The sequence below is a fragment of the Balaenoptera musculus genome, chromosome 8 (genome assembly GCF_009873245.2).
Source record: "Balaenoptera musculus isolate JJ_BM4_2016_0621 chromosome 8, mBalMus1.pri.v3, whole genome shotgun sequence".
Taxonomy (NCBI): Eukaryota; Metazoa; Chordata; class Mammalia; order Artiodactyla; family Balaenopteridae; genus Balaenoptera; species Balaenoptera musculus.
The window spans coordinates 73,184,051-73,247,982 of NC_045792.1; the positions used below are offsets into that span (position 1 = coordinate 73,184,051).

At 47.3% G+C, this 63,932-nt stretch overlaps 1 protein-coding gene across 1 annotated transcript; it reads left to right on the plus strand.

Annotated features, from left to right (window-relative positions):
- The first annotated feature begins 1,327 nt into the window (after positions 1-1,327).
- On the plus strand, positions 1,328-55,250 carry SLC6A5 (solute carrier family 6 member 5). The gene is made up of 16 exons (XM_036861326.1): positions 1,328-1,396; positions 1,714-2,250; positions 4,869-5,007; positions 7,581-7,712; positions 8,062-8,235; positions 17,894-18,035; positions 21,183-21,315; positions 29,018-29,152; positions 30,942-31,045; positions 34,476-34,600; positions 39,854-39,966; positions 40,704-40,835; positions 41,791-41,890; positions 48,216-48,316; positions 52,351-52,518; positions 55,095-55,250. Exons 1-16 carry the CDS (start codon positions 1,328-1,330, stop codon positions 55,248-55,250), a joined length of 2,460 nt encoding a protein of 819 aa, XP_036717221.1.
- The last annotated feature ends 8,682 nt before the right edge of the window (positions 55,251-63,932 follow it).

Genomic DNA, 63,932 nt, shown 5'->3' on the forward strand with positions numbered 1-63,932 from the left:
TCCCGCCGGCTTCGGTTTAGTAATCAGACCCACATGAGTCACGCCAAACACGCAGCCCCCTCCCGCCCGAGTGACAACTGGCCAGCGTACTCTCAGCTGTTGTCCCTTTAAAATTCGAATCCAAGGAGGTAATGATTTATCAAACTTGTCTTATCAAGAAAATGTCAAACGAAGGGCACCTTGCTTTGCACTGACGCAAACCTGGCCTTTCCCAAGGAGATATAGAAAGCGCCTCTCTTGCTGGAGCCGAACCCAGTCTTGTCAATAGCTGGTTTCACTCTCTACCTTCAATCTATTGCCAGTTTCAGACATGGTGAGTGTTTGCTTTGTTCTTTTAAGGGGAGAGGGGGCTGCGAGGGTAGGAAGGGCAGATTCGTTTTGGATATTTCTTTTTGAAATGTTGTGTGCGTTCTGGAAGGCGAAGGGAGCTCACATTGTACTTGTGAGCAACACCTGGGGTCGGAAAGAGGTTTCCGAGGCTGTGGAGCTGAGAGGTTGGAGGTGTCTCCCAACCCCGCTATTCTGAGAACTGTCCTTGGTGCTGAAAAGCCAGGTGCCAGTACTGAAGAGAGCCGCTGTGGGTCCTAGAGGCTATTGAGATAAGAATGCTGGCTCGAACTGAGATGCTTAGATTTGGTGCAGATTAATTTAGATTTGGTGCAGATTAAAGAGTTCTGATCTGTGCGTTTGTGAAAGAAGGTTAGACGAGAGGTGTGTGGTTGAGGTGAAGGTAATATGATTATTCTTACCGTATAATAGTAATTATTGGAACTAATATTTACAAAGCCCTGAAAGATAACACGAGGGGAGAAAGTGGATGGAAAAAACACCTCTGGCAGTTATTTTCATTTGAACCTCAATTGGGAGAAAGCAAATGAGAATTAGTCGTGAGTTTTGGTTCCCAAGCCAGTGTAGGGGCATGGATATTAAACTCTTGTGAATAGTTATTCTTGGGGAGTGGGAGGACCAAAAAACTTCTCATGTTCTTTTACATATCTGGGAATCTAGAAATGAATGTAGGTTGTGTAAGATAAATCCAGTTACTACCTTGTGTTTGAAATCTGGTTTATTACTGTTCTTGTGGGGTTGTTGTTACTGTTATTTTCGTCGTTATCCTTATTCTTGCTTTTGGTACCTGGCGGGTGGGGGTGGGTTTTGGAGCGCTGGGATTCGCACAACCGATTTGGCCTCAAACACTCGCAGGTGCCAGGGCATCAGCTTTTGTGACCGCAGCTTGTTTATCGCTTATTAAAAAAAAAAAAAAAAAGCAATGTGCATTGTTGAATGACAAAGGAAATGGGGCGGAAAATTAAAGAATCTTTCTACAATGGTGATGGGAACGTGGGCACCCTACAGTCGTGATGTGAAATCCAAAGAGGGCAGGGACCTCATGGCTGTAGGGTTATTTCCGCCCTCCACTTCTCCCCCCTCCAAAAAACATTTCTGCATCTTTTCTTAGCTCACCTTCTATCAGGGAGGAGAATATTAGTTTCTTTATGTCATCCAGTTATCCACAAGACGGACAGACTGAGAAATAATGATTACAGTTTTTCTTGGAGAAGGAAAAAAAAATCCAGATTCCAATTTGTTCCCTAGATATTATGTCGGGACCTGAGTTGTGAACGTCTCTATATGTAGATACAGGTATTTTTAAAGCTGCCGTGACTTTTTTTTTTTTTTTTTTTTTGCACGAACTTCGCATTATGTTTGCAGGATTGCGGTGCTCCCAAGGAAATGAATAAACAACCAGCCAACAGCCTGGAGGCGGCGGTGACGCTGGGCCACCACGATGGCTCGTGCGCACCCAGGACGAGCCCGGAGCAGGGCCTTCCCGCGGCGACCGCCGCGCCGCCGCCGCGTGTGCCAAGGTCCTCTTCCACCGGCGCCCAAACTTTCCATTTCCCCGACGCGCGAGCCTGCGAGGCCGAGCGGCCGGGAGTAGGGGCTTGCAAACTCGGTAGCCCGCGGGCGCCGGCGGCCTCGGGGGCTCTGCGGGACTTGAGCGAGGCGCACGGCGCGCAGGCCGCCCCTCCTTCAGGGGACGCCGGGCCCGGCAACGCGCTGCATTGTAAGATTCCGGCCCTGCGCGGCCCGGAGGGGGATGCGAACGTGAGCGTGGGCAAGGGCACCCTGGAGCGGAACAATACCCCGGCCGTAGGCTGGGCGAATATGAGCCAGAGCACCGTGGTGCTGGGCACGGATGGAACCACGTCCGTGCTCCCGGGCAGCTTGGCCACCTCTGCCGTCCAGGTAAGCAGGTCGCGCTCGAGCCACGCCGCCTCCTGCTCCCCAGCCGCGCGAGAGGCGAGCCTGGCCGAAGCGGGTGCACGTGTGCTGATGGGGAGACCGGTTGGCAGTGCCAGGTGATGGATGCGGGAGGCAGCTTTGGGGCTTCGGAAACTCGCACTGCGCTGGGGTCACTAGTTCAGGGCGCGAGGGCTGCAGCGAAGCTGCCAGAGGAATTGCGACCTCAGGACCTGCCGCTACCTACCCCTTCCCAGCCTCAGGGGTAGCGGAAATCCAGGTGCAGACTCATTAAGCAGTTGAGGCATTTAGATTCTTACCCCTTTCTGCGGAGAGGACTCCCCCTCTTGCTAATGACTGGGTCTTTTTTTTTTCCAAAACAATTCTTAATTTAAAAAAGGAGAAGAAAATACAGAGAAAAACCTGGGGGAATAATAATTTAAGTCCTGTAGGCTTTGCACTGCGAATTACATTTATCACACGAGAACTCATTTGATGAGAGGTGGCTTACATGAGGCCAGTACTGAAGTTTAAGCCTCAGAGCCTATATTTTCCAAAACCTGGTACCTAATTTTGTATATATATTGTTTTTCTTAGAGTACCTCTCTCAATTGTATGAGCCTCAGGCCCCAAAAACCTGGATTCACCTGTGCATTTGATCCTTTACGCTCAACCAGAGGCATGAAAAGCCCACAAAGCAAATCCCAGTCCTGAGTTAGGGATGAGGCAGCTATTCCTGGTGGCCCCCCTCCCATATGGACTTTTGTCTTCTTCCATCTCCCTCCAGTTTCTCTTCCTCCTTCCCAGATTTCTTTCCTCCATCCCCTTTCACATATTTTAGCTCTTCCTTTCCCATTGCCTGCCTCTACGCTATCTCCTCTCCTCCCCTGGGCTCAAGGGCTAAGCGTGTGTAGCCAGTGGTGGGCTCTTGAACCAGAACATCTGTCTGTGTGAGATCTAGGGTGTGTATAGCCCTTCTTAGTTACTCTAGTGTTTGTACACACACACACACACACACACACACACACACACACACACACACACGCCCACGCAGCAAGAGCTCAGCTGTTACAATAATTAGAAATGGACATAAACTTAGGCTTTCCCGCTTGCCCTTGCTTTTGGGGTCCGCCTCTGGAGCGTTTGACTGTGTGCATTAACAGCCAGTGACAGCATGTGCCCAAGAGTGTGACCTCAGGTAGAGGCAGAAAATTTGTTCCGCGTGCCTTGCTTAACCTCCGCACTGCGGCAAAAGGAGCTGGAATCCCCACCCTTCGTAGCCCCGGAAGAATTGAAGTGGGGGGGGGCGGTGGCTGGAGGTGGTATGTGTGTGGGAGGAATGTAGTGGGGATATTAAAGGTGTTCAGTATAGATCAAGCCCTGCCTTTGCCTATTTTCAGCTCTGCCCATCTTTCTGATTCTCGCCTTTCTGACGCCCACCTCGGCCCTCCTCCTCTCTCCCCAAGACTTCCTTCCCATTTTGGCAGCTGCTTCTTTACCCTCCATGGCCTGTGGAACAGTGTGGACGTGCCAGGTTGCTAGAATGAGGTGGAGGGTGACTGAGGATGTGGAAGCTGTGCAGTGGCTCGGGTCCCTGGCAGCTTTGTGTGGTGTCCAGGCGTCCTGAACATTTCCCGAGTTTATTTGAGGTGGCTTCACCTACAGTTTTTTCTGCTTTCCAGTGAGGCATTCCAGAACCAGGGACTGCCCCAAGAAAGCATCTTAGTGTGAGCTTGGAGAGGTGAGCTCCAAAGATCCACAGACTGCGGGAGCTGGGGGGTGCCTCAGGGGACAGTGATTCTGAGCCCCTCAGTTTACAGATGGGGACATAGAAGCTCAGCAAGGGCCAGTGACTTGCCTGGGGTTATCCAGCTGGGAGGATAAAGTTTAGACCAGAACTCAAGGTTTTCAATGTCCTGTCTCTTTGCATGTCTGTTTCTCCATTCTCCCTGTTGTTTCACCCTCCCCCGGTGTCTCTCTCCTTCCCACTTCCCTTGCCCCACTGCTGAAAGGTGCCCCCTTCAATGAGCTGACCAGGCAGGTCCTGCCCGTAGGCTTTAGAGAAAGTGAGGCAGGGGCTCTGGCTGGCTTCAGGCATTGCAGCTCTCCTTCTGGCCTTAGCATGGGGTCCAAAAAAAGAAAGGGCTGAGTAAGGGGTGTGAGGAATTTTGGGGGGAGGGGTTGGTTAGGGACCTGCTTGCTGGGGACTCTAGGCATGATATTGGGGGCCTGCTTGCCAAATGAACTCTTGGTCATGGGTTGGGGATGGAGCGACCTGCTTGCAATCAACCTACAGTTCAAGGTTTGGGGAAAGCTGCTTGCTGGTGTGATTTGACGGCAGGATTTGGGAAAGAGGGGTTCAGGAGTCTATTTAAGATGGCTCTTCAGATCAGAATTGGGAGCCTCCTGCTGAACGACTCTCTGCAGGGTTGAAGGGTCAGGGCCCTGCTTGTAGATGCATCCTCTCTTCAGAATTGGGGTCCTGCTTGCCGATGCATCCTCGGTTGAAAAGTGGGGTCCTGCTTGCTGGGAAGGATCCTCAGCAGTGGGGGAGGGGCGGAATGGGGCCTGCTTGCGGACCTTCTCCGGGGCTGGTATCCGACCATGTGCTTTTCCGCCCCCAGGAGGACGAGCAAGGGGATGAGAATAAGGCCCGAGGGAACTGGTCCAGCAAACTGGACTTCATCCTGTCCATGGTGGGGTATGCAGTAGGGCTGGGCAATGTCTGGAGGTTTCCCTACCTGGCCTTCCAGAACGGGGGAGGTATGGCTTTTCCGCTCTTTCCGCCTGCGGCGGGGCGGGGTGGGCACTTGTGGGTTGGGGGGTGACGCAGAGCCCCGGGACAGGGACCGAAGCTGAGAGGAGAGGCTCAGAGAAGACTCCTCACACTCCAGTTCGTCCCCTGTGGGCATCCGTGTGAAGCCGGAGGGCAGGAGCTATTGAAAGTGGTTGGCACTAGATCCAGGAGGCTTTTATCTGGAGATGGAGCTCAGAGGCGAGATGGGTCCCCACGCTTCCTCACTGGTCCAGCTTGGGGGGCTGGGCCCCGATTCAACTGAGCATTGATGCAGGGAAGTTCAAATCCTAATTTAGCCCACAAGTATTTCGGTATCCGACACACTCCCCGCACCTAAACAACTTTAGAGCCAGGAGCTGTGCGGTCCTGGACACTGAATTAAGGAGGTTTTAAGATCATAACCTGGAAATCCGAGCCTACATAGGGGACTTTGGGAATGGGCGCTTGGGTCGTGCAGAACACAGGATGCAGGTGAACCAGGAGTGGGGAGAACAGAGGGGCTGGGGGTTGTGCTGTTGAAGATCTATTAGAAGCACCCCCCCACACACATCCTCATGGGCACAAGCAGGGCATACTCTGACTTTAGCAAAAATCGTTTTGCACAAACGGTTTCCGTTTCATTTGTCCTCACTGGGTGGAAGGAAAACCGTTTCTAAAGTGGGGAGGACGCCAGTGAGGCATGCACCAGCTGCCAGGCCTCTAGGATCCTCTCCTGTACCCACCGAGGAGGGACCTGGCACGTTCACGGTCCCCTTTGCAAGGCGGGGCTAAACTGACAAGTCAAGCCCCCTCTAGGAATAGGAATTTGCACCTAGGATTCCCTTTCACAGCTTCTCAACTGGACCAAGGAGACCAGAGCCGTGCCCCTCACCCCATCGGGTTAGGCAGCTTAAGTTTTGTGTGTTTGTTTGTTTGGTTGGTTGGTTTTGTTTTTTGATTTTGGTCTCTCGGTGCGCTCCAGGCACAAGGACAAGGGACAGATGCAGCGCCACGTGATGATGAAAACGGAAAAATATGTTAATACCCCTCCCCCTAATTCCAAATTAGGACACGTTGACAAGTATTTATGAGGAGTGCAGAGCGTTCGCAATCAGGGGTGCCCCGGAAACACACATACGGGCGCCCCAGCCGTGTTACCCCTTGGTTCTCTGCAGGGAGTCCCCGGACCAGGGTGCTGCGTTAAGCTTTACAGTACCAGGAAAGGGGGCGACACTCAGGATGAGGGTGGGAAGGGAATTCCAGTCCAGGGAGCGCGGCAGCTTTGCAGCCCTGCTGCTCTCTCTGCTGGACAAGTCAAAAGGGTCCGTGCTTTGCTCGGCCCGGGATCTGCGATCTGCAATCTGCGAAGTGTTGGGCTGCGCAGGGAGTGGGACGCTGGGAGGGAAGGCAACCTCTTCCGCACTGCGGCTCTGGGCCCCTTCGCGCGGGTGGAGAGCTCGCTTCCTCCCTCCCAGGAGCAAAAGAGAAAGATTAGGCAATCTACATCTTTCTTGAAAACCCATTCAGGAGAGGATAAAGCAAGAGCCCTGGTTTAAAGCAAGAGCCCTGGTTTTGCCCCGGCAGGAAAGGCCTTTCCAGCAGGAGGAAGAGACTAGAGAAAGATCAGCTTTCCTTCAGTGGAGCCCAGTGTTCTGGGCTCTGGCATCTCGAGTCCTGAATTGGTTCTGACTCTGCGACAGAACTCCCTTGTCCAAAGGTCATGGCTATTCCCCAAGCCTCTACCAAACAACCTCAAAGAATCCTTGAGGATAAAGAACCCCAGAGAACCCTCAGGAAGTCTGCGGAGACCTGCCAGCTACTGGTGCCCTAGACTGGGCGTTCTGGAGAATAGACATGAAGGATCAACATCAGGGGCCCTCGGTCTAGATAAGACACCCACATAAATAGTGTCAAGTGCTTAGCGCCTGGGGAGATGTACTGTGGGAGGACAGAGGAAGGAGGCTTCCTGAAGGAGGAAGCATTTGAGTTGACCTTGAAGGATGGAAGGGACTTCTAATGTGGAGAAGGAAGTTGAGACGTGTGTGATGGCTGAGGCAGTGGGGAAAGGGATGTCCCTGCCACCCGTCTGGCAGAGCAGGTCCAACCCTGGTTGGCAGAAGGTATGCAGGTAGCAAGTTGAGGGCTCCTGGAGTCCTAGCTTAGAAGATTTTAAGGTTTTGGAGGGCTGAGGTGCCAATGAGATTTCACCAAATCTGACTCCAGTAGTGAATCAAAGGTGTGGATTTGTTGAACATTAGAAGAGCTTAATTTGGGGACATTGAGGTACTAAAATAAGAAAGAGAAAAGAAGAGAAAATAAAACTCACCCAGTACGCAACCCCTAGTGACCCATCCAGTGGGGAACTGAAAAAAAGAATGTGTTTGCAGGGTACCCTTGTACTTTTGAGAGGAGGGCTCTTAAATGTCCTGGGTACCTGTGGTTGAGCTGGAATATCGAAAGCTTCCTAGAGAAGGCAAGGGAGCTTCCTCCCTGAGGGGGAAGGTGGAGCCAGCTGGCCTGGGCCTCCCTGGGCTCTCACCTCCCACTCTCTCTTTCCAAGGTGCTTTCCTCATCCCTTACCTGATGATGCTGGCTCTGGCAGGGTTGCCCATCTTCTTCCTAGAGGTGTCTCTGGGCCAGTTCGCCAGCCAGGGGCCGGTGTCTGTGTGGAAGGCCATCCCAGCCCTACAAGGTGAGTCTCCCCTGCCTTCCAGCTCCCTCAGCCCTCCCCTGCCCTCTATGGCACCACGTGGCCCCGGGGAGGGAGACCGGCTTCTGTGATCAGGAGAACCCACTCCTTCCTTCTCTGTTTGATCAGTTTCACCACTGGGGCCCTCTGGAGAATGGCCCAAGATCACCTCTGGCATTGTTCCGTTCCTGGCAGAATGCCTCAATGTCCCTGGTAGACACAAGAGTCTATCCCACTATTAGTGTATCCATCTGTAAGAGAGAGCCAAGACCTAGGTCCCCACCCTGTGCCCAACTGTAAGGATTCCACAGGATTTGGAGGAAATGAATTCCTGGAACTTTTGCTTCCACAGGCTGTGGCATCGCAATGCTGATCATCTCCGTCCTAATAGCCATATACTACAATGTGATTATTTGCTACACACTTTTCTACCTGTTTGCCTCCTTTGTGTCTGTGCTGCCCTGGGGCTCCTGCAACAACCCTTGGAACACGCCAGAATGCAAAGATAAAACCAAACTTTTATTAGGTAAGTTTGGAGATACCTACACTAGGTGAACTATTCATTCATTCAATGAAGACGAATTGAGCACATATTATGTTTGCCAGGTTTTATGCTAGGTGCTGGGGGCACAGAGATTAAAACCAACATCAAATATACTTAATTCTAATATTTAAGGAGCTCATGGCCTAGAGGAGGGGTAATCAAACTTTTGTTTGCTCATGAATAGCTGGAGTGTTTGTTTAAAATGTAGAATTACAAGTCCACCAAATAGTCTGAGTTACTAGATTTGGCTGGGGTCAGGTCCCCAGGTGACTCATATGCATGGTACAACTTGTAAAGCAATGGGGTCTAGCGTCTAGGGGAATGACGCTTGTGATCCTGGGTCCACACTTCACAAATTGCTGCCCAGTGCATGAGGTAAACATGAGAAGAGACACTTAAACTGAGGACCTGTGATAGAAAGGTGCATAACGCAGAAGACCTAACCTAGAAGAGGGGAAGGCTGCCCGGGGAGGCAAGGCGTGTTCCTGGGGGAAGGCTGGTTCCGGCCTGAAATCCACTGGGACTTGAGGACTTGGGGGAACTGTCAGCTTGCTGGGTCAAGGGCAAGAGCGTGGCGGTGAGGAGGAGCAGGGCAGAGTGGCTGGCAAGGCTTCTGGTCTGTAAGACGTTTTGCCCCTGATGGTACATGTGTTTGTGTCAGGTAACTTCTCCTCTCTGGATCTCAGTTTTCCTCATTTGAAAAATAGAAATCCTAACAACATTCTTCATCCTACTTACCTCTGTAAGGAGAAAAGAAACGGAGGACATGATCGTAGTTGGAAAAGCGTACAAATAGAAGGTGCTAGTATCAGTTGCCTTTGAAGGTGCTGATCATTTTAATGGACACCAATAAGCAAGTAGTTTCTTCTCTCCCCAGCGGAGCTGTTATTCCCTTTAAGCTGGATCTGGCTGAAGTCAGAATCCTGTGGTCTCTGTATGATTGGCTTTTAGTGTTGGTCCCCCAAACCAGTACTTTTGCCCTGACAGCCTGCACACTGCAGAACTAGGAAGTTACTTAAACGCTTTGAGTGTGTAAGAGAGAAAGTTGATCCGTCCCTCCCACACCCCAGAGAGATGCACATTCCTAAAAGCAGTAATTCACACTGGAGTATTTTTACACACATGTGCATGTATGCACACAACATGTCCAGCCTCCACCTTGAGAAGCTTTGAATGTGACTGCAGGAAAGCTAAAACTGGAGACATGCGCCCATCAAATTCAAGCCCAGTGCACCTGAGGTGCTCAGGAATGGGAGGATGGGGATTTGTGGGGTTCCCAGGTGTGCGGCCCACTAGTGGAATGACCGAGAGTAAGTGCCTCCAGACCCTCTGGGCCTCATCTTTACAATCTCCATGCGGACGGATTCTTAACTTAGCGCAGTGGTTCTCAGCCCAAGCTGCTACACAGTAGAATCACCTGGGGAACTAGCAAATCAAGACATCACTTAGGGTCCAGCCCAGACCAATTAAATTGGGCGCTCTGGGGATGGAGCCTAGGAATCTATTTTTACAGTTCCCCAGCTGCACCCAAGGGTAAGAACCACCAGGTTGGTGTTTGCCCACGTCCCTTAATTAAGCTGCCCTTAACCATGTTTGGAATGGAGTGCCCACTTCCTTTGCCCTGCAGTCCCTATCAACTCAGGGTCACCTCTGCAAAGCTGCTGTCTGAGAGAACCCCACTCAGGTACCCCACTTAAGGTAGCTGTTCTCAGATTCACAACCAACAATCTGCTGCCGGAATGGATTCCCAAAAATGCCATTTTGGCAAAGTGCATTTTCTAGGATGTGGGGCTGGAATGGAGAAAAACCTCAAGGTCATAACAGTGCCCTGCCTGTCCTTCCCAGATTGTGTCTGGGACGGAAGTTACTTTCCAAGGGAGTACCTCTTCCAAGGAGAGATGTTGCCTTGATCCAGCCTCCAAGGAAGCTTCCCTGGGCACGTCCCTCAGGGAATCACATGGGTCCCACAGCTGTTCCTCGGGAGGGATAGGAGTTCAGAAACACGTTCTCCTCTGCTAACAATAGCCACTAATATTTGTGCAGCACCTTAATAATAATAGCCAGCATTACTTACTACACACCAAGCACCATGTTAAACCCTTTAACTCATATTACCAATGTTAAGATGGATAACAAGCCAACATATGGTTTAATTATTATTTCCATTTTACAGGTGAAAAATATGGAGCTCAAGTTTATAAAGCTAGCTCTGTGGTAGAGCTTAGATTAGATTTGACCCCAAGTGTGCCTGCCTCCCAAGGCCATGGTCCTAACCACCATGTTAAATGCGCCGCAGCTTACAAAGCAGCTTCATAAATGATGTCTCTGCTATTCCTAATAAGAGCTGTATACGTCCCAAGGGGCAGGTGACATGATCACTATTTCACAGGTGACAAAGTAGATTCTAAGCCTTAGAGGGTGGAAGTATCAGGCCACAAGTCTCAAGGTAGAGCCAGCACAAGAATTTGGGTCTCATGACCCCTGATTCTCTGCTCATCCAGGGTTCCTGAAGGTTCTATTCTATCAGTCCTGGCAGAGTGACATCTGTCCAGTTGTTCCCTAACTGATGTTTTTAGCTGAGATTCTGTGGGTTTAAAAGAAAGTTCGTTTAAACAGTAGTCTGACTTAGTAATTCCACTTCTGGGGATCTATTGTTAGAGGAAAATCAGAGACACAGGTAAGGACTATTCGAGATTGTTCATTGCAGTCACATTTACAATCTAGGAAAACACCGGAAACACTTAGACGTGTAACAAAAATTCAATAATTCCGTGGTTCAAGTAAATTATAGTGCATCCATAGGATGAAGTATTCTATAGTCTTTAAAAGTGAATATTCATTAAACATAGGGAAATCGTCAGCATATCATGTTAAATGTAAAAGCAGGATACCAATTTATAGTATAATTTCATTTTTACTAACAATATGTGCTGACTAGAAAACATATAGGAAGGTGATACGCAAAATGTTAACTGGTAAACTTGGGGCCATTCTTTTTTTTCTACATTTTCTATCAGGGATGTGTATTTATTTTATAGTCGGAGAATATACATGTATATGTATGTGTACGTATATATATATATACACACATATATATAGTGTGTGTGTATTTTTTTACAGCAAGCTGAGCACGATGACTGGGCCAGGCGTGTGGGTGCAGGGCCCCCCCTGGTTTTGTGGAATTTTTTGTCTGGCTCACAATATCCCGGGGAACATGAAAGGCAGAGTGAAGACATTATACAGCTAAGCACCTTGTCGACTGGTATAAACCATAAAAACGATGCAAGCTCTGAGCGGAGAGAGACAATGGACATTTTTCACTCTATTCCCTGGAAACATATGGACAGGCTGGGCAGATCTTATTTCATTCTTAGCCAGTGCTTTAAAAGTTTTTGTTTGTTTGTTGAAGATGGAGGTATCAATCCTTTCCCCTCTCTTAGTGGAGCCCCTCCATCTGTCCTTCCCTGGGTTATCCGCACTGGACCGGGTCCAGGTATCCTTTGTGTAAGTATTGATCCTTTGGGGTCCTGGGGTGTCTTGGAAAAGGGGTTGATGGCCTGACTTTCAGAGACATGGGTAGCTTTGTAGCCCCACTGCTCTGCTGGACAAGACTGGAGTCCAGACAGTGATGTCTCAGGCTGCCTCCCAAGTGGCCATACTGAGAGAGGCTTGTTTAGGAAATGGAAAAACTCCCTCCCCCAAGGCAGTGTTCCACAAATGACCTTCCAGGCTCACCCTACTCCGTGATAGTGGGTCGGTGGTCCCAGGAGAGGGGGGTAGATTCCCACGCCATTATGACCTTCACTCATAGCAGGGAGGGGTTTATCCCATGGCCCCTCAGCTCTGCTAGGGACATACTGCCTGGGAGCCCCACCTCATCATTCAGATGCCAGGACCCTGTACCTGCTCCAGCCATGGGCAAAAGCCCTGGCTCCACCCACCGCGGAGGCTGAGCCTGCCACACATTTCTCAGGTGTAGATTGTGAGAGAGGCTGTCTTCTTTAGGGGCATTCAACCCTCCAGGTATTTGTAATGTTGAAGGGCTAATCCATGCCCTGCCAAGTAAGACCAACAACTGTTCTTTGAAATTAGGAGCTAGCTGGGTCATTTAAAATGGGAAGCGCATAACTACCATTTCTGTTTCTGGAATGGCTTAATTTTCATTAGAACCTTAATTCAGTGATTCCTTTTCTCCCTGGTCTTTCACGTGCTTTCATTTATTCATAATTGCCCGCGTAAAGAGAATCTCATTCGAACAGCTTCCAATTCAGCACGATGCCTATCGCTGTTCTTTGTTCAGGGTTGCTGGGCCGCAGAGCTCGCCGATGACACGGCCCATCGTTCCGTTGCTGGCCGACCCGAAGGCGCAGTGTGCTGGGAAGCACGCCTCTGCCGCCCAGTGGTGGGAAGGGATGTTGCAGGAGGCTTGAGGCTGCAGGGAGCCCTGCTGCAGTGCCTCAGGGACGCTGTGACCCTGCACTGCAGCGGAGAGCGGTGATCCAGAGACGCCCAGAGACGCTCTGTAGGGAAGCTGCCCATGTGCTTCTCAGTGCCAGTTTTGGAAGCAAGCGATTTGACGTTTGCCCGTGTGTTAACGATCTCTTCTGTCTTAGGGGACGTACTTTTGGGCAGGAGGACGAGAAATAACTTCTGTGCTTACTTACAGAAAAGGGCTATGGATGGTGCTTTAATTGTCTTCATTCTGGTCCCTGCTGGGGGCAACAAATGCTTCCTCGGTAAATAGTTGGTAATTATGAGGTGAGAATCCCCCTGAAAGTCTCTGTTATTTGATTAAAGAAGATAATTTTGAGTAAGAAGGCATTTTGAGGACTCTAATAGTGGTGGTTCTCAAACCTGGGAGATCTTGGCAGGAGACATTTGACAGTGTTCATAGACATTTTTGGTTGTCACAACTGGGCTGGGGTGGGGTGGGGGGGGGTGTATGTTCCTGGTATCCAGTGGGCAGAGGCCAGGGATGTTACTAATACCCTGCAAGGCATGGACAGAGAGTTTTCTCGTCCCAAGTGTCAGTAGTACTGCTGTTTAGAAAAATTCTGGTCTAAAGGACTAATCAGAGGGAAGGGATTCTTTTAATTACTCTTTTCAATTTTATCCAGTATTCTGAGATATTCTGGGGGAATGTGTGGGAGGTAGTAGATAATTTACGGCTGGCAAGTGGGATTGAGAGATGATGTTGAGGATTAGAGATGCTCACCCCATGCAAAGGTATAACAATGGCGATTGCATTACGGCTAAAGTTTTACTGAATCCAGCTGTGTGCTAGGCATTGCATGAAATTTTTCCATTCATGATCTATCTCACTTAATTTGGTTCTTGGAACAACCTTCAAACTAGATACACTATTATCAGAAAATGGAGGCTTGGACAGATTAAGGAACTCATCCAAGCTCTCAGGGCTAGTGGAACTCCTGAACCCATGGTTTTACCCACTTCGCTGTTCCACAGAGGGCATAAATTGGGATTCCATGCACCAGATCTAGGCTGCATGTGCTTTTTTTTGGTTTTGTTTTGTTTTGTTTTGGTCCACAGTGCTTAAGGACAATTTGGCCTTATTTCCAATGTTTTTTTTTTTTTTTTTCACACACACACTGTATTTTATTTTTACAAGAGATAAATAGACTGACACCAAGCATTGTACATGGATGACCACAACAAAAGCAACAATGATTGCAATTACCAAACATGAAACACACTCATACTATGTCATAATATTGACATTCAGTCCAGTAATCCTACACTGTAACAGCTCCTTTACTTTGCAGTGAAAATTGATTTGTATATTCTTTGCCTCTGAGTCCTTGTGGGATTTTTTTTTTTTTAATTCAAACAGAAAGTCACAAAAATTATACTCATCCTCATCAGTTCACTCAGTCCCATGTAATTAATTTTTTTTTCATCTTGATCTTTTGTTAGCACTTTTATGAGTTCATCAGTTTTTCATTAGAGTTCTGAAAATGCTTATTCATTCAGTTCAGCAGTACAGTCAGTTACCAGAAACCTGTACTTGTCAGAGTCTTTTCCATGAATTTCCTGAAGATGAAACCCTTTTATAGGAACATATTTACAAAAGCATCAAAGTACACCCAGAACTGTCTGTAAATGACAGAAGACTTAAAAATGACCATGGTTAAAGATTTGATGAAAGTTCATAATAATGCAGTTGACAAGAAAATTAGTTATTTCTGAGATATACATTTTAAAGTAATAACTAGGATTATGACTTATAACATTATACCAGAACATATAAGATTTTTAGAAATTTCATGTAATGTCTGAAACATTTATATTAACATATTTCCATACAAATAACCCAATGAAAGTTTAGTATTAGTTGTTTTGTTTGTTTTTTTATACTGCAGGTTCTTATTAGTCATCAGTTTTATACACATCAGTGTATACATATCAATCCCAATCGCCCAATTCAGCACACCACCATCCCCACCCCACCGCAGTTTTCCCCCCTTGGTGTCCATATGTCTGTTCTCTACATCTGTGTCTCAACTTCTGCCCTGCAAACCGGCTCATCTGTACCATTTTTCTAGGTTCCACATACATGCGTTAATATACGATATTTGTTTTTCTCTTTCTGACTTACTTCACTCTGTATGACAGTCTCTAGATCGATCCACGTCTCAACAAATGACTCAATTTCGTTCCTTTTTATGGCTGAGTAATATTCCATTGTATATATGTACCACATCTTCTTTATCCATTCGTCTGTCGATGGGCATTTAGGTTGCTTCCATGACCTGGCTATTGTAAATAGTGCTGCAATGAACATTCGGGTGCATGTGTCTTTTTGAATTACGGTTTTCTCTGGGTATATGCCCAGTAGTGGGATTGCTGGGTCATATGGTAATTCTATTTTTAGTTTTTTAAGGAACCTCCATATTCTTCTCCATAGTGGCTGTATCAATTTACATTCCCACCAACAGTGCAAGAGGGTTCCCTTTTCTCCACACCCTCTCCAGCATTTGTTGTTTGTGGATTTTCTGATGATGCCCATTCTAACTGGTGTGAGGTGATACCTCATTGTAGTTTTGATTTGCATTTCTCTAATAATTAGTGATGTTGAGCATCTTTTCATGTGCTTCGTGGCCGTCTGTATGTCTTCTTTGGAGAAATGTCTATTTAGGTCTTCTGCCCATTTTTGGATTGGGGTGTTTGTTTCTTTAATATTGAGCTGAATGAGCTGTTTATATATTTTGGAGATTAATCCTTTGTCCGTTGATTTGTTTGCAAATATTTTCTCCCATTCGGAGGGTTGTCTTTTCGTCTTGTGTATGGTTTCCTTTGCTGTGCAAAAGCTTTGAAGTTTCATTAGGTTCCATTTGTTTATTTTTGTTTTTATTTCCATTACTCTAGGAGGTGGATCAAAAAAGATCTTGCTGTGATTTATGTCAAAGAGTGTTCTTCCTATGTTTTCCTCTAAGAGTTTTATAGTGTCCAGTCTTACATTTAGGTCTCTAATCCATTTTGAGTTTATTTTTGTGTATGGTGTTAGGGAGTATTCTAATTTCATTCTTTTACATGTCGCTGTCCAGTTTTCCCAGCACCACTTATTGAAGAGACTGTCTTTTCTCCATTGTATATCTTTGCCTCCTTTGTCATGGATTAGTTGACCATAGGTGCGTGGGTTTATCTCTGGGCTTTCTATCTTGTTCCATTGACCTGTGTTTCTGTTTTTGTGCCAGTACCATATTGTCTTGATTACTGTAGCTTTATAGTATAGTCTGAAGTCAGGGAGTCTGATTCCTCCAGCTCCGTTTTTTTCCCTCAAGACTGCTTTGGCTATTCGGGGTCTTTTGTGTCTCCATACAAATTTTAAGATGATTTGTTCTAGCTCTGTAAAAAATGCCATCCAATGTTTTAAAATGGAGAGATTTCATGTAAATATCCGGATTTTCTGCATCTTTTATCAGGACACCTAGAAAAGCATGGCACTGATTGGCTGGTAAGTCGTCCCTTGGTATTAATGGGATTGGTTCCAGGAGCCCTTTCGGATACCAAAATCTGCAGATGTTCAAGTCCCTTATATAAAATGGTGTAGTACAATGAAAACAGTATTCAGCCAACCGCCATTCAAATTTCGTTCTGTGGTTGATTGAATCCATGGATGTAAAACTGCGGATACGGAGGGCAGACCGTACTCTCTGTTTTGCCACCCCTTTTTACCCTCCATTTTATATCTTTGTAATTTGTGTCACCAGCCTGGCTTCTGAAGGTGTTTGAGTTTATGTTCCCTGCTCTCTGCTTCCCAGTAAAGTGATTAAGAGCATGGCCTCCAAAGAGAGAGTGACTGTTTGCCTCCTGATTCTGTTGTGTGACCTTGGCAAGCAACCGCACTTCTCTGTGCCCAGTTTCTTTACCTGTAACATACAGATAATAACAATACCTACCTCGCAGGCGTGATATGAGGCTCAAATTAGTTAATGCATATAAGACATTTAAAATAGTACATAGTAAGTGCCATATAAGTGTTAGTTATTGTTGTTATTGTTACTTTTCATTTCTTTATAAATTAACATCCTTTGGCATTAATCCTGATGGACTCTTTATCTAAAATATCCATCAAGTGATCATAGAAACATTGTGATGTGGTCAGAAAGGCTTCAGTATCTTCCTATTTCAAATGAGGATAATCATAGGCACCTCCCAGGTCTTCTGAGGCTTCCACAAGATAATAATTGGTAAAGCGTCCAGCACGGTACCTGACATGCTAAGACTCACCTGCTTAGTTCCCTGTTCCCATCCCAGCCTAGGTCAGGCATTCTCAACCTCAGCACTGTTGACATTTTGGGCTGGATAATTCTCTGTTGTGGGCTGTCCTGTGCATTGTTGGATGTTTAGGAGCATCCCTGGCCTCTGCCCACTAGTTGCCAGTACCATCCTGTTCCCCAAATATGACAACTAAAAATGTCCCCCGACATTGCCAAGTGCCCCCTCGTGCACAAATTCGTTCCCAGTTGAGAACCAATGTGTTCAGTCCTGTTGCAGGCTCACGAGCACGTGCGAGTGTGCAGAAAGCACATGGCACACGTATCTTAGGGAACTTCTGTATGTCGGCTGTTGTGCCAGGCAGTGGGTTCAAGCTGGGCTTATTAGTAAGCCTTCTGTGGTAGAGCCCTTCAGAAGTTTTACTTATGTCTGATTAAAATTCATTTCTGCAAGCCATTTATTTTTTGTGGAGTCATAACGATCTGGCTTTGAATCCTGATTCTCTTCCTCATTAGCTGTGTGATTTTGGTAGAATGACCTAACCTCTGAGCCTTTTTCCTCATCTGAAAGACGGAGGCAATAGTACCCACAGCACAGGCTGTTGTGAGCCTTAGGTGAGATAATGCATGTAAAGTGCTTGGCGTGTAGAGAGCGCTCCAGAAATGAGAGCCGTCGTTGCCGGGACCGGGCACTGCTGGGGGGTACCGGGGGCTCTGGGATGAATAGCACACAATTTTGGGGTTCATCTGCATCTAGCTTTGCTCAGTTAATACCCTTGCAAAGTTACTCTGCAATATTTGGCAAATATGTTTGGCTTTTGTTTTTAAGTTGCTAGAGAGATACACGTGTCTATTTTCTGTACAGATTTCACTGTGTTTTCGTTCCATCCTCTCCTAAACAGATTCCTGTGTGATCAGTGACCATCCCAAAATACAGATCAAGAACTCAACTTTCTGCATGACGGCCTATCCCAACTTGACAATGGTTAATTTCACCAGCCAGGCCAATAAGACGTTTGTCAGTGGGAGTGAAGAGTATTTCAAGTAAGATTTTTAAAAAACTTTTCTAAGAGAAACCCAGTGAATTAGTGACTATCCAACTTGTAGACTAGAGGGATGGGTTGCCTCCCTCTGTACCCTCCCTACCTACTCAGATGCTCAGGGAGGAAGACTTTTTCCCTGGTCTGGCTTCTGGGAGCGAGTTATTGTGCCCTGTGGGCCTGGAGAGGAGAGTTGGCTGAATGCTGGTGGGAACAGAATTGGTGCTGCTGTAGTTCATGATGTTGATGCCAAAAACATTGCAAAACCTTCCTCCGATGTTATCTAAGCAGACCTTCAGCTGACTAGGTTGTTTTTTGTTTTTTCTTGTTTTGTTTTTTTCCTTCTGCACTTGTGAGGGGAAGAGAGACAAAAATTCAGGAAAGTCAGGAAACAAATCATGATCAGTGATTTGGTTTAAAGAAGAACTAATTCTTTCCTTTTTTTTTTTTAAAAAAAAACAGTTCTGTCTTAGTTTTATACTTTCTTCATCCATTTTGCCAGACATTGGGGATTGAGGTTTAGGGATTTAGGAAATCCTCAGCCACCACAGGAAGATTTAATAACGTTCAGGGAATTATTTCATAAGGGAGGTAGATGGAGACAGAGTTCAACAGAGAGTAGATAATGTTCTCTAGCTAGGCCTTAAGTCGGGGGTTGTAAACTCAAATGTACTTGGGGGCAGGGAGGAAGAGGTAAGACGATAGAGAATGGTGGGGACTGTGGCTAACGGGAGGGGAGGTCTGCCCAGTATAAGGGAAGGTGCTGATGCTCAGCTCCAACTGACCCCTGTCTGATGGGAATGTGGGCAGTGCTGCCAGAGCTTCCATTTTACAAGAGAAGTTGGAAATAAAATAGGAGTTTTTATGTGTCTCTCCCACTTTAAATGTTAGCACACTAATTCAAATGAAACACTGGGGTCACGTAAAATGCATGTATCAGGGGGCCCCTGGTTTGTGGCCTTTACTTAGATAGTAGGAAGTGGTTACTATTGTTCCCACTAGTTCTTCCAAGCTTTCTCTCCTGTGGACTAAGAGGGCACATGGATGTTTCCTGTAGAACAGAAGGGGCACTTAGGCTGAATGAAGAAATAACTCCCTTTGAAGAAAACGTAGGACCAGTGAGGGTGGGCCTTGATTCACCCTGAACTCTGAGAAAGGAGTCTGACCTCGTGGTGGGCTGAAATCTGATCACATAATCCACGTGGTCAGGTGTATTATAAAGTGTTTTGCAAATCTGCTTTTGGTGGCTTTGCTAATCCTCTGGGACCAGTCTTAGTTTCCAAGAGGGAATGTTATCAGGAGCTTCTTGGGGCCCATCCAATATCCCTTATTAAATCATGGAGTAGTTGAGATGGCCAAGGGGCCGTGGAACTGTTGGCTAGATGGCCTGCCCATTGTGGGGTTGGGGGTCCTTTTCAATGCTTAGAAGTATGGTCCCTAAGGTTTGGTAGCCCAGGCCGGTTCCACCCTTGGTGACTTCTACTCTACTGTAGAGCCCAGGTTGCCCCAGCAGTTGAGACGAAAAGAGCTCCAGGTTGCTCTCGTGAACCGCAAAACAGCCGCTCACAGTGTCGCTGGCTAGCTGGCCGGAGGGGTGCGGCCCCCTTCGCTTCCCTCAGCAGGTCAGGACGCTCGGCCGTCATGTCTGCAGTCCAGTAGAGTCTGGATGCTGGCTGGCCCTTGGTTCAGGTCACAGAAAGACACCCACCTGCACGCACAACACTTTCATCCAGGCTGTGTGACTTTATTACGGAGTTGAGGGGATCGTCGCATCTGGCGTCATGACTCGTGGTCTCTGAAGCTGCTTCCTCTCCCCGGGGGTGAGGCTGCCTGCTCGCCCTCTAGCCAGGGATGCGGGCGTCGCCACCTTCAGCTTACACACAGGTGCCAGCAGCCGCTACAGATGAGCGCCAGCCCCCTTCTGTTTGCGGCTGGTTGTCTGTCTTCGAATACGTTCCTTGAGTAAGGCCCAGCCAGCCCTGCTTTTACATTTCAGCCAACCTCAGCCCTGGGACATGCCCATCACAACCTGAACTAACATGCACAGCAGCATTTTTAATTCTTTTACCATAATGACTCTGTACTGATTTTTTTAAATTTAAAGTTGTGCAAAAACTATTGGGATACATTCTCATAAAAGAGTAGAACAATACAGAAACACACAAAAATCATCCTTCACAGTTTAGAGTTTCTGTTAGTGATGTGTCCTTATATACAGACAACAACCTCCATAATGCCCATTCTGGGGGCTGCTACACCAGGACCCCCGACGCTGTTGGATTTGTTGCACTGCTCCTGGGGCAGCTCCAGATGACGGTGGAGCTGACATAGCCTTGTTCAGAGCCCGCCCAGGGCCATAATTAATATTTTTTAAGTCGAAGTATAGTTGAATTACAATATTGTGTTAATTTCAGGTATATAGCAAAGTGATTCAGTTACACACACACACATATTCTTTTTTAGATTCTTTTCACATGTAGGTTATTACAAAATATTCAGTATAGTTCCCTGTGCTAATACAGTAGGTCCTTTAGGGCCATAATATATATATATTATTTATTTATTTATTTAATTTATTTATTTTTGGCCGCATTGGGTCTTCGTTGCTGCGCGCGGGCTTTCTCTAGTTGCAGCGAGCGGGGGCTACTCTTCATTGCGGTGCGCAGGCTTCTCATTGCGGTGGCTTCTCTTGTTGCGGAGCACGGGGCTCTAGGCACGCAGGCTTCAGTAGTTGTGGCACGTGGGCTCAGCAGTTGTGGCTCGCGAGCTCTAGAGCGCAGGCTCAGTAGTTGTGGCGCACGGGCTTAGCTGCTCCGTGGCATGTGGGATCTTCCCAGACCAGGGCTCGAACCCGTGTCCCCTGCACTGGCAGGCGGATTCTGAACCACTGCGCCACCAGGGAAGCCCTTTAGGGCCATAATTAATTAAAAGCAGGGTAAATTCAGTGGGTCTCACCGCAGACAGCTGTGGGAGGGAGCCCGGATCAGCAAATCCCTCACAGCCTGATCTGATCAGGTCCCTGATGGGGAGGGTGGGATGCTGGGATTTTGTCTGAGGCTCTGCAGGAAGATAAAGCCTGCAGACTGTCACCTCTGCCAGCTCATTCTTCCCCTCCTTCCTCCCCTCCCTTCTCTCTCCTTTCAACTCATAGGTACTTCGTGCTGAAGATTTCTGCAGGGATTGAATATCCTGGCGAGATCAGGTGGCCACTAGCCTTCTGCCTCTTCCTGGCTTGGGTGATTGTGTATGCATCCCTGGCAAAAGGAATCAAGACTTCAGGAAAAGTAAGAACTTGTATTTATCTGAGAGAAAGCTCTGGGACCCCCAGGGCTGTTTGTGTCACAGAGCAGCCGAAGGGCACTGGGATGAGAGTCGGGAGGCGTGGGTGGAATTCTGATTCATCCCTGAGTAGCTGTGAGGCCTTGGACAAGTGACTGCACTGCTGTCTGTAAAATGGGATAATAATGCCTTTCTCCCCGGGAGGTTTTAAGGGTTAACTGAGACAGATGTACTCAGGGCTCCTCGTGGATGGCGGGGGCTCTGTGGTGAGTTTCCTTCTTCCTTCCCTATTGGGGGCCCTTCATTCAGCAGATGGCATTCCCCGATATGATTCAATCTCTCCCGAAAGTCTAGAACTGGTGCTGCCGGCTTTTTGCTTCTTGGTCTGGCTGCCAGCTCAGTCACTGCTCCTCCCAGGAAGCTGGAAGGAGATCAAAGTTGTGCAGGGGATTCCTTCTCCTCACTCCTGACCACCATGTTCTCTGCCTTTCGTGCCCTTTCTCCAACCCCATCCCAACACTCTCCCACCCCACGTGCCCCCAGCATGACAGGGCGATAGTCCTGCCCGCGGGATTTTGGTGGAGCACGTGCTTGGCCCCTCTTGCTAGACAGTCGCTTGGCAGGTCCTTTGGAGGTGGTGGGACACCCACCCCAAGCTCCATTCCAAGGCACGGCAGGCACGGTGTGCAGGGTCCCTCAGGACATGCTGGATGTTGTGGTAGAGGTCCTAGTGTTTTCCCCTCATCTTCCTGCCGCTTTAGAAAACCCCCATGAAACGGTTAACCAACCACTTTGATGATGACCAATACGAGTTCATCATCTGGAGAGTCATTTGCATGTCTCAGCATGAAACCCCAAATGTCTTTAAGGCCCAAGGAATAGAATGTGACGGTGGACTCTGAGACCATAGGTTGTGGAGTTTGGCTTGGTCCAGTCGTCCAGGCCAGGGTTTACTGTGGTCACAATAGCAAACAACCCGTTTGGAAGGATCCGGCCTCACGGGGGTGAGGGTCCGTGCCGCCTCTCACCTCCCAGGCATGCTTCACAGGCCCCACCAGGCACCCACACCTGGCACCCATCAGCCACAGAGAGCAGTCTGTCTTCTCCCCGGACTCATGGACAAGCTCGCGAGGGCCTTTTGATAACAATTCTTTCTGGTGCCCTCCATGTAATCTGGTTCCACGCGGGCTTGAATGGTGTATTCTGGCAGCTTGGTCAGGGTCCCCTGAGCCAGTGGTGCCCTTAAATGACATCAGGTGGGGAGAGAGCCAGACTGGGGGTTAGGAGACCTGGGTTCTAGCCCCCCAGCCCTTCCGTGGTGTTTTCTGTGTAGGGACATCTCTGCTTGGACGATGAAACCTGGCTGAGCTTTGGATTTGCCCTTAGCTTTTATTTATTTAGCCAATAAGTGGAAAGCAGATTTTCTTTATCTTAGCTATTTCAGGAGCCTTCGGTTGTCTCATTTCTAAAGTGAAGGCAATTGGATTGGGCGATGTCTAAGACCTGCTGGCTCTAACATGATTCTGTCGGAACACTTGCTGGGTGAGCTGGGGGTACTTTTCCTCTCTGACCTCCGTTTCCCCCTCTGTAAAATGAGAGCTGGGATTGAGGACCCTGCTAGCTCTGAATGAGTATTATGAGACTGGAGCAGTTGTTTTTCTAGGGTAGCAGGAAGATGAGGAAATGTTAGCATGACCCTCACAGTAACGCCCTGTGAGTCCTGAGGTTTCCTGGGCTCCTCGCCTTCCGTAACTTGGAACTCAGCTTGGAGTGGCAGTAAAGGGCCAGCCAGGTGATTGTTTAGCAAGAGGGACCATGTCTTTGCTCAGCCAAAATCGAACTGCAGGACCATCACGTATAGCTAGAGATAGAGAGAGGGCACCTTCAACCATAATCGAGTGGCCAGACAGGTCTCTAGCAGGATAGGCTAGAAGGTGTGATTGGCAGGAGAAGAGGTGTTAGGTGAGGAGGATCAGAACAGCAGCCTTGTTGGTGACATGAGGAAGGACGGCCTGGTGGCTTTAGTGTCAGACCTGTCTGAGTTCAAATCCCGTCTTGATCACTTTCTAGTTGTGTAACTCTGGACAAGCTATTTAACCATTGGAACCTCAGTTTCCTCATCTGTAAAATGGGGATAATAGTACATACCTCATAGAGCTGTTCTAAGATTAGGTGAGAGAATATATATATATATATATATATATATATATATATATATATATATATATATATATAAAATACCTGGCATATGGTCAGTTCTTAATTGACATTAACTCTTTTCATTTTTGTGATAATGACTGACTGATGTATTGAGTGGATATTGTGCCGTGCTGACATCTTGAAAGCAGTGGCTCTGGTGGGAAAATGAAAAGAGAAAGGGAACTTGGTTGAACGCTCTGTGTGCCAGGCACTCTGCTAACTACTTTACCTGCATTAGTGCATTCAATCTGCCCAACAACCAGCTAGGTAACGACATTTCTTTCCATTTTATAGATAGAGAAGCTGAGGCGCATCAAGGTAGAGTAAATTGCCGGAGGTCACACAGCTTTTTTTTTTTAATGGTGTAGTATTTACATATAACCTACTCACAAACACCCGAATACTTTATTATTTTTAAAATTATTTATTTATTTATTTATTTATTTATTTGGCTGCGCTGGGTCTTAGTTGCGGCATGCGAACTCTTAGTTGCAGCATGGGGGATCTAGTTCCCTGACCAGGGATGGAACCCAGGCCCCTTGTATTGGGAGCGCAGAGTCTTAGCCACTGGACCACAAGGGAAGTCCTGGTCACACAGCTTGTAAGTGGCAACGCTGGGATTTGAACCCAGGTCTGTCTCCCTTTAAAGCCTAGACTCTTTCCACTACATGACATCCTCTCCCAAGGAGCGGCTATTAGAAATAGATGGAAATGCAGAATTCTGGAGCCGTCATTTGCATCTGGGTGGATAAAAGTCCCTCCACTGTGAATCAGGACCCTTGCACTGCTACCCCGTCCTGCTGTCAATAGCTGTCATTGCCAGCTGGGCAAGTCCCAGGAGGCACCCGGGTCCCATCTTTCACATCTGCAAATTCAAGGGTTAAAATAAATATTCTCTAAGATCCTTCTTTGCTTATCAGTCTGCAATTTTGGGGGGATGGTGTTAGAATCAGTTCTTGGCATTGATTTAGAATTTAATCCTTGGTGCTAGATTTTATGGGCTCTCTCTCTTTGAAATGGGGATTTTTGAGTAGCCCTGAGCAAGTAAGCTTTCCTTTTAGATCTGCTAAGTTATCTTTCTCCTTCATTGAGAAAGGTTTCCAATTAGGGATCAATGATTAATTTTCTTTTAATGAGGAATACCACCAGAAATAATGCATCCCAGTTTATTATCCTGCCCTGGCTTGTGCAGACATTAATCATGGAGCTTTGTTTGGAAGCACGGCTGCAACACCTCATTATGACAGGCTCCTTTGTGATCGAAGTTCCACCAAGACTGTCATTTCTAAGCAACAGAGATGTCCTTCTTCTGTTGCAGCAAGATAAACTCAGTTCCTTTTGTTCAGGGCCCTAGGAGACAAGAGTGGCCGGTTGCTTCCTATGAGACCTGAGTTTCCCTTTGAGCAGCTAGAATTCCAGAGGCAGGGGCGACCAGCAGGCAGTCTGAAGGTCAAATGCAGCCCATCTGACCTCAGGGGCCGCTGTGCCTGAGAGTTATGGCAAGGCCACAAAGCTAGCTTAATTAGCTGGCACTGGCTGGGGTGGGGGCAGTGGCCTTACCACCTGTTCAGGGCTCCCGTTGTGAGGACGATGCTGCCAGGTGTCAGGCCAGCAGGCTCAGATCAACTCGTCATTGTCACTCCTGCCAAGTATAATTCATTACTCTTCAAGTTTAATTCCGCTGACAGTCCATCCTGAAACAGGTGCATTCTGAAGCCCCCATGACACAGGAGAACTAGCTGTGAAGAAACCTCCACAAACACCTAACACCTGACTCACATTGGAGGCATACCCAGGATTTCGAAATGAAACTGTGTGCCCTTTCAGTTCACCGCAATCCCCATTGACAAAGTGAGTGCATCATTCCACATACCAGGGCCAGACCTGGTGAGGCAAGCAAGTGCCTAGGGTTTGAAATTTAAGGCGGCACTCACTCTCAGTTTCCTGCATGTGCAGGCTCGGCCCCATGAGAGTGAGTGCTTCCTTAAATTGTGCACCCCGGGTGTTCCCTTGCCTCACTCTAGTCCCCGCCCTGCCTCACACATTTCTGATCATGTGGCCCAGTGAGTGGCATTAAAGGTAATGGAAATAGGCTTTGTAGTTAGAAACCTTCAAGTCTGGATCTTGGCTCCAGCTGGGAGACCTTGAGTGAGATATTTAACCCTTTGTGAGAGGCTTAACCTGAGCCTCAGTTTCCTCCTCGGTAAAATGGGACTGCAAAGAGCTGATCCATGGAGGGAACTCCAGAAATGGGCTGTCTCCCGCACTCAAACGGGAGCAGCGTCTCAGCCGGTTAGACTGGTGCCACTCTTGGGGTCTTCTTCCTGCTGGACCCCACTATCTACGTCATCTCCTCTCCCTTGCCTCCTTCCATCCTCATCTCCCACCAGCTCCACATGGTCAGGAGGTGAAGAGGATATCCCTTAGTTGTCACCCTGCCCCTGCTGTCTTGGCGGGGCCCCTCCCGGCCCTGTAGCGTTCCTCTCCCCAGCCCCATCCGACAGCTGGGAGGACAGCCCGGGTCATCCTGTGGTGGGTGATTTTCTCCTGAGACGTCAGATGCCTTTGGGTTTCCTACCGTCTGTGTGTGGAAGGGTTTCACTTAAGGGGAAGGAGAGAAGCAGGTTTGGGGGAGGATAGGAGGGAGCAGGGAGCGCCCCCTCATGGTCCCTGGTGATTCCAGTGCCTCCGGGCAAAGAGTGAAGGGGGCTGCTGCCCGGGGCACAGGGAGGCGGCTCCTGGTCGGTGGTGGCAGCAGTGCCGAGAAGAGGAGACCAGCCCATCTCTGGTCTGTAGACAGGAAGACTTTGGCCTTGACGAGTAATTGGGTTTAGAGGAAGAAATAACTCCTTATCTTTCCTTGACCTGCAGCCTGTCCCATTTCAGCTGACGGAACCTCTGCCCACCAGCTGCTGAGGCCACAACCTTTGGGCTCACCCTTGACTCCTCCCTCTCCCCCACCCCCTCCCCACTCACCCCACATTAAATTGGTCAGGAAGTTCTGTTGCTCTTCCAGCACGGTGTATCCGGTTTCTGATCATTTCTCCTAGCTCCCCTGAAACACCCTGCATGGAGCCATTGCTGCCCCTTGCCTGGATCGCTGCTGTGATCTCCTAACCGCTGCCCCTGCAGTGTAAGCGTGACGTGGCAAGCCGGTGACGGCTAAAATGTGAGATCATGTCACTCCTCTGCCCAAACCCCTGCAGCAGTTCCCCGTCCCCTCCCCGCCCACACGGGCCCACAGGGCTCTGCAGGATCTGTCCCTGCCTCCACCCCTACCCCCGCCTTCCTCTCCCGCCTGTGCCCCTGCCCAGCCCCTGGCTGCTCCTAGAAGGCAGGCACACTCCCTTCTTAGGGTCTTTAGGGTCCAGACAGCGGTTCCCTCTGTCTGGAATGTTCTCCCAGATATCCAGTTGGCTCATTCTCACTTCCTTCAAGTCCTGGGCAACTTCTCAGTGAGGCCTTCCCTGTCCTCCCCTTTATTATGGCCATCGTCCCAGCCACCCTCCCCAGCATGTGCCTGGAACATATTAGATGCTCAAAAATATATGTACCTATGTATGCATATGTGTGTATTTATTGGATTAATAAGAAGTAACCCCAAGAGATTTATCTTCATCTCAACCCTGACTTTCCCTCAATCCATCCTTTGCAAGTCCTTGAATCAGTTCTCATCTCTTAAAATCCCAGCGCCTGCCAGCCGCTGCCAGGCCGGAGCCCCTGTCAGGCCATGGGGTCTGTGCAGCTGGTGTGTGATGGGCACTCTGTCCCCCTCCCGGAGGCAGGTGTTCTGGGTTCCCCAGGACGGAAGGCTGTGGGTGAGCACAGAGGGGCTCTGAACCAACAGTGCTCAGCCGGCTGTCTATGCCCATCCTGTGGATGAGGGAGGGTTTGGTGGTCCAGGACAGGAGCTTAGCCTCATCCTTCCAAGCGTCCCCTAATGCACTTTTGGGATGTAACTGGCTTATGAGCTGAGGGTTGCCAGGGTTATTAAATTTAGGACTGGTGAGTCATTGGCAAGACAGAAATGGCACTTCTCTTTCCAGGGTCTCAGGCCTGTTCCGTGTCGTATGCATCGTCCCATTGTGCTCTTCCAACAGCCCTGTGAGGAGTATGCTTTTGTTATTGCCACTTTGCAGGTGTGGACACTGAGACTCAGTGAGGTTAAGTCACTTCCCAAGGTGGCCCAGCTCATAAGTGATGGAGCTGGGATTTGAACTCAGGCCCGTGGGAGTGCAGAGCCCAAGCTCTCCCAGTCTGCTCGTCTCTCTGTCTACTGAATCCTGGGCCCAAGCCCTTCCTCCACTCTGAGGTTTGATTAACAGATAAGGAAGGTGCCTCTCACTCATCCCCATTCAACCACAGCCCCCAAGTTCTGCTGATGATATTTCCCAAACGTTTCTCGGCTCTGGTCCTTCCCTCTCGTGCAGAATCTAGGAGCCTCCTTTGGCTGGTACTCGGGGCCTCCACGACCTGTCTCCTCCCATGTCTCTAGTGCCCCATTGCTCTTAGCCTCAACTGTGTGCCGTGCTCCTAGGGAATTTAGGGTCTTTCCCTCACCCCTGCCTTTCCTACTTTCTTCCCTCACCTTCCCACCTCACCTCACCTCCTCTGCGTTGCACTTGGCCTCTAAGATCCAACTCGTGGTGCGTCATCTCCATGCATCTTTTTGTAATCTCCTGGATTGAGCCCAGTGGCCTCCCCTGGACTTCACGGTGTCCTGTTTGGAACTGCTTAGCCCATTATTCAGACATTGTCTCTGGGTCTCTGAGGTCGAGTTCCTTCACCTTTATGCATCTAAGCCCTGGCACAGCTCCCAGGTCATAGTAGGCCATGATAAATGCTTGTTGAACTTAACTGCATTTAATGACCATCTGTTACAAGTTAGGTGCTGTGCTAGGGGCCCATTTAATCCTCAATTATTTTTTTTAAGAAACGTGCTATTATCCCCAGTTTACAGCTGCAGAAACTGAGATTCAGAGAGCTGATTAGCTTGACCTAAGTCTCATAGCTACTCAGGGCCAGAGATGTGATCTTATTTGAACCTAAATGTGTCTAAAATTCTAAGGTCATGGTTCTCTCATGTCACTAGGCTGCCTCACTTAGGGTGTGTGTACAAACAAGGATGGAAAACTTAAGCTAAAGAAATTAATCTCTAATGGTGGGATTTGGGGCCTGAAGCAGAGGGTGGGCTAGGAGTTAAGGAGGAGGGGGGCACATAACCTTTCTCTTTCAGTTGGTCCTTAGGGAGTTGTCCACTTTTGCACTGCAGGCTGACTCAACCCACAGTCTTGGCTGTCCCCCTCGAGACTTCATTTCTGGCTCTCTCTGATTCACCTTTGGTCCCAGTGCCTTCCTTGTGTCCCCAGACCTGGAAGAGTTTGGGGAAAACTAGCCTATCAGGCACTTGTGTCCGGGTGGCAGATCACACTCTGCCTCTGTTGATGCTCCTTGGGTCACATCCTGTGTGTCTGCTCACTCCTGCCCTCGTGTCGGTGGTTTTTCCAGGTGGTGTACTTCACGGCCACGTTCCCGTATGTTGTACTCGTGATCCTTCTCATCCGAGGAGTTACCCTGCCTGGAGCTGGTGCTGGGATTTGGTACTTCATCACCCCTAAGTGGGAGAAACTTACGGATGCCACGGTGGGCTTCTGATTTCATTTATGACGCACCTGTGGGGGGAACGGCACATGGGGATGGGTCCCGCTCCGGGACACTGTTTAGCAGAAGTGGTCAGACCTCTGCCCACAGGGCATCTCACTGTTTGCCTTCACAAGCTCCTGATAATCTTGAAACGTTACACACTCAGGAAGTTTTTAATGAGAAGTGAGCAGCTGGGGGTTTCAGATTCCTGAAATAGTTGTCCTACATCTGGGAGGCTGCCGAGGCTGAAATGAAGAATGAAATTCCCTTAATAGCTTTGGGCCACCTCATGCCACTTATCTGTTGCTAATTATAGTGTGTTGGAAATGGAGTTTTGCTGGTTGGAAAATAACAGCACTTAGGCAAACCGCAAGCAATTATAATTTAAAGGGCTCAGACAGATTTGAATACCTCTGGCACACCGACACAGAGCCAGCACACACTTATACTTTCTCTTGGCATATTCTGCATAGGCATATCTTACTCTAAAATTCCCAACCCCCAGAACTTCACATGAGGGGGTGATTGTTTAATAAGAAATGCATTTTCTCACCTTAAAGAAAAATCTGCTTTTCCAGAAGATTTTAAGAAAGCATAACTAGGATTGAGTTTGCACATAATGAAAAACCTCCAGATAATGGCAGCTTAAACAAAAGTTTATTTCACTTGCAGCCCAGTGGTAGACAGTCAAGCACTGGTTGGGTGGCTCCATGGTGTCCCAGGTTCCTGTCTTTCTGCCCCACCATCCTCAGTGAATAGCTGCCATGTAGCTGCCAGAGCTCCACCCATCATGTCAGCATTCCAGGTGGCACAAAGCAGTGAGGGAAGAGATAGAGATAGGCATCCTCCTTCTCTTTAAAAGAGGAGAAAGCCAGAAATTCCACATAACACTTGATTTTCTCATCATTGGCCAGAAACTAAGTCATATGATGATTTCCTCTCAGCTGCACCTCTCCTTGATTCTGGGAGGTGGCCATTGGGCTGGACGGATGGCTGCCTTTAAATAAAACCACAGCTTTGTTAGTAAGGAGCATGGGAGAATGGAGGTTGTGGTACAGACTTTGCCAGCACACACTTGAACTTTCTCTTTGCATATGTTAAGCACAATTTAAAAACCAGTTTTAATTTATAAAAATGATAGGAAGTCCATATCAAATCATATAAATCTATAGCTCAAACTCTTGAGTAGCTTTCTGGAGTTTGATGAGGACAATTAAAAGAAATCGCCAAGATGACCAAGCGGTGTTGTCAGCCAAGTTCGAGAATGAGGTGGCACTGTAAAATCCACTGAGCTGTGGCACAGAACTTGCTTTACTTTGATGAGGGGCTACAGAATTTCAGATTTTTAGTAAATTGTTGTAATCTTTAGGAATGTCAATTTTATTTTATTTTTTATTTTTGGGGGGGAATGTCAATTTTAAAAGGTTTTCATTTTGTATCCATGAATATTTTTGCTGTTCCAAATTGTTTTTTTGAGTTTGTTTCCAGCTAAAGAAAGGGCTCTCCCCTTCTGTATAGTTTTACATTGTAGGGCTTGCAAGCATGAAACGTGTACATTGCTTGTTGAGTTCCTCTGCTTTGATTAGAATGAAGTTAGAGTCTCCCAGGTCATTTACTGCCTTTCTGGCTTCCAGTGCAAATGACGTATGTTTCTCATTTATGTTGGTGCCAAAGTCATCTTGTCCTGACTGCCTTTTCCCCGGGGGAGATGGTGTGGCTTTGGGAGACTCCCCTCCCCCGGGCCAGCCTCCTTCAGTGACCTTGAATCTTCCCCTCTTTTGCCTCCTAGGTGTGGAAAGATGCTGCCACTCAGATTTTCTTCTCTTTATCTGCTGCATGGGGAGGCCTGATCACTCTTTCTTCTTACAACAAATTCCACAACAACTGCTACAGGTATGTGGAGGCACTTCAAGTCCCAGAGGTGGCGGGTGAGTGGGACTAGGGCCTGGGGACAGAATCATGGGCTGTGTCATCAGACACCTGAGGCCATATCCTCACACTTCACCCAAGGCAGAGCCAGACAGCTCTGGTGTAGGGGAAATCGCCTGCAAAGGCCTAGCTGCTGGCTTCTGGTGGCCTGGCTTGGACCCCAACTTGCACCCTGATTCTGACACATGGGATAGAATTGAGCTTCTCTGGAGGTGCCATGCAGCTGGTTGTGTCCTGGAATAGTCATTTGTGAGCTAGCTAGTCCATGGATACAGTTGTATGGTAGTTGCTGATGAAGTATGGTCATTCAGTCACTCGACAAACATTTTTCTAGAGAGCCCCGTAAGAAAGGCAGCATGGTACAGTGGAAAGAATACCTTGGTGATGGATGTGTTAATTAACTCAATGGTGGGACTCCTGTTTCAATGCATATGTATATCAAATCATCACGTTGTACATTTTAAATATGTTAAAATGTATTACAATTTTATCTGTCAGTTAAACCCAAAGTTATGCAAACTTTGAGTCCCCTCCCAGATTGAGGAAACAGAACATCAGGAGGTGGGGCTGGCCCGGGAATCTACATATCGAGACAGGATCCTCAGGTGATTCTGGTGCAGGGTGACATTTGGATAGTGTGATATTAGGGGACTCTGGAACCCCAAAGATGTGAGAGAGCCTGGACAGCTTCTGGAGGAGGTGACATCTGAAAGTTAAATCCATCTGTGACAAGCAGTAAGAAAATACTGAGGGGATGATTAAAAAAAAAAAAGAAAGAACCTTGGAGTCAGAGAGACTTGCATTTGTATTATGACTTCACCATTTTCTAAAACTCCAAGACATGGGTAAGATACTTCACTTCTCTGAATCCCTGTTTTCTCATCTGTAAAATGCAGATTACAATATTTTGTTGAAGGGTAAGAGATGATGTATGCAAAATTCTCACAGCAATATTTTGCACATAGTAGGTGCTCAGTGGACAGCAGTTGCCATTCTTATTATTTTTAATCATGCATGAGATATTTCGTGAACCAAAAGGAAGAGATTATAGTTAAGCTGTGGCCTAGCCTGGCTGGGATGGCCTCACACAAGTGACATCTATGCTGGGCCAAATTTCAAAAGGCGTTAGGGGAGGAAGGGAATGTTTTCAGGTGGGGATGAGTGGGGATGGGTGTGATGGAGACGTGGCGGGGAGCAGGTTGGTGGGACTGGAGCAGGTGTGTGCTCACCGGGCAAGAAGCAAATGGGGCCTGAGAATTGGCTGAGGCCAGATTGGAGAGAACCTCTGTGTTAGTCTCCTGGGGCTGCCGTAACAAATAGCACAGAGTGAGTGACCTGAACAACAGAAACTAATTTTCTCGCAGTTCTGGAGGCTAGAAGTCCAAGATCAAGGTGTCGACAGGGTTGGTTTCTTCTGAGCCCTCTCTGCGTGGCTTGTAGCTGGCCATCTTCTCCCTGTGTCTCTACATGGTCTTCCCGCTGTGCGCCCTGATCTCCTCTCCTTATAAGGGCATCAGTCGTATTGGATTAGCACCCACTCTCACGATTTCCTCTTAACTTAATCACCTGTTTAAAGACCCTATTTTCAAATGCAGTCACATTCTGAGGAACTGGGGGTTGGGACTTCAACATTTACATTTTGGGGGCACACAATTCAGCCCGTAACAGCTAGAATGCCAGACTAAGGTGTCTGAACTTCTTTGGTCGTAGTTGCTTATTAACTTATGACCCGCGAGAATCAGTCTGAGCATCGTCCAAGGGGGAAGCATTGCTCTGGCTTTGTTAGAAATGAGGCTGTGTGGTGTGGCTAACGGGCAGGAGGTCTGGGTTCAAATCCGAACCTACCATTATGAGCCCATTACCTTCCCCTGGGCCTCAGTTTCCCCATCAGTAAACTGAGGTCCTGGACAAGGTGGGTTGTATCCTGAGTACTTGCTCTGTGCCAGGCTCTGTGTGGTGCAGGCCTCATCTGGTTCTGTCCGCACAACAACCAGTGAGGGAGGTGGAGTCATTGCCACCATTTAAAGTCAGAGTGGAGAGAAGGGAACCCTCTTGCACTGTTGGTGGGAATGTAAATTGATACAGCCACTATGGAAAACAGTGTGGAGGTTCCTTAAAAAACTAAAAATAGAGCTACCATATGATCCTGAAATCCCACTCCTGGGCATATATCTGACAAAAACCATAATTTGAAAAGATACATGCACTGTTTACTGCGGCACTATTTACAATAGCCAGGACATGGGAGCAACCTAAATATCCATCAACAGAGAAATGGATAAAGAAGATGTGGTACATATATACAATGGAATATTACTCAGCCATAAAAAAGAACAAAATAATGCCATTTGCAGCAACATGGATGGACCTAGAGACTGTCATACTGAGTGAAGTAAGTCAGACAGAGAAAGACAAATATCATATGATATCGTTTATATGTGGAATCTAAGAAAAGGGTACAAATGAACTTATCTACAAAACAGAAGTTTTTGTAGAGTTACAGATGTAGGAAACAAACTTATGGTTACCAGGGGGTAAGGGGGGGAAGGATAAATAGGGAGACTGGGATTGACATATACACGCTACTATATATAAAATAGATGACTAATAAGGACCTACTGTATAGCACAGGGAACTCTACTCAATACTCTGTAATGACCTATATGGGAAAAGAATTAAAAAAAGAGTGGATATGTGTAAAAAAATAAATAAAGTCAGAGTGGAGAGGAAGTGACTTGGTCAAGGTCATGCCTCTAACATGTAAGAGAATTTGGCCTCACGGCTCCATCTAGCTGTGACCCCTCTCTTGTGTCTGGGATGGACAGGGCAGGCCGGGAACGGCAGCCATATGGCCAGCAGAGGGCGCTGGCACCGAGGTGCTGGTCTCTCTCCTCTCCCCGCCTCCCTTGCCCTTCTAGGCCCGTGTGCCCCAACCCCAGGCTGTTCTCATGCTTGGTGGCATCTGTTGGTCCCACCGCCTTCTCTTCTCTCATACGTCGTTCCTGTCTCGGACTCTGCAAAAGGCCTCATCCCCTCAATTTCTGCTCTGATGGACAGACTTACCTCTGGCACTGCCCGGAGGAGAGATCCAGTTCTCGGGCAGGTGGAGTCAGAGCTCTGTCCCAGAGGCCCTGGAGCAGGGCAGTTAGGGGAGGGAGAGCTTTTTGAGTCTTTTGGTGCTTATCCACTTGGCCCAAGAGAGCCTGTGGTCAGGACTGGTGGTTCCTTTCCTTGTGAATAAGAGAGAACAGGACCAGCCTACAGTGAGTACCTATTTAGGAATGGGCATGTGGACATGGGCACACAAACACACGAGCACACATTCACGTGTCCCTCCCCTATCCCTTCCTCCTCACAAAGCACGCCTATTGGCAAACTTGTCTCTTCCTCCCAGGGACACCCTAATTGTTACCTGCACCAACAGTGCCACGAGCATCTTCGCCGGCTTCGTCATCTTCTCAGTCATCGGCTTCATGGCCAATGAACGCAAGGTTAACATCGAGAACGTGGCAGACCAAGGTACAGTGCGCTGGTCACCCTGCTGTCGTAGGGCAGGTTCCAGGTTCACACCCTGAGCTCCTCATTTATGCTATGCTAGGAAGTTGGCCTTCTGGAACAGGCTGGAGAGGGGGACAGCCTAGGTCCCCCTTTGCGGAGGGACCCAGAACAGCTGGAGTCGGAAGCTCATGCAGGGTCAGATCTGGCCGGTCCTTCCCCAGAGGTGTGGCTATAAAGGCCCCTTTCCTGCTTCCCTCTCCTTTCCTTCGTTTTCCCGTCCTCTCTTAACTCAGCTCCAGCAGAAGTAAGGTCTCTACCTGTTGGGCACGGGGAGAGGATTCTCTAGGCAAACTAATGCTCCTGCAGCGGATGTAGGCACAACCTGCTTCAGGGTGGCATTCCTTGCCGAGGGCTCTGTAGGCACCAAACACTAATGCTTAGCAAGAGCAGCCTTTTCCTGATGAAGCACTTTCCTGGTTGTTAGGTCAGATGTGTTCCCGGGGTCTTCTGCTTAGTTCACAATGCAGACCCTGCAAATTGTTTCCCCAGTGGGTGGAAAGGTTGGACGGCGGTGGTGGGAGGGATGTGGAATAAATGTTTACCTTCTGCCCAAGTGATCCCTCTATTAATGGCTAGCATTTGTGTGGTCCCTTTGCAGTGTACAGAGAGCTCTCCTTTTTTATCTCATTTAATCCATATTTCTAGCACAGAATCTTGTAGACAGTGTGTAATATTTTTAGTTAACTTTTTACTTCCACCCAGCCTTATTCTACAGAGGATTTGGGTGCTGAGCAGGTCTCAGTGATTGAGGGATTTCATTGTGGCGTTGTCTATCGTGATGGGCATTCTGTAATCAGGCATTTATGGGCTGCCGTGGTGTAGGGACTGTGCCAGGGGCTGTGGGGACAGGGCTGTGGGCCCAGATGATCCAGAGTGTGGACCTGTCTGTGACTTCTCTGCGCAGTTATCTTTCTTCAAGGAGCTCACTGCAAGTCTCAGATAATGGCTCAGACGCCAGCACGAGAAAGAACTAGGCCCTAGCAATGTCACCTTCTTGGTGGGCTGCTGGCTGTCTCATGGCTCCCTAAGGATAATTAATTACTGCTTCAGCGGCGCTGGTGATGCACTGCAGGCCTCAAAGGGTTACAGAGCCAGCTTGTTGGTGGGGGGGAGCTGTCTCTCCCTGCAGAGGGTGCTGGACCCCCAGGGATTTTGGTTCTGCAGCAGTGCACTAAATTAGAGGTCCCAGAGCTGAGCAAATGCCCTTCCCTGGTTGCAAAATTTAAACCTTCTGGGGAGCAGGGAGGTGGTGAGGAGGAGGGAGAGAGTGACGGAGGCTTTGTTTTCCGGGTGCCTGTACCACCGCGCTGTCCTCATTTCCTTCCAGCAGCGTAGCTGGAGCAGGTACGTCCTGTTCCACCTGCCAGCAGATCTGAGGTGTTCTGTTATTTTTGTGACATTACTGAGCTCCTTGTGAACCAGTGGCCGAGTGGCCAGAGATAGTGATTCTTAAGATGTGGGCCGCATTCGTTAACTCTTCTGAGCGTTTCCTGCCCCAGGAAAGGGATCTGGGGACACAAGTTGCTAAAACCCAAATTAAATTTTGTTTTTCGTTTATATAAAAAGCATCAGACAAATGGCCTGTTTCCCTCTGAAACTTGCCCTTTTCAGAATTTTTTCATTTCCTTTGATTTTAACAGGGAGAGAGGAGTACTTCTCACAGATTCTAACGTGTTGTGTTCATACAGTTGACCCTTGAACAATGCAAGGGTTTAGGGGCGCCGACCCTCCATACAGTCAAAAATCCGTGTTATAATTTAGAGTCAGCCCTTCGTAGATACAGTTCCTCTGAATCTGCAATTCCTCCGCATCCATGGATTCGACCAACTGCAGATTGTGTTGTACTGTAGTATTTACGACTGAAAAAAATCCATGTCTGAGTGGACTCGTGCAGTTCAAAACTGCGTTGTTCAAGGGCCAACTGTACTTGGTAGTTTCTCATTGTCACCAGCGCAGGGACAGTGGGTCTCATCCCACAAGAGAGGGGCAGTGGTCTGGGAGGTCTTCTGAATTCGCATACATTCTTATATGTGATTAGCAGGCTTGTCCAATTTCCTCCGTTGTAATGGAGGCTCTGCAGAATACAGAGATCAGGGTCAGGCCTGCATTAGGTGCCAGCCCCAAGCTCTCCTAGCTGGGTGACATTGGCACGTGGACATTCAGTTCATTTTTGCTGACCCAACATTAGTAACTGTGCTTTGGTATTCAGTCAAAAGCAGGTTCTCTTTAATGACCTAACCCCAGTCCATTTCATTTACAGCTCCCTTGTAAGGGAGGCTCAAAGTCATTACCCCAAATCTTGGCCGTATCAGAGCTTCTGGGGGCTTGAGGGTGGGATTGGTGATGAGACCAACCTGTCCTCTGCTTTTACGATGGGCAAAGGGAAGGGGGCGTGGTCTTCTCAGGCATCTACGCCAGAGAAGGAGCTTGCCGGGAAGTCAGCCTTTTAGAGTCATCTCCCAGCCAACTGCTACCTGGGGAGCACTGACTCACGGTCAGAATCCAACTCAGAGCCCTGCCGAGATGCTCACCCACTAGCGGCAAGACTCGGTTAGACCACAGCAGAGGAACCAGAGGTGCGTATTGCATATAGAGTCCCAGGTCTAGGCGGTAACTCTCAGGTAACCAGGCCACTAGGAAGTTCCGCCCTGGCTCCCTCACCCCCTCCTAGTTCAGAGACCCTGCTGATCAAGATGAACGCTCTCAAACTCGACGGACCGTCCCACCATCTGTCTGTCACCTGGATGCCAATCCTTCCAAAGGCACAGGAAAGGGTTCCGGTGCTGCGTCCTCTGAGAACGCATCCACACGTAGTAGGTTTCTCAGCAGAGTAACCACTCCCCGTGTGCTGCGGGTCATGATGGGTCCACTGACCGGAGCCCCTGGTTGTGTCTTCAGTGGCTCTCTAGGACCAAGGAGGCTGTCACTGTAGGTCTCTGGGGGCCCCGCCCAAGACGCTGGCATGCAGAACCCCTTTGATCCCCTCTCATGGGAAGAGTAATAATGGTCTATGCTTACTGAGTTCTCGCCACGGCCAGGCATTGTTCTGAGCCCTTTACTTGTATCAACACACTTACTGCTCACAGAAACTCCCTGAGTGTAGGTGCCATTATTATCTCCATTGTACGGATAAGGAAACCGAGTTTTGTCCGGAGTCTTACCTGCGGTCCCGCAGCTAGGAAGAGGCAGAGCCAGTTTTCTGGCCCCGGGGGGAGAGGAGCCTGCAGTCCACCCACTGGGCCTTGCTGCCTCCCAGAGGGAGAGGACGGAGGCAGGACTCAGCCTCCATCAGAAACAAGGGCCTCGCCCGGGGAAAGCTCCGCCGTGGCTCGGACAGTCCATCTTTCTGAACTCTACAAGATGTTCTAAAACTGTATTTTAAAAATCCACTCTCTAGCCATCTTGGATAAATGGAGTTTGCTGAAAATGATGCCTTTACCCTGCATACTTTAGGGAGGCCGCTGAAATGGAAACAGGCCGAATATTTTGAAATCATTCCCCTCCCTGAAAAAGCAGTAAAGCCCAAACGGCCAGAATCCTGTTAAGCAATGAGCCGAGGTCCTCCGGCAGTGGCCATTTGAAGACCTTCTCGTCCACTTCATGGGCCTAAACTGAACTGGCTTCCTCGGTGTTCCGGGCACTGAACTGGCTTCTTCGGTGCATTGCATTTGAGACCTATTTTGAGCTGTAGCTTAATCCAGATTTTTCTTTTATGGTTCACTCAGGGAGCCTTCAGAGGCTGTCTCTACTGTCTGTTCAATAAATGCATCGAGGGGGGGTATCTTAGGCATTCCAGGCTTTATGTTTTAAATACCCAAAGCCCTAGGCAACACTGGGAGCTAACAACCTGATGAATTCCAGTTTAAAAAAGTGTCATTATGCTTGAGTTATAAAAACTCCAGGAGCTACGATTTCTGGCTTCCAGGTGTGCGCTGGCCGTGGATTACCCCAACGTTCCCTGGTCTCTGCCCCTTATCATCTAGGTTTCTACCTACAGGGAAATTCACAACTGCCAGGTCTTTAGCCGTCTTCCCAGTGAGGCTGTGAGGAAGATAAGAACGGCTGGTGGGGCTTTATGTTAGCAGAGAAAACTGCAGCTCAGAGATCCTCCACCAAGACCACACGCGATATTCTTGGGAAAACCGGAATCGGAGCTGCTAATTTCCAAGTTCATTGTCCACCCCTAAGAAAAGCTAATATTCTGTGAGTGCTGATGATGTGCAAGGCACTGGTCTCAGTGCTTTACGTGCGTTTCCTCATTTGTCCCTCATAACCGCCCTGTGAGGAACTATTGTTATCCCCATTTTACAGATGGGCAAGATTGAGGCTTACAGAAATTAAGTAACTTCTCTAGGGTTGCACAGCTGGCAAGTCATGGAGTCTGAATTTGGACCCAGGTCTGTCTAACTATTAGAGACCAAACTCTCTTAACTCTTATATCATGCTTCCGTCTTCCCCACTTAATTACCTGTGGACTGATGTAGCCCCATCTTTACCAAGCCTTTATAGGGCAAGTTCCTAAAAGTGTTAGATTGATTCATGTTTTATGTACATGGCTTCTCCTGGAGGAGTGACCAGGAAGAAGGGTAACAAAGTGGGGAAACGATGTCATTCTGGGCATGTTTAACCCTTACAGCAGGGTTTCTCCACCTCAGCACTCTTGACATTTGGGTCGGATAATTCTTTGTTGTGGGGACTGTCCCATGCATTGAAGGATGTTTAGCAGCAACCCTGGCCTTTCCACACTAGACAGCAGTAATTATCTCCCATGACATCCCAGTTACGAGAATCAAAAATGGCTCCAGACATTGCCATATGTGCCCAGGGGGGCAAAATCACCCACTGTTCTAGAGGGTAATTATTACATTCTCCCCCAACTTATGAACACAAAGATGGAGGTTTTCATGTTATTTGCATGGGATACAGCCTGGCCTTAGAGTCGAGTTGGCCCCGAGTCTCTGCTTTGGCACTCTTTTTGAGCTTCTCCTCTGAGTTCCCTGAGGTGTGGACCTAATTCCCCTGGTCCTTCCCTTCTGGGAGCTTGAGATCTAATTGGGGAAATGGATAGAGAGGAGTAAAAACATAGCAAATAGCAGGAGCAGCATGTGATAACTAACAACTCAGGGCTTCCATGGAAAGAGGACCCTGTGGGCTTCCAAGAAGAGGTGGCCTTGAGCTGGACCTGTTTGCAATCATGTGTCTTGTTCCTTCCAGGGCCAGGCATTGCATTTGTGGTTTACCCGGAGGCCTTAACCAGGCTGCCCCTCTCTCCGTTCTGGGCCATCATCTTTTTCCTGATGCTCCTCACTCTTGGACTTGACACTATGGTGAGCCCCTCCCCGCTTCGATCCCTGCTTCTTCTGAAGACTCCTGTCCTGGGTCCTGCATCCAGCCTGCAATGGGGTTGAGCTTAGTGGTACTTAAACGTTTCCCTGAGGGATGTAGGGATGGTGAGGTACCTGTCCAGGGCTCAGGATAACCTTGCATTTGTGGGTGACTCAGGTGATGGGGCGAAGGAGCCGTGCTGTCTCCCTCTCTGTTCTCCATGCAAGTTTTAGCCTGTGTACTTCCTGCTTTTGGTGTCATTTTGCCAAAGCAAGTTCTTTGGGGCTGAATAAGGGAAAATAATATGAGGTCAGTTTTAGGGGAATTGCTCTGGGGCTGAGACTACTACAAATCATGGTGACAGGCACTCAGAGTTTAGTAGTTGGGTGCAAAGAGGGTTTTTCCTCAAGCAGAAGATCAAATGCGATTTAAACAGGAGGCGAGGAATTTACATCTCATGAATACAAAGTGAAGCTTAAAGTGTCCTGATGGCTGGGTATGAGTGCAGCCTCTGGGGGCTGGAAACACTGCTCTAAGGCCCACATCCTGCTTGGATTCCCCTCGCTGGCCTTGTGGGTTGGACCCCAGCAAAGTCTTTCAGACCCATCGAGGGAATGCAACCCTAAAACCCAAACCTCATACAAATACCACTTTGCCTGATGGGAAACACAAAGGGCTTTTTGGAGCCTTTGGGGTTGGGCGGTGTGTCTCAGGTGTCGCTTTGCTGGCATCGTTCCAGTTTGCCACCATCGAGACCATAGTGACCTCCATCTCGGACGAGTTTCCCAAGTACCTGCGCACACACAAGCCGGTCTTTACTCTGGGCTGCTGCATTTGTTTCTTCATCATGGGCTTCCCGATGATCACTCAGGTAAGCTGCCTGCTGGGCGCAGGCTTGGGATGGGGGCAGGTTGCATGGGGGCCTGACGGCTCTCCAGCCTTTTACTCTTAGCTCCTGGACCTTATAACAATAGCCAAATCATTGCCATTTCCATGTAGATGGCATCAGTTCGTTAGGGATTCTTACCACAGAGGAAAATATGTCACCTTGGCTACTAATGATACTTCTAGCATCTTCGTAATTGAGATGTAGCCTTCTTGAGCCAACGAGACAGGTGTGTCCTACTTTAAGAAAATGGAATACATGAAAATACTGACCAGAGAAATTGATTACCTGTCATATACAAGATTTATAGCCACTTGAGTTCCTTCTAGTCCTGAGTGTCTGGTAAGTTGAGTATTAGCTTACCTGAGATATATATATATATATATATTGCTGTCCCTGTGACCTTGAGCGAGTCACTACTTTGGGCCTTGGTTTCTTCATCTGGAAAATGATAGATTGAAAGGAGATGGTCTCTAAGCCTCATCTATTGTAGAGAGACTTAAAGAGTGAGCTGAAAACGCAACGGGTTGCTTGAGGAGTGCCCAGAGACACCTAAAGGTCACATGAAGGTCAGTCACATGCAGGTATATGGGTAGAAATGGTCATCTATTGCTTAAAGCAAAAATGAAGCAATCTGGCTACTTTCACATATACATCTTCAGATGCTGACCTTTGCCTTTTAAGAGTAAGATGTTAGATCACTTTTCTGGGCTTGTTCTATTGATTAGCTCGGAGTCTTTCCAGGGACTGCTTTGCTAACACGGCAAGTCCCCCAGCTTACATACCTGGCCAGCGTTAGGTTACTGATGTCAAGGGGAGGGGAGATCCTTTGACTCCTGTTTGCACCTGACCCTGCTCAGGATGGAAGGATTGACTGCTAGAAGTGGTAGACAGCATAGATCCAGGCCTATTGATGTCGGTTGTTTCTCTCCCCTACCAGGGTGGAATTTACATGTTTCAGCTTGTGGACACGTATGCCGCCTCCTACGCCCTCGTCATCATTGCCATTTTTGAGCTCGTGGGGATCTCCTATGTGTACGGTAAGGGAACCACTGTGCCTGATGCTGAGGCAGAACTTAGCGTCGGTTGCCAAGCGTCCATGGCAAGCAGGTTTCCCATATTTTGTAAGACAATGAAAGGGCTTCATTGCAGCTATTTAGGAAACATAAGAGAGCTGTACCTTTATTTCCAGCTTGCCTCAGGACCACTGGGGTCTAGATTTAATAGAGAAACAAAAGACGGCTGATGGTGAAACTCAGTAGTCTTTGTACCAGAAACTGCTAGGACCAGGACATGCCTTTGGGTGTGGTCTGGCAAGTGAACCGTCGTTAATGCCTGAGGACAATGGCCAGATTGGGTGGCAGGGGGAAGGCTTCTTTTGCATTTTGAGGTCTCAGTAGCTGCAGTCTTCCTGTAGCTTGAGGTGAGGAGAAGCGTCATGGCTGGTTCCCAGATACTTTAGTGAGAAAAGAGAACACAGGCCTAACAGATCCTTAGGAGACTTCATTAGCATCATGGGAGCCTGTGATACAAGATCTCAACCCCAGATTTTCCCAGGAAGAAACTGCCTGTTCCTTTACAGATTAGCCCTTCTTAATATCACCATAGCAACCTGCATCCCATAATCATCAGGGCCATTATCTAGAAGAACAGGAATGGTAAGTCAGCGGATGCCGTCTTTGCCCTTCACGTGGAGGTGTCTGTGCGTGCGGGGGAGGGGGTCTCACCGGGTGATCTGGGCTCCTCGTGTGCGCCGCCGGTCAGCACAAGCAAGTCCTATTGGGTTCAAGGCACTGCTGACTTCCCTGTGCCTCGAAGTCTCAGAATCATCCCTAATATAGATAAGGCCTCCTTAGCGAATACCAGGAAGGTGAAAAATGCCAACTCAGATGATCCATCTGTACTTCAGAACCAAAAAGAGATGGTAAAAAGAAAGGCAGGGTATCATTGGATGCAGGATGTCCTTGGTATGAGCATCTTGCTTTTAATGTAATTGTTAGCCTCCTGTCCATCAGGGTTCAGCAGCTTCTTGCTTGCCTGAAAAACGCGTTAAAATGGAGGGTGATGGGGAATCAAAATATAAAAAGGAAACCTCTCATGTAAACGTTAGGTGCCCTAGAAACAGGAAGATACTGTAGTCATTGTTAGGTGTTGGCAGAAGGGAACTTTGTCTCAGCTGGAGATTACATCCCCACTGCAGGGAGAGTTTAGTTTCTGGCCAGAGAAGTGGGCGGGCATGCCAGCTGTCATGATGGGATCAGAGGCCAAACTGCCAACACTTTGGGCTGATGAGACAGCCTGGAGCCTGCAGTGACACTGTGATTGAGGACCTGCATTTAGGGTGAGGCTTCAAAGAGCTTCCTACCTGAGCAGAGAGTGGCAGAAGCCCAGCCAATCTACAACAATCCTAACTTCCTGCCCAGATACCAAAGGCTTTGCCATGGAGAGGCCTCTGGGGCCCTCCTTTGGAAACTCAAGCCCTCGTGGGTCTATATATAAGCTAAAGTCACCAGATGGTCTGTTGGCAAAGTCAGGAAAGCTCTTCACTGCAGCACTGGCCCAGGTGCAGGAAGCCATCTCATTGACCTCCTCTGCTGTCTGTATCCTCGCTGCTATTTGCCACAAAAGACACATTTGCACAATTCTTTCCAATAAAACAGGGCTGTTCAGTGTGGTTTACAAGCATCATTAAAACAGAAACCTTTTAACATCTCTATTTTTAGAACTTAAGTAGCTCCCCCCAGCCTCCATATAAAACTGGTGGTAGATTTTTTGGTTCTGAAGGAAAAAATAAGTCCTGAGTGCTTCATTCCCTGGGCTCTGCTAATCTTCCTGGGGACCACCCAGGAAATCGCCTGGCCTCTAGAGGGCTGGTGCTGGGCCAGCTTCCAGGTCCAGGTGGACTCTGTGCTGAGCTCAGGGTGAACTTGACTCCTGCTGTGTCGGATGTGGGTGTGAACCTCTGATTTGGACCTGGATGGAATTCTAAGAAGGGACTCTTAGAAGAAATATTTGAGATAAGCTAACATAATTGTTAGCGGTGAAAGCAAAAGCCTGCACAAATATATAATGTACGCTCCCGAGGACACTGGATTCTTTATTGAGATGATGAGGCCCCAAACAAATGCAAGGTTAGTTTAAGGAGGTTGAACATGAACCTGTGAAGAGTGAAAATGAACCCGACTGATTTGATTCCCCCCCATCCTGGCTGCTGAATTTGAAAAATAAGTAGGTGGATTGCAGAGATTTGTGTTTTCTTCTTAGTTCTAATGATCTCTAGAGTCTAGATTCTAGAGGTTGCCATTCAAACATTTAAAATACAGTAGGTACAATTTTCGAGTTTTATCTTTAGATCAAAATATCTGATTCAGGTTCTCAAGGCAACACTCTTCAAAGGCCAATATTTGGGTTTGAGGTAGCTAGAAAAGTGGCACTCCCTGAGTTTGGTGAGGGACAATCCCTTTAACAGACTGTTACCTAATAGAGTTGCTTTGAAGAAGTGATTTGCATTTTCCTGGGAGCCAACACAGGGACTTTCTGGCTTGGGGGGGACCATAGGATTGACCTGCCACCACAAAGCCCTGCTGCCTGCTTATCTGCTTGGCTCTACACTGTGCATTTCCCCCAAATCACTATATGCTCAATTGTCTTGATCTGTTTTCTTCCATGTTGATCAGTTACTTGTTTCACATCCTACCCCCACTCTGTCTTTCTCCACATCCTCGTGAGGGATGTTAGAGTCACACAGGCAATGACGTTTACAGGATGGAATATGTCATTCTTCAGTTCTGGTTGTCCATCCTGCAGGCTGAACGCCTCAAAGTTTTTTTGTTTTTGTTTTTAGTATAAAAGAAAACAAAACAACAAAACAAAAACACATGATCTCTCCGGAACCCCACAAATTCAAGCTTACTTTTGTTCCTCTCTGGTCCCCCTCCCTGAGCTCCATCGTCACATGTGTTCTCGGCTGAAATGTCACTGTCCACCTCTCATTCAGGGTGTAAGTTCCCCCAGCTCCATTTGCTGGGGTTCAGAAAACATTAGGAACAAGATGGTTCAGTCCATTCATAACTCACATAGGTAAATGCCTGTGAGTAAATCAACAGGTATTTTTTTTTAAGCAATATCTATTTTAATTAATTAATTTATTTTTTGCTGCGTTGGTTCTTCATTGCTGCACGCAGGCTTTCTCTAGTTGCGGCGAGCGGGGGCTACTCTTCGTTGCGGTGCGCGGGCTTCTCATTGCGGTGGCTTCTCTTGTTGCAGAGCACGGGCTCTAGGCGTGCGGGCTTCAGTAGTTGTGGCACGTGGTCTCTAGAGCGCAGGCTTGGTAGTTGTGGCTTGTGGTGCACAGGCTTAGTTGCTCTGTGGCATGTAAGATTTTCCCAGACCAGGGCTTGAACCCGTGTCCCCTGCATTGGCAGGCAGATTCTTAACCACTGCACCACCAGCGAAGTCCTCAACAGGTATTTATTAAGTGTTCACTGTATGCCCTGCATGCTTCTAGGAAAGTGGGGAGGGCAGAGGTAGTTTTCTATATTCACGGATCTTTCCAACTAGCTGCCAGGAAGAGCAAATCTACTTCGTACATTGAGAAGAAGGCCAGTACTAAGCTGTGCATCTCAGCTGTGCGCTTTTGCTGCCCAGAGATAAAGGAGGGCCAGGGTAGCCAGAAAAACTTTGAGAAGGTGGAGTTTTGGAGATAAAAGAATATAAAAGTAGATAAAGACAAGACTTAGTGTTGAGTTTATTGCTAACCAAGGCAGGGAAAATCTGAGCCCACACATAGGGTTTTGGCTCCAAGAGATGCAGCCAAAACATTACATTAACTGTAAGAGAATAATATTTGAGATACACACAGGACTGGAGACCTTATTTGTGGGACCTAGTGCAAAAGGAAAATGTGGAGCCCTGTGTTAAAAAATTGTCAAGAGTTTCAAGATGGTGACAGGAGAGATTAAGATTAATCCAGGGGTGGCGCCCTTCTGAGCACCAGGCCCTGTATGAGTGCTTGGCTCACAGGCTAGGAGGTTGGCCCTGGCCACACAGTGGGGAGAGCAGCCCCCTGGAAGACCATACTCAGACCAAGGGCAAGGGTACGGTTCATAAAGACAAAAGCCACAAAGTTGCATGGGTGAAAGTGATCGGTTGGTTGAAGGAGGTCCTTGACTTAACAGTTCAGGATTGGCTGGTTATATGGAGGTTGTGGTGGGCCCATTTCTGGGCACCAAATCTGTTGGTTTGAATCTAGAACAGTTGCTATGAGTTCACCACTTTTTTTTTTTTTTCTTTTCCTGCTATTTTTCTGCTAATTCAGTGAGAAACAGTTGCTCTGATCCATTTTGGAGCTCTCTTACCCCTCCAGGTCATGCTGCAGGCAAGTCTCCATGCACATGCTCCAGGCCCCAAGATCAAGTCCTCTATCAAGAGTTAGCCTTCTAAACGGGAAGGAAATCCAAAAAAAAAGAGGGGTATATGTATACGTATAGCTGATTCACTTTGCTGTACAGCAGAAGCTAACACAACAATGTAAAGCAGCTATACTCCAATAGAAAAAAAATAAAAAGAGTTAACCTTGAAGAGGGATCGGGACCAGCGGGAAGGACAGAGCAGGCACAGGAAGCCATGTGAACAAAGGCCGGAGGGGAAGGTAGACACTGAGGCTGTAAAGGACTCAGGTGGGGACTTGGGCGTGAGTCGGGGCGTGGGCGGGCTGTGCTGGGTGGGAGCTGGAGCAGGCAGAGGATGGAGGGGCTGGAGAGCCTGACTCAGGAATGAGCAAGAGGCGGGAGGCTTGCCTCGTGGCTCCCAGCTGGTGTCCCTGGGCTGCATCTGGGGGGCCACATTTGTGGAACAAGCAGAGCAATCAAGGGGCCTGGAGCCTGTTGAAGGCAGAGGCCTGTCATCCAGAGCCCCCGCGGGAGGCCCACGGGGAGGGCTGACTTCCAGGGCTTGAGCTGACTCTGGAAACCAAGCCATCTCCCCTTCAGTCCCAGCACTGCACCTCAGCATCAAACTGCCTCTTGCCGAAACTGGGCCCCCATCATCCACCCCTTCCTACAGCTCTGGGTCCAGCTCTTGCTCCCCTCTGGGGGAGCTTGAGCACTTCTACTGCCACCCCCCTCCTCCCGTAGGAGGCTATCTGTATGTCTTCCTCTGTGTAACCTTGAACCCTGTCACATCAATTTCCCCAGGCGAGCTGCGCACCGTCATCTCCCGGGGATGATTTAATAGCCTGGTAACAGGATTGATACTGATAATAGACATTTTTAGAATCTTTTAAGAACAGAGGCCTGCTTTCAGGATCTCATGTGTGTTTCTGAGGGCCTCATCTTTGACTTTTGTCTCTTTTTTTGTTCTCACCCCTCACTTATGCCCGGAGGGTCTAGTGTCCAGAGGCCACTCGCTTGAAGGTGTTTGATGACATGAAAGGAGACAAACAAACCCAAAGATGGTCAGGTCATCTGCTCAAAGTGTGCGGTTCTTGCCTGTGGTGGCCCATGATTTGGGGCCACCAGTCAGAACCGCCGACTATGAAAGGGCTTGAACTTGGGGCCCTTTCAAGTGCCTTCAGCATAGCAATCCCGCAGTTCTGAGAAAGCCGTGCTTCTGATGAGCTCAGGAAACAATACAAGAAACCATTCCCTCCTCAAACATCCTCTGTCGCTTTTCCTTTCAGAGAGTGGATGCCGGTTATGCGGGGCCCTGAGAATAACTCTCTTGTCTGCTTTTTACTTTATGTAGTTATGTTGATCAGCGACCAAGAAGACCACAATCCTGTGAGTTCCAACAAAGTGGGTGATGGCCACGTGGCATTCACTTTGGTTCTTGCCTGCCCGTAGCATCTTACATAGAGCAGAGATAAACTGACTCATGGGAGAGTGTCCTTGTGAGGGTGAGGGGTAAAAAGCCACATGCAGCGAGTCTCCCTCAAAATCCCAAGGCTTTCCTAACACACTGTGCTTATCGATCACAATCTTAATTGGCTTTGTCAGAGTTGGTTGCTGAGCCCATGAGCCCACCTTCAAAAACAGCCGCACGGGTGACTATGCCAGGCTGTGGCAGTGTGGAGACTCCCGGCATAGGCCGGGATGGAGCTTTTTAGATGTCATGGTGGGATGACATCTCACTTTGAACTTCACTGCAGAGGGTGTTTACTATCTATTTAAATGTTCCATTTGCCTTAATCTTCCCGGCAGCGAGTCATTTGTCTGATGGTTTCCTGCATAACTAGGGGTCACGTCGACACCAGGATGGGGCCGTCCCAGCCAACGGCACTCGAGTGAGGGGCTCTCACGCCGTCCCCTGCCCCACCTCACCCCTGCCATTGCACCTCATGCTTGATCTCCGTTGGTCTCTTTGCAGGCTTGCAGAGGTTCTGTGAAGATATCGAGATGATGATTGGATTCCAGCCAAACGTCTTCTGGAAAGTCTGCTGGGCGTTTGTTACTCCAACCATTTTAACTGTAAGGACCGTGTGCTTTATTGCGTGGGTAGCACCTTGCGTGCCTATGTGATGCTTTATGTTGAGCAAGACCTGTGCCTACATACACATGAGCCTGCGGAGCTGGTAGGATGAGTATTACTCGTGTCTTTCAGCTGAGGAAACGCAGATGTGAAGAGGTGAAGCGCCTTGCCTAAAGGTGCCTGACTGGTCGGGTGCAGAGCGAGGACGCATGCACAGTTTGGAGCTTCCCTATGGAACGTTTCCCATTATATCAGTCTGCCTCGCGTGATCACATTTCCCATGTGCTAACTGGGGTCCACGCTCTGTGCACAGTGCTTTATATCAGGGGTTCCCAACCCCTGGGCCAAGGACCAATAGCGGTCTGTGGCCTGTTAGGAACCGGGCCACACAGCAGGAGGTGAGCAGTGGGTGAGTGTGCAAAACTTCCTCTGCCGCTCCCCATCGCTTCCCATCGCTCGTGTTACTGCCTGAACCATCACCCCCATCCGTGGAAAAATTGCCTTCCGTGAAACTGGTTCCTGGTGCCAAAAGGGTTGGGGGCTGCTGATTTATATGTATCACCTCGTCTCTCCCTCACAGCAGCTCTGAGGGGTTGGTATTATAATCATCTCCATTTTACGGATGGGGAAACTGACACCCAGAGGTTATGTGACTTGCCTAGGATTGTACAACTATAATTAGCAACAGCCTGGGTTCAAACCCAGGCAGTCTGGCTCCAGAACACTTAATCCTAAACACTGCTCAACACAGCTACTCTACAACTAATATGTATAGCAGAAGTTAGACTTTTATTGTTCATTTTTATTGCTTTTGAGGACTATCTTATCATCCTCAAGTGTGATGATGACATTTTGAGATCATCTGACATTCATCTTCTTAAAGATCAGAGCCCTTCATGTGCCAGTAAATCTGCATAGGGACTTACAGGCATGTCCTGTCACCTCCTTTATTGTGCCCCAGCTCCTGGCTTTGCCTCCATCTACTCTCCAAGCACAGTAATTGACAGAGACCTTGCCTTTCCCTCTCTTCCTCCCTGGCTTGTAGGTGTCATCTGGGCAAAAGCTGCAGGAAGCTGGCTGTAGCTCCTTCTGGGCCCAGCAGGTGGCACTAGAAACCAGATTAAGACCCTTTTACTACACTGTACCAGCTTCTTTAAAGGAAAACAAGACAGTAAAATTGTAGAGAAAACATATATTTTCCTTAAAAAAAAAAAAAAAAGAAAAAACTGTCACAGAGTGAGTTTTAATCAAAACATCTCAATTTCTTTCTGAAAAGACAGAAGTTTAGAGAGAAAAACCATTCAGCATTTACCTCCCTCTACATTGACAGGAAGACATCATACAGAAGCCCACATCTGTACTCACATTTCAGAGGCTGTAATTTGTCTGAAAAGTCCCACCAGATTTGGGGCATGAGAGTTGAAAAGGACTAAGTTAGACTTTTCAGTTTCTTGAATCCAGGACTGAAGTGTGTGTGAAGGATGGGGAATTACCCATCTCTTGGGAGGAAGACAGGACACCACCCCCTCCCTGCTGTTCCCCATCTCTGCTGAGCTTCGCTACGTCCCTCAGTTACTACTACACACAATTTATTCTTGGGTGGAATCAAAGTTAGAATCTGTTCCAGATTCTACCGACCTTTCCCTCCTGTCTTGGAAGAGATAAAGCTTCAGAGAATCTTATTATATTCTGCAGACGCAGATCACATAATAATAATCAGCAGGATGACTTGTGGTAGCTGCTTTATTAACTGTGTCTCTCAATCTCCCAACCACTCTGACTGGTGGGTGATTCTTCCCCCGTTTTACAGTTGCCTGTGCTGAGGCTTGGAGAGGCTAAGGAGCTTGCCCAAGGCCGCAAAGCTTGCAGGGGGCAGAATAAGAATGGAATCCAAGGCTACCTAGGCTTCAAGATAATACATTTCTAAATACATTTCTAATACATTTCTAAAAGCCTAGTTGCTTTCATCTCCAAGTGGAGTTTGGCCAATTCTGGATTAAAATAATCCTAATCTTCTTTAGGAGCAGAATGTCAGGGGAAAGGGATTCTATGGACTTGCTGTGGTTTTTTGAGAAAGTTCCTCAACTGTGCTGTGCTTTGCTCGATTTCCGTTATAAAACTCACCTCAGAAACCTGTGGAGAGGTCCCTGGCTCGGTGGCTAAATTATCCTTTCTCATGGCCAGGTTCATCTGAGGGCAGGGTTTTTGTCAAACCTGACTTGGCAGAGGGAAATTGATGGCAAGACCAAGTTTGCACAGATAAATTTGATGTGGTATTTGTGTAATGAGGAAATGGGTATCAAAGGACCAAGGCTAACCCTTCTTTTTTGCCATTTGCCCTTCTGTAACACGGCTATCTTGTAGTAGGCTAGAATGAGCTGAGATTATGGGTTTAAATGACTTAAAAAACCCTGAAATAAAATTGATCATTTTTAATATGTGCCTTCATGGATTTATAGAGCTATAAATATTCTGCGTGCAATTATTGTATACATAGGCAGATCACGTTACTGAATTATGCACGCACGTAAGCAGATGTATTGCTATTTATATAGTAAATGAAACGGGGCAACTTACCATAATTACATTAAGCCGTACTTCCAATAGACTGGTTAATAAAGCTTATAACTCTAGGGGCAAATGTTTAAAAGGGGGCCTAGAGTAGATATCTCTTATAGGAGCAGTTTTCTCAACCACTGTCTTCAGTCTCATGTTGCTTCGAATCCATATATTGAACTGCTGTTGCATTGAAATAATCACTTGCCCCGGCAGCCTGGGCTTTACAGCAGTCATACAGATGCCTTACATTTGTCTAATGCTTCACACTTTCCCAGAACACTTCCATATATTATCTTGCCTGGCATAATTCCCTCTAATCGTTTTCAGGCAGTTCTTTTACTGCTTAGGATAGAATGAGAGAGCTGAGGAGGAGGGAAGGACTTAGGCAGGTACATTGTTCTAGGCGGAGGCTGCCATAGGTGGGATGAATAAAGGGAAGAACTCAATTTTCTGAGGGCGGTGCCCCTCCCCCAACAGAGGCTCGGCTAGAGCATTAGAACCCCTCTTCTGTCCTTTTCGGTGCCTCTTTTTCCAGCGTATCTGTCACCTTGTTCCTCCTCCGCTACACTAAGCAAGACTTCAGAGGGCTCGCGTCACTGTTGCCAGCCAAAGTGTGCGGTGATGGGGGGAAAGGGGCAGACAATGCATCATCACCTCTCTTAAAAGTGAGGGGGAGCTCCTGAGTAAATACCACACTGTTGTTCCCGGAAGATCCCTGTGTTGTATACCTGCTGTGAAATGGATCTGTTACATAGCAGAGAAGTCTGAGACGTACAGGTCCCTCAGCCAATTGGTGGTAGAGCTGGGATTAGCCTGCCCGTCCCCGGCCTCTCGGCTCACGGGTTGGTGACGAGGCCCGTTCACCTTGCATCAGTTGAGGGGAGGGCTGGGCCTCCACTCTCTTTGTCCCACAGCTGATTATAGGACCAAACTTCCTGCTCAGCCACTGCTTGGGGACCTCTCAGCCGGCTTTAGAGGCAGCTCCTGCAGATGGGCTCTTCCCCATTCAAGGGGAAAACGAAGTAGATTCGATTCATTTTTCACATTAATCTAATGGATTTTTTCCTTATAACAAAAGCTTGATTATCCATTATAGGCAGTAGAGACGCCCCTCTCCTTAAAAACACCCACCGTCCCCTCTCCTGCCTCCACCCGTCCGCCACCTCGGTGTGTAGCCTTTAAAATCGTCCTCTCAGCCAGTCTGTGTGTATAGACACCCATATGCACTGCTCAGTTTTTATGGGATGGCAAATGCAGCATCAGCGGCTCAGTGTGTGTCACGTTCATCTCTGTGAAATCCAGTTTCTTCATTTAGAGAATGAAGTAATGATACTTCCCTTTCAGGGTCGTTATGGGGGTAAAACGAGATAATAGACAAAAAAGCAGCCAACTCACGGCAGGGGTCCAGTACATGACTGTTGAAGGAAAACTTCACATCCCCACCCTAACGCGTGTGTTTCTCTTTTCTTCCCAGTTTATCCTTTGCTTCAGCTTTTACCAGTGGGAGCCCATGACCTATGGCTCTTACCGCTACCCTAACTGGTCCATGGTGCTCGGATGGCTAATGCTCGCCTGTTCCGTTATCTGGATCCCGATTATGTTTGTGATAAAAATGCATCTGGCTCCTGGCAGATTTATTGAGGTAATTGTATCAGCTCCCACTCCTGCAGTCCCCTCCCAGAGGAGAAGCTCTCAGAGCTCCGCGCTTTAAAAAAACAAAAGATTTGGTGAACTTATTCTAAGGGGAGACATGGTGATTAAGTGGTTACAGTTGCTACCGTTTCTGTTAAACCCATTCTTATTATGTATTATTCCTCTAATGGAGGGGCTCAGCCAGTCCACAGGCCACGCTGATATTATGCTCTTCCTCAGAGCAGTGACGGCTCTGGGGAATAAACGATCAGAGTGTCTCCTCTCTCCTGGTGCTTCCCCCTCCTCTCCCCTCATCCAGAGCTTAAATCCCAGTGTTTGGTTTTTCACCACACATCAGATTCCCCCTTTCCTGATGTTCCTCTCTGTCCGAAGTGCCTCCCCCCAAACACCTATTACGATTACGTTTAAAATCACTCCCCCTTCCTGCTATGCCTGTGTTAGGCATGGCTGAGGGGTCCAAGCTGATGAAAATGTCACCATCCCCGAAGGATGTAATGAAAGGTCCAGGGTATGCCTGGTATAAGGCATGTTGGTTGTCTTTGTCGGTTAGTCCCTTGCTGGACCCATTTCCCATTTCTTTTTTTTTAATTATTTATTTTGGGCTGTGTTGGTTGGGTCTTCGTTTCTGTGTGAGGGCTTTCTCTAATTGTGGCAAGCGGGGGCTACTCTTCATCGCGGTGCGCGGGCCTCTCACTATCGCGGCCTCTCCCGTTGCGGAGCACAGGCTCCAGACGCGCAGGCTCAGTAGTTGTGGCTCACGGGCCTAGTTGCTCCGCAGCATGTGGGATCTTCCCAGACCAGGGCTGGAACCCGTGTCCCCTGCATTGGCAGGCAGATTCTCAACCACTGCGCCACCAGGGAAGCCCCCCCATTTCCCATTTCTAATGCAAAAGACTCCCCACCCTCACTCCAGAGAGGCTGGTGAGGGGACTGCCACTTGCTGAGCCACCAGTGAAGTGTGGTCAGGCTTTTGTTATTCATGAGAAATCACGTGCTCAGACGCATTAGGAGGCAATCGGCCCTGCCTTGTCTTGGCGGTCCAGAGGGCTGCCGTCTTGGACCAGGCCGGTGCTGCTCAGGGTCTGGCCCAGGGGCTAGCAGCACCAGCACCACCTGGGAGCTTGTTGGAAACGCAAACGATCAGGATCCAGCTCTGCTCCGCTGAACTGGACTCTCAGGGAAGTAGGACTCTGGTGTCCGTAGTTTAACGAGCCCCCAGGTGATTCTGATGCAGATTCAAGCTTGAGGGGCATTGGATTAGACCGAGGCAAAGAAACACCTGCTGATGAGGGTAATGAAGAACAGCTGGGTGGGTTTTGCTCTTGGTCAGCCAGATTGAGGAGGAGAGGGCCCTGGAGCATCTCTCGCAGGCTCGGGTGGGGAGAAGCAGACGGGAATAGAGCATGTGAGTAAACGCCTTACACGCATGTCCACGCGATGAGGAGGCGGCCTTTGTTTTTATTGGACTAAAGATGGAGGCAGAGTTGACAAAGGGAGATGCAGGCGTCTTCTTACTGAAGCAGTGTTCCAGTTTCCATCCTCAGGAAATTGTCTGTTATCTCCTTAAGGTAAATTGACTCAGCCCCCTCACCGCCAGGGATGGCTTGCCCGAGCCTCAGATGGACCTCCTACCCACTGACCCAGAAATCTCTTTCCCTCTGAACAGAAGCTGCTTTAGCCTCTGCTACTTTTGTCTTAGGCTGAAATCCTCTAAACTGATGAGTCGGCAATATACATTTATTATGGTTGGTCCGGGACACAAAGGTTGCAAACTGATGATTAAGGGGAGATTAAACTAACAGCTATAAGAAGCAGCTTCCCTTTAATAGGTAATAAACACATACTTGTTCCCTCTTATGTAGTCAGAAATATGTTTTCTTTAATTTTCTAGAAAATGCTCCAGTCAAATTATGTTTTCCATGAAAGGTTCAGTTGACAGATTAGAGACATTCCCATTATTTTTAGCTTGCCTGCAAGAACCCACACTTCTGAACCAAGTCAGAAGTGTATATTTTTGTCAACAGATAATTAAAATCTTTGCTCACTCTTGGCAATGTATCTTTGTGGTTGAGGGGTTTTTTTTCCGGCCATTTATATACTTTGGGGAAATATGCTAAACAAAATCCAATTATTTTGATGTAACAACTCACTGTTGAGGCTACAGAACAAAAGTGAGTACATGTCCTTTGCAGTCTGCATTTGGCAGTGGAGAGAGCAGCTTGTAGATCCTCTCCATTTGGAGGGAAAAAAATGTATAATTAAAATCTGGGCCCTTTATTCTCTATTAATCTTGTGCAAGGCAAACCCTGGGCAACTGTAATATTGCTTGCAGGGTGATGTAAATAATTTCAAGTGAACTAAACTAAGTCTCCTCTTAAATGCATCCCTGGCCTTGTTAATTAATGGAGCTGATCTTCCTAACTGCTTCTCTTGGTGGGGGACCTCTTGGTTCCAGGAGGCGTTCTGGCGAATGTGGTCACACCCAGTTTGGGGATGGGTGGGTGGTGCCTGGGGGAAGAGGGTGCTTTGCTTCTGTGACCCTGTGTGTCTTTGGCTTCTTTGCAGAGGCTGAAGTTGGTGTGCTCGCCGCAGCCGGACTGGGGCCCCTTCTTAGCTCAGCACCGCGGGGAGCGTTACAAGAACATGATCGACCCCTTGGGAACCTCTTCCCTGGGACTCAAACTGCCAGTGAAGGATTTGGAACTGGGTACCCAGTGCTAGTCCGATGGCATGGGATGGCCCAGACTTGATTCCGTTTCTCCTCCCTGCCTTCCCCTAGTGTTTTCCCCAGGTTTCTTCCCATTTTTCTTCTTTTCTCTCCCCACATCTCGGTTCATACCCGTGCACGAGAGTGGTGACTTAGAAAAGTAGGACATAGTGTCGCATGCTGTAGCTGGGAGCTAGATGGACCACTTGAAGAGCGGTTTGCCTGTGTCCATGCTGTCAGTTTCTGGTGGGGTTTACCCCGCAGGCTCGAATCAACTAGGGGAGCGCTTTCCAGCGAAGTCACAAGTAGATGTGTGTGCGTTGGTCAGTAGAGAAGCATCCTCTGTGGTTGTCACTGGTGGTGCCAGTCAGGCTTAAGCAGAACGGCAGGATAACCAGACTGTTAGTTTGGACTCATCTGAGCAATGTAGTGATTTTATTCCGACACACAAAGTTCAGGACTGGTTACCTTTGGAGGGTTGGCAGTGCTCAGAAAATGGTTTTGAGTAAGACGAGCCGGTGGATTTGGACACCCCCGAGGTGGTGGAGTTCCCATTTCCGTTCATGACTGGGGCTCTGTTTCCTTCATCTGGACCAACTGTCTCAAGTGTACCAAGGACTCAGATGCTTTCTTTCTGCAAATTGCAAATCTCAGTGAAGAGTTGGTTCTCTCCCCTCAGTTGTCTTTTTTTTGAATAACCATATTTGTGAATTCTTTGGATCCTTTCCTCCACCTCTGCATCGTATTATTTGTGCCCAAAGTTGTACATTCATAGCAGAGTGCCCTTTTTGTTTCTCCATGACGTCTAGCACTGTGGTTCAATGTCACCATTCCATGTTTCTTCTCTTCTAAATGTCTTTCTATGAGCTGTAGCTACCTTGTCTTTCAGCCTCTGAGAAAACAAGACTTACCCTGGTTCTGTCTATATATTATATATATAAGACACAAACTCTTAAAGGACATAATGTCTCGGTTTTTACTCATCATTTTTTCATTCACAGTCAATGCCGATTGTGGGCATAGAATCAAAGAAATGGAGAGTTGAAGAGAAAGCAACCACAATATTCACTGCACTGGTAGTACATTTTAGGTCACTGTATTTACAGAGATTTCTGATAGGTACAGGTTAGGTCAGTAGCAAGTGAGCTAATTAAAGCTATAGCTTTTAAGACTACATTTAGCTAATTCAATTTTAAGAGTCCCCAATTCACAGTACTCATAACCGCACTCTAATGAGAGCGAATCATATGTCTGCAGAGGTTGGTGAAGCCGTAACCTTTATTATCTTCTTGTATCCTGAACATGCATATATGAGATTTCCATAATGTGATATGTGTTCACGTAGTGTGTACTCGTAGTGGTGTTTTCTGTCTTTATAAATATCTTATTAATCACTGTAGAGATGGTGAGTGTAGGATAGTGTAGTCTGGGTTTTTTTTTTTCCCTTACAGTTATAATATCTAAACCTAAAATTGTTTCCTTAAGGGAGACCATTTCAATCATTTTCTTATTTGTTTGTCTTCATATTACAGGGTCTCAGGCAAAGTTTTCAGTTCAAATCTTGTATATTGATGTGACATTTTCATCCTGTTAAACAGTAATGAAACCCAACAACAGACCTTAAAGTAACACTTTTTAAAAAATGACTTCATTTGTTAAGGAAAAAGGAAAATCTCAACTCATCTTACTGAGCTCTCCCTTTTCTGGGGCAAATATTGTTGTCATTTGCCAACACCGACGTGAACTTCCGGTTTTCAAGAGTAGCCTGTGGAAACTTTCAGAAAAGGAGACAAAGATGGGTTTCGAACTTTAGGTTTTTCATCTCTTTTGTCTGCAGGGCACGTTTGTTCTTCCCCCTCCTCGTTCTCTTCTTCTGCTTACCTCCCAAAGCTAGAACTTACTAGAATCCATCCCAGAGACTAAATCCTAAGCTTCCCCTAGACTTAGCTTTAGGAAGCTGAGTTGTGGCTTCTTCCCCTGTCCCAGTGTTTCCCATAGTGACCTGTCCGCCATTAACACTGGTTTCCCCAAGAAAGCCACACTGTAGAGAAGCCCCCTTTGCTGTAGCAGATTCTGCATAGTGGTACCAAAAATTAGCCTCTCCAATTGATATCCGATGAGGTGGGAGAGGAAGGAAGGACTAACTTAGGTTTGGAAATGTTCTGCAGCCTTTCCAATTTGAAGGTTGAAGAAGAGAGCTGAAATCAATTAGCATTCTCCCATAGGACTGGTATGTTTGTGTCAGGATGAATGGTTTTTGGCTTTCCTCTCTTGCCTCTTGGCTAAAACTCGAGTCTGATGCTGGATGCCAACCCAGTTTCTGTTAATTATTGCTGTTGTGATTAAAAGAAAGGGGGAAAAAACTCATGGATGCTGCCAGATTTGTTTTGTACACACTGCAAGTTAACTTAATTGTCAGAATGGGGACAGCCTCACTAGCTAGTGTGTTTTGCATTTGGGGGCAGTGACATTTGTATTCATTACAATTTGTCCAGTTAAGACCCAGGACCTGTTCCCTGAGCAGCTGGGTTTTTGTTTGTTTGTTTTTTCCTTTTTCCTACAACTTTCAAGTTTTATGTACAGTTTCCTTAAAGGTGGAAGGTTCTAAGCTTATCTGGAAATAGTTACCTTGTGAGTTTAGTTTTGCCAGTTTCTACAGTCGTGTTTAACTTTTGAGGCTTTCCTTGCCAGAGATGTGTTCAGTATCTGAGCTGTTTCTAGTCATCGCCAATCTACTCGTGCCGCACCTCCCCTAGACTTGGCTGGGACGCTAAGAGCTGAGATGCGTATGACCAGATGGATGTTTCCATGCTATTAAAATGCACAGTCAAGTGGAAGGGAAAAAAATGAACGCATAAAAATAAAATGAGCAGCATTGTCATAAAGTGCCACTTGAGAGTTCCTCTTCAAACTGAGGCAAAAACCGAGTTGCTGAGGAAGGACTTTCATGGGTTCACTGTGCAGAATGGTGGGGTATTTTCCACTTGTGAGATTATTTCCTAATACCAACAAATGCCAGAAACCCATCCAGAGAAAAAAAAAAAGCCATATGTTAAAAACAGTAATGCTGTAATATCCTTACAGGAGAAAAAAATGTATATGTCTTAACAATTGGTGTTGTGGCTTCTTATGCAAATATTTGTCTTGCATATTAGTAACTTTTAATCTCTTTATGGCTGTGTTTGCCATGTACAAATGTGTCCAGTCTGGTCTTTTTTCTCTTCTTCTTTTATATTTATTTATTGCATGAAATCTGTGGTCAATGCAAAATCTCGATGACCTCAACATCTTTGAAATTTCCAATGTGTTTTTAATATGTCAGAAATGGAATCAACTTGTATTTCAGTGAGTGGCACTTTAAAAGGACATTGAACACAGTGACCCGGAAATGGATAAGACTTGGGTTGTCTTTGCTAATGTTGCACTGGAGTGGAGTTTTCCTTTAATTAAGTTCTAATTTTGTTATCTACATGTGCCTCAGTGCTTCCTGATAACGTTAACCTGTCAGCATGGTTTTCCCATGCCTAAAATTAAGATATTTTTCTTTCCTCTTTGTTCCCTTGGCTATCGGTCATCATTCTCTTCTCAGAGACTTGCACAATAACTATTGCTTAATGTAAGCGTGATGGCAAGATCATACTGCTGCTGCACTTGGATTTGGGTCTGTGACACACTTCTTTGAGGCAGATGACTCGAGCAAGGGCAGGCTGGGTGGTAGGTTATCTTGCAGAGAAATAAAGACCAAGGCCAACGAATGAAATGAGCGTTACCTATGTTTCATACCAGGTATCATGCAGAAAATCTCCAGGCTGGGAGCAAAGGTTTGGGTGATTTAATCTTGATACTAATTTCTTTGCAAAGTGGTCCTAGGATTTGCAAAAGTGAAGCTTCCTATGTTTCCTGGATTTTGCTTCAACTGTACAGAAAGGCCAAGTAATTTTGAATTGTGGTCTCTGCTTGGGTCACCTCTGAGCAGCCTGCAGCGAAAGAGAAAGTTTTCAGATTGGGCATTCATCACCTCTGAAGATCAAGCAGTGGTTTGATTTGCCTGCTATGGATTAAATACATCTTCAGGTAACCATTTGCCTTATAGGTGTATTTTATTGTTAGGGTGATACCTAGTAACTGACTAGGAACTGTTTTGTCTCTCATTTTTTTGGTCTTTTTTTGCACTTTATATGGACCTATCATGGAATAGGTTTATTCTTAAATTGTGTACTTGGCTAATGTCCTAAATGCAGGCATCTTACATGGTCCTGTCGCCTATGAATAAAGATATGTTCCCTAATCAGGTCCTTATATTTTTTCATTAACTGTACTTGAAGAAAATATATTACATTATAAATGATGCATCATATATATATCTTATAGAGTACATATTATATACTGTGCATTATTCATTTAAGGAGTCATTATTCTTGAGGCCCTACCTCAAATTTTGTATTTATGTGTACAAATGCAATTTATGGTATTATATATTTGCCTATTATATACTGATATAAATTAGAATTTATCCTAATAATGTATGAGTTCACAAAACCCTAAATAAATGTCAGTGTTTAACCTGATGATTACAGAATTGTGTCTATTTCAAACCCGTTACCCACATTCTTTCTTTCTTAACAAATGGGCTTCAGGTATTCCCAGGATTGATCTGTTTTGTTGGGAGAAACCTGGAACAGAAATGGAAAACTGCCTTCTTGGGAAAATGAGATATTGCACTGCTGCAGAAACAAATATCAATTAAATTGTTATATTCTTAGCCATCGGAATACACTATTGTTTGCTGAATTATTTTATTTATTCATTTATTAGTTATTTTTGGCTGTGTTGGGTCTTTGTTTCTGTGCGAGGGCTTTCTCTAGTTATGGCAAGCGGGGGCCACTCTTCATCGCGGTGCGTGGGCCTCTCACTATCGCGGCCTCTCTTTTTGCAGAGCACAGGCTCCAGACGCGCAGGCTCAGTAGTTGTGGCTCAAGGGCCTAGTTGCTCCGTGGCATGTGGGATCTTCCCAGACCAGGGCTCGAACCCGTGTCCCCTGCATTGGCAGGCAGATTCTCAACCACTGCGCCACCAGGGAAGCCCTTGCTGAATTATTAATCATCCCTCCTGGGGAAGGAGAGAGAGGGAGGGAGAGAGGATCTGAGTGAATCTGAACAGAAGGATTGGGCAAGTTAAATCCTTGGGTGTGTTTTAATGACCATTTTTGTCAGTCTTCAATTCAAATTTATTTCAGTTCCGCAAACATTTACGTTGCTCCTCCACTGAGTCGACCCCAGGCAACATGGAATAAAAAATAAAACAGGGCTTCCCTGGTGGCGCAGTGGTTGAGAATCTGCCTGCCAATGCAGGGGACACGGGTTCGAGCCCTGGTCTGGGAGGATCCCACATGCCGCGGAGCAACTAGGCCCGTGAGCCACAACTACTGAGCCTGCACGTCTGGAGCCTGTGCTCCGCAACAAGAAAGGCTGCGATAGTGAGAGGCCCGCGCACCGCAATGAAGAGTGGCCCCCGCTTGCCGCAACTAGAGAAAGCCCTCGCACAGAAACGAAGACCCAACACAACCAAAAATAAATAAATAAATAAATAAATAAATATTAAAAAAAAAACCAAAACCTTTAAAAAAATAAAAAATAAAAAAAAATAAAACAGTCCCAGAGCTCATGGAACACAGAGCTTAGCAGAAAGACTACCCATATTAAACCGACACACAAGCAAATAAATAAAAGTCATTCCTCTCCTTTTAAGTGTGTGGAGCCCGCACATGCCCTGCCCAGAGAGGGGCCCTGAGCTCTGGTATCATGTGTAGAGACTGGCAGCTGGGCGCTCCTGTCTGATCATGTTAACCCGGAAGCTTGACCCTGTCCTCCAATAAACACAGACACTCGCATTCCACCTCCAACTTCAGCTGCCACGTGGGCAGGCTATGGGCATGAGCTGCACCACTCTTGGTGGGAGAAGAGATGCCCTCAGAAGCTGATGCTGCAAACCCCAGGCCATGAGCATAGGTGTCCCTCCTGTGGTAAGGAGACTTCCACACACCCCCTCAGGCTTGTCCATAATACTGTGCTTCAGCAGGCAGACGGAGCTGCAAATACCAAACTCAGTGAAGACCTCATCTTGAAAGAAGAACGCTCCATGGCATCAGAATTTGGTGCTGGCTTGTCATCCTTGATTTCCTTCCTGTGATGTATTTGCTCAGTTGTGTTTTAACTTTTTCTGGAAAATTCTCAAGCATATATAAAAGTGGAGAGTGTGGAATAATGAACTCCCATGTCCATATCACTCAGTTTCAACAATTATCAACTCATGTCCAAGTTTATTTCATGTATCCCTCTCCCTACCCTGAACTGAAACTTTATTTCTTTGGTGTATTTCAAAGTAGAGCCCAGACACCATGGAATTTCACTTGGAAATGCGCTGTTGTGTTTTTATAGCCCTATATTATTATTTTTTTTTTTATTGAAGTATAGTTGATTTACAATGATGTGTTAGTTTCAGGTGTACAGCAAAGTGATTCAGTTATACGAACGTATATGTGTATATATATTATTTTTCAGATTCTTTTCCTTTATAGGTTATTAGAAAATACTGAGTTCAGTTCCCTGTGCTATAGAGTGGGTCCTTATTGGTTATCTAGTTTATATATAGTAGTGTATATATGTGTATGTACCCCTTTAAACAGTCTTTCCCTAAATGGGGATGATGATGAAATGTGGGAAGCTTGGCGCCCACACATCTGTAGCAAGTTGATCTACTCTGGGCTGTTAAAGAGGGTACAAGGATCTGTCTGGAAGGAGCTAACGGTGTTTGCTCTGATACCTCCCCTGGCTTCCTGCGTCCAATCTTTCATCTTGTTTTCATTTGTTTGGCAACTATTCCTCCCCCTGGACTTTGTGGCTATTTTCCTAAGGCGCTCACTCCTGCTCCTTTGTTCTCTGCTTTTGTTCATGCCTCCTTCTTCCATCTCCCCAGATGTCTCTCCTGGAACCAGGCATTCAGAATCTCACAGCTGCATAGAAGTCCAAGGTCATTTATTCCAGCATCTCTGATACACAGATTCTTCTATGACAGTCTGTTTTGTGGGAACTGGATTTACAAGGCAATGCAAGTAGGGTGGGTAGTCGCTGTCTGAAAGGTTCACCATAGGAGCCTTTTACAGGAGAAAGCTCCTCCAGTGCCTTTCTCAACTTGACAAAAGTGGATTTACTTCTCTGAGTTACACATTCTACTGCATAAACTGAGACTGTGTGTGGTTTGGGCCGCTCCTTTCTTGCCTTTTAGTGTAATCTGTAATTTTATGAGAATTTTCATATTGTAAGTCATTGAACCCAGCCCCATTCCCTTTTGCAGAAAACTTCTCCTGTTGCTTGTAGGATGAGGAGAAAATAACATCTGGAATATAGTGTGGATCGGCATTGAAACAGTATCACATTTTCATCATTTATGGATCCATTCACTGATGTATTTATTTTTACACTCTACTCAATGTCTTATGTTAAGATGTTAATATAGTTCCAGTACCTAATAATTTGTGACACAGTAGATAATAAATGCATTTTTTAATCAAATGAGCAAATACTGAGTACTGGCTCTGTACAAGGAACAGAGATCAGTGTTATAACATGTAGGAAAAACACGAGTAAGACTTGGTCTCTCCCTCCAGGTTACTCAGAGTGAGTGGGGCTTTAAGACAGGTACACATGTTGCCATAACACACGGTGGCAAGTACAAAGTGTGGCCACAGGATTTAGGACAAGAACATACTGAGGGGATGCAGAGGAAGAAATTCCTTCTGGCTGAGAGGATTAGGCAGGACTTCAGGAGATAGGGACATGGGGAGGGTTTTGACCATGAGGAAGGTATTAGGATGAGCTTCCCAGGTGGATGAAAGCAAGTGAGTGATGGTATGAGGATAGGACTCTTTCAAGGAAGAGTGGTGGGCGAAATTGGAAAGTATCACATATGCTTGTGGAAGTGAGAACTAAGGCTGAAAATGGAGTTTAGGACTTGACAGTCAGGTGCCTTCAGTGGCAACAAGAAGAGTTCAGAGGCTACCAGGGACGGTTATTGAATCATGGAGAGATATTTCCTGGCAGAGGCATCCATGATGCCAGAGACAAAGCACTGTCCTGGGTTCAAGTGCCAGCTCTATATCTTATTAGCACAGTCTCAGTTTTCTTACTGGTACAATTGGAAAACTTATACCCATCTCGCATAATTGCTATGAGCATTAAGTTAAAATTTGTATGTGCAAATTTAACACCACAGATAAATGTTGGATATTTACTGTTATAGTCAGATCTGTGCATTCAGAATATTGACCTGGTCACAGTGTCAAGGATGGGAGGAAGTGGGGAGAGACCTGGGGCAAGAACACTGGTTTGATTGTGCAGGAAACCAGCCTTTTCAAAATGTTAGAAGGAACACCAAGACACCAGGTCATAAACCTAGAAACATAGGGGTCTGTTTACAGGTAATCTCCTTTCTGACTCATGTGACTGGGGCCATCAGGGGTTATATTTAAAAATGTGAGCAATCAGCATGGAGATGACACCAGCCAATAGGGACAGAGGCTGGAGCATGGTCCTGGAGACTCTTGGCAAATTCTCAGAGTCCAGGGGTGGTGCTGGGACAGGTGGGGCCTTGAGGTGGGACTCAGGATTCTCAGGGCAGCCTGGATGGTCTTATCCCAT

Bases quoted from the DNA above. Each gene is read 5' to 3' on its own strand.
- SLC6A5 (XM_036861326.1), top strand. From the start codon at position 1,328: ATGGTGATGGGAACGTGGGCACCCTACAGTCGTGATGTGAAATCCAAA. The intron at 2,251-4,868 runs GTAAGCAGGTCG...TTCCGCCCCCAG, and splicing joins TGGCCACCTCTGCCGTCCAG to GAGGACGAGCAAGGGGATGA. The intron at 8,236-17,893 runs GTAAGTTTGGAG...TCTCCTAAACAG, and splicing joins TAAAACCAAACTTTTATTAG to ATTCCTGTGTGATCAGTGAC.